The sequence below is a fragment of the Humulus lupulus genome, chromosome 4 (assembly GCF_963169125.1).
Source record: "Humulus lupulus chromosome 4, drHumLupu1.1, whole genome shotgun sequence".
Lineage (NCBI taxonomy): Eukaryota > Viridiplantae > Streptophyta > Magnoliopsida > Rosales > Cannabaceae > Humulus > Humulus lupulus.
The window spans coordinates 68,310,905-68,382,993 of record NC_084796.1 but is presented as its reverse complement, the minus strand read 5'-3'; the positions used below and the strand labels follow the sequence as shown (position 1 = coordinate 68,382,993).

The window sequence follows — 72,089 nt, the reverse complement described above, 5'->3', positions numbered from 1 at the left end:
ACAAACTACTGGAACAAGGAGACCAGCAGGCGACCCACCTTGTAATCACCGAGCCACACACCCAGAGAGGGCTCAAAGTCACGTAAGAAAAAGCTCGGACTACACTCGGTACATAAGCATTTATAACACCAAGACAAGGCATACAGGGAATCGAGGGAATCACCCTGATCTGCAGGATCATCTAAACCATAATCGAGGGTGAGATAATCCCCCGAACCCTGATCTGCGCGACCATCTAAATGGCTGCAAACAGCAAGCGTATAACCCTATACCAAGACAGGGAGCTGGAATTTTTATTAACGATAACTAGCCCTTTCAGGTCCAGGCTCGACCCCTAGTGGATTTAGTCTAGGAAAGGATTGACCAGTTAGAAAGAGCATTCAGGCTTCTGTAAAACGAGTGTAATAGGGACAGGGCAGAAGAGTCTGATGAGGAGCTCGAGCCTTTTGCCCTGCATATCTCTAGCACTCTGTTTCCTCAGGGATTCAGAATACCCCATGTCCTGCCATTTGAAGGAAACTCATACCCATATAGTCATCTGAGTACCTTCAACACCTTCATGCGAGCCAGCAATGTTGGCTACGAGCTCAGATGTATGTTGTTCCCAGCCACACTTACAGGACCAGCAAAAAACTGGTTTGAGAAGTTTAAAAGGCATTCGATCTCGTCCTGGGATCAATTATCTAGAGACTTTAAGAAGAAATTTAAGGCTATGATTGGCATCAATACCGAGGCTTCAACCTTAACGAATGTCTGACAACAGCAAAATGAGTCATTAAAGAGTTACCTCATGAGGTTTAACCTAGAAGTGGCTCGAGCTCAAGATGTCGATGATAGCGGTCACCTGATGGCTGTTAGAGTAGGTATTCTGCCAAGAAGTCCCCCTTGGGAAGACTTTCAAAGGAAACCTATCAAGTCACTAACCGAGTTCAATCGGAGGGCCCAGAGGTTTGTCAATGTAGAAGAGGCGAGGTTAGCACTAAACCTGACCTCTCAACCCATAACTGCAACTATAAATGTAAACTCTGCCTTGACCTCGGTGGCCCCATCAACTTCAAAACCCCCCAGGGATAACCCTTCTAAACGAAAGAAAAACGAAGGGAATAACCACGAGGCTGATGGAGGGAATAAGAAGAAGGGGGACAAATATTTCTCCATATACAAAGTGTATATTGAGCTCAACAAGACTCGGGAGAATATTTACCTGGCCAATGAAAATCAAGTCCCATTCATGCAACCTGACCCCATGAGGAACCATAAGGCAAAAAGGGACACAAATAAATACTGTAGATTCCATAGAGATATCGGACACACAACTGATGAATGTCGAAAACTGAAAGAAGAGATTGAAGGTTTGATCTCGAGGGGATATTTAAAATAGTACGTCAGGAATTGAAATCCCAGTCAAGCTTTGACAAGGCAAAGGGCAGCAGCTGCACAACCTGCCCAGAACAATAACTCCCGAGCTTGGGAGGACGAGCAAGCCCCTCCGATTGATGGAGAGGATGCAATAACCATCTCGGGGGGACCTGATATCGCAGGTTTAGGCGTGGTTTGGGCAAGAATGCCCAAAAGAGATACGTGATTGAGCTAAAGACTGGAGATGGTTCTCCCCATGAACCTGAACCACAAGCTCCAAAACAATAGAGGGTTGAGACTCAACCCATAACGTTTACCGAAGAGGACGCATCACACGTCCAGTTTCCTCACAATGACCCCCTGGTCATAACTCTCCAACTCGCGAACAAGAGGGTACGCCGAGTCCTAATTGATAACGGGAGCTCGGTGAATATCCTTTATTAAGCCACTCTAGAAAATATGGGACTCGCGCTTCGCAATTTGAAAGCATGTGCAACAACATTGTACGGTTTTTCTGGAGAAGGGATTGCTTGTATGGGATCCATTGAACTCCCTGTGACCTTGGGAGACTATCCAATCTCAGTAACCAAGATGATGGAGTTTGTCATGGAGTTTGTAACGTCCTACGTTTTCGGGTACCTTTAAACGACTCGGGTCGAGATTTTCCCCCCGGGTTAAGAATATTATTTTAAATAATATTATATTTTGTTTGTAAGTATTCCATGAGTTATTGCTAGCCAAAATATGAATTTTGTGATTTTAAAAGTCAAGATAAGACTTTCGGTCCTGGACCGACACAAAAATCCTGATCGGGTAAAAATCTCGGAAAATAAAATGAAAAATCATGGCAATTATATTTTGGGCATAAAATACATTCATAAAAGTTAAAGTTTGGTCAAAAATTAATAAACCTAAAAGAAAATGGAAATTTTAAGGCATTTTGTGTGAAATGCCTAATTTTGCCGAAATGGGAAATTTTATTCCATGAATGGACCTTAGGTTAAATTTTATTATGTGATTAATTAAATTAAATGTGAGAGACATTTAATTTAATTAATTAATGTTAAGTTTGGTGATTAAAACTTAATAAGAGTGAAAAATGTGTCAAAAGCCAATTTGGACTTTTCTTCTTATGAAACATTTATTAACCTTTAAAAAAAAAAATTATATAAAACATAGATAAAATTTAAAAGGGTGGCCGGCCATGTGGTATTTTAGAGTGGTGTGAACCCAATTTTATAAAGATTAAATCCCATTTAATGAAGAAGTCAAGTGGGCAAGTGGGTAGAAAAGCACTCAAGTACTTTGTGATATTTTGAAGAGTTTTGTGAGCAATTCTAACTCTAAGAACCGACCACTCTCCCTCTCTCATTCACTCATATGATTTTTGAAGACCTCTCAAAGTGTTCCCTTAATATTCAACCTCAAGAACACCAAGGAAAACTTGGAGGCTAAGTCTTGGTCTAGGAAGTATTTTCCCTAAGGTAAAGCTTCACTAATCTAGGCTTTTGTAAAGTTTTAAGCATAGAGTTTCAAATAGCTAATTAACTATGTTGTTGGGGGAACTTGGTTAGGGTTTTTGAAAGGTTTTGAAGGAGTCAAATCTTATAGGAAGGTCCAAACCTTAAGCAAGAACACCAAAGAGGTAAAAAGTTTACTTTTGATGATTTTGTTGTAGGGTTTTTAGTTTTAAGCATGATTTTGTACATTTAATGCTTAAAGTTTCTTGTTGGTGATGTAATAAGGTTATGGTAGTTATTTAATAATATTTATGATGCATGTGTATTGATTTTTTAAAATGGGAACCAAAACCCCCAAGGGTTTTGTAGGATACCCTAAAACAAAACATGTTTTGAGCTGTGACTTCCAAGGGGTCAAGCAGCCACTGTATATTGTTTTTGTAAAATTAAATTTTACTGTGATGTTGTTGAGATTGATTACATAAAATTGAGCTTTTGAAACACTAAATTTTTTTTATAAATGAGTAAGTTATGCTATTTCAAAGTTTAGGTAAAAAACTGTTTTTTCGTATTCTTATTTTCGGAACCAAGTTTGGACAGCCACTGTATAGGGCAAATGAACCCAGTTTTTTCTGAAATTTTGTGAAAATATTTCTGGCATAACCTATTATTCCACTGTAAAATTTGGTAAGAAAATATTGAACGGTTTGAAAGTTATTAACTGTCAAAGTTTGGAAAAAATAAGGACTTGAAAATAAGGTCATTTTTACCTCATTGTTGGAAAATGATTTCACCAATCAAAAATGCTCATTTTGACCTAAGATTTTACAAAGACCTAAATGGCATAACAAAAATGGAATTGGGAAATTTTGGTAACAATTGGGTAAGTAAATTTCAAGTTATGAACTAACGAAGTATGTAGTTAAAAATGTGAAAAATAGGCTTTTCACACTTAGTGTAAAAATGAGATTTTGGAACATAAGGTAAAAAGTAAAATTTTGCTTATTTCAAGATATAAATTGGTAAGTCTTGGAATCATATTTTCACTAAAATTACCCCTTTAAGTATAAATGAATTATTTTTATTAAAGAGTTTTTATTCTTTCTAAAAATAAGAGATTTAATTTATTAATAGTTAATAAATTAAAAGAGGGTTTAAAACCCTATATTTTGATAAAATAATTAAATGAATTGTTTTTATAGTAAGTAAAATTGATTAATTGATTTTGGAAAATTAATTAGTCAAGATGGGAAATTTTTAACGGTTTTCCCAATTAAGACAAATTAGGCAATTTTCTTAAAACGGTTTTTAGTTATTAAAACCTTAAGAAAAATAAAAGAGAAAAATGAAGAGTTTATTTTCTTTAAAAATAATTAAGGAATTTATTTGTATTTTCTGGATATAATACCGGCTAAAATCTTACATATTTTAACCGACTAGTCGAAAGTGCGGGTTAATAGCGATACCTTGAAAGAATAAGATTTTTAGCGGATTGTGGGGAAATACCATTGTGATACTCGAGCCTAGGTATCGAGACCTTAGGATAGGTCTCCCCGAGACTTAGGGTTTAGTCTCGAATATTTTGTATGACCTTCCTTAATAGGTTTAAAACCAAATAAAGATTATAAATCCTTACAAATGACTTTTATTAAAATGACCAAACTGCCCAAAATAATAATAATGAATTATGAGTGCCATAATTAATCCGAGTATACTGTATGGATAACTACAGTATTGGCTAAGCGTAACTGGACTGAACGTTGGAGGGTGAAAACCTGCTGAGCGCTAAGGACTCCAAGTAAGTCAACTTATATTGTATGGCTGCAACATGAAACAATTATTGTATTGTATGTTAGTATAGGGATACATGCACATATATACCTTGTCGTAGAAAGTTGCTTAGAGATGTTAGTCTAGTGGGTGCTGAGTTAGAAAATATGAACGGTAGATGTCCGTCATACCCTAGACGGCTGATCCCCGTCACACTGCTTGATTTTATTTATGTCCGGTTCATTACCGCGACAAGTGGCCATGAGATGAGGATAAGCTGGTTAAACCTAGGGGCGCCAAGATAAATGGGACCTAAGGGCCCTCATGCTTACTTATTCATTGGACGGTTATAATCCGAGCAAGTGCTCTGATAAGTTATTCCCGAATAGCAGCCGTGAATATTGGCCATTCAGTGAGAGTGCCTAGAGATACTAGGGGTTGCCAAGATTGAGTGAGGTTGAACACCCTAGGGGCAACTGCTCACCAGCACCACTGATTAACATAGAAGTCTCCGTAAAACCGTGTAAATTGGATTACACTCTTGAATAAGTAGCGATGCCCTAGGTAACACGATAGTTACCCTTGATGAGAATATTTATTGGCTAGATCTTAGTGTGGGGACTCGGTTCTCTTTTACAGATTAGCAATTATATTGGAGGGCGCGTTACGCATGAATTGTTGGAAATTGTCGAGCGTTGGTCTCGAATTATGTTGTGATATAATATATCTGCTTGCTCTGGGATTTTCTGAGTGCAGGGATATAATTGTTGATAAGATATAGTTGTGATATAATATATCTGCTTGCTCTAGGATTTTTCTGAGCGCAGGAATATAATTGTTGATAAGATATAGTTGTGATATAATATATCTGCTTATTCTGGGATTTTTCTGAGTGCAAGATTTTTATCTAGTTATGAATTAATTTATCCTTGGTTATCAGGCATGACCATAAGTTTGCCAGGACGCTTTAGCATTCTTGAAATTGATTGTGTAGGGTCCAGATGGGTCCGGAACCCTAATTCTCTACATGCTTTGTTTGAAAGTTGATCTTACTAAGCGTTTTCGCTTACCTAGTTGTTTCATGTTGTAGGTAAGGGCAAGGGCAAGGCAGAGCAGTGAGCGCTGGAGTCTTCCTTGCAAATGTACATGTGGACCGACCTTTTGGGAAGCCGTTTTATTTTTGGAAATGTTGTGTAATTTTCCTAAACTAGGCTCACTCTACTCTTTATAAAACATGTTTGTAACTAAATGTTAAGTATGGCCATACGACTTTTTAAAAAGTTTTTTTTTCTATGGGTTTTTGAGACATTTTGTTAAATGAAAACATTTATATTTACGCATTATCGAGTCTTGAAAATCTGGGTCGTTACACAAGAGACCCGCTCTGATTGGCCTGGGGCAGTATCATCTATTAGGAACTTGGCCATCAAGTTCCCGACTTCTAGTGGCATCGGGACGTTGAAGGGGGACCAGCTCGCGGGAAGGGAGTGCTACAGCATCTCCATAAAGGGAAAAATCAAACAAGTTCACAATCACTTGTAATTATTCAGGAAAAGGATGGGTCGATCTTCGAGATAGATGAAGAGATCGACCCCAGAATAGAAGAAAGGGCTGACCTTGAACCTCTAGAAGAGCTTGAGGAGGTCAAGCTCGACGAAGTAGAAAAGTGGATAAGAATCTTTCTAAAGAAGCGAGATAGAAATTAATTAGCTTCTTACAAGAAAACTAGAATGTGTTCGCATGGTCACATTCAGACATGGTGGGAATTAGTCCGAATGTTATAAGCCACGCACTTAACATTGACAAAAGCTTCCCCCCGAAGCAACAAAAGTGAAGACTCCTGGACGATGATAGAAAGAAGGTTCTCAAGGAGGAGGTCAACATGTTAAAGGCAAATTGATTCATATGAGATGCCTTTTATCCTGATTGGATTTCCAATCCAGTGTTGGTTCCAAAGCCCAACGACAAATGGCGAACCTGTATTGACTACTCAGACCTTAACAAGGCATGCCCTAAAGAATGTTTCCCCTTACCTCAGATAGATCAGCTCGTAGATGCCACTGCAGGTCACGACATCATGTCATTCATGGATGCTTATTCTAGATATAACCAGATTGCCATGCACGCGCTGGACCAAGAACATACGAGCTTTGTAACTGATAAAGGGTTGTACTGCTGCTACAATGTCATGCCTTTCAGGCTCAAAAATGTTGGTGCCACGTACCAAAGACTGGTGAACATGATGTTTTCCAAGCAAATAAGAAATAACATGGAAGTTTATGTTGAAGACATGTTGGTCAAGTCCCAACATAACAGTAAACATGTGGATGATCTCGCAAAATGCTTTACTGTACTACGATAGTATAACATGAAACTTAACCCACAAAAGTGCTCTTTCAGAGTGTCTTTGGGAAAGTTTCTTGGGTTTATAGTTAATGCACGAGGAATAGAGGTTAATCCAGACAAGATTAAGGCATTGATTGATATGCCCTCACCTCAAAAGCATAAGGATGTCCAGAGCTTAATTGGACGAATGGCGGCACTAAGTAGGTTTATTTCGAAATCTACAGACCGTTGTCTTCCTTTTTCCAACCTTTTAAGAGGGGCAAAAAATTAGAGTGGTCAAAGGAGTGCGAGCTCGCATTCCAAAACCTAAAGAAGCACATCGCCAAACCACCAGTCTTGTCGAAACCTGTCAAGGGAGAAGTCTTGTATTTATACCTCGCTACAACCGAGCACGCCATTAGTGCAGTGCTTTTCCAAGAAGAGAAGAAGGTACAAAAACCAGTATACTATGTCAGCAAAAGGTTACTGGGGGCAGAATTGAGATACCCGTTAATGGGAAAAAATGGCTCTCATCCTAATACATTCATCTTGAAAGCTCCGACCTTATTTCCAAGCACACCCCATTCATGTGTTAACTGACCAGCCACTACGACAAGTTTTGTCCAAACTAGAGGCATCCAGAAGATTGTTAAAGTGGGCTGTCGAACTTGGACAATTCGATATCACATACCACCTAAGAACGACCATCAAGGGACAGGCCTTGGTGGATTTCATTGTCGAGTGTATTGGAGTGTCTAACGATGAAGTTGTAAACCCAGCCCGTGAGCTATGGAAACTTTATGTCGAGGGATCCTCCAATGAAAATGGATCAAGGGTAGGCATTATACTGATTACCCCAGTAGGAAACTGATTCCACTCCACTTTAAGGTTCAACTTTGAAGCGTCAAATAACGAGACTGAATATGAAGCATTACTAGCAGGACTTCGAATAGCCAAGGAACTCAAAAAAAAGGCTATACAATGCTATAGTGACTCACAGCTGGTGGTCAACCAAGTTTTAGGGGAATACCAAGCTCGAGGTGTAAAAATGGCCACATACCTAGAGAAAGCCAAGGCTACGCTCGGACAGTTCGAATTCTACGCTATAGAGCAAGTTCCCCGAGAACAAAATTCAAATGCACATGTGTTGGCCAGGCTAGCTACAACTAGAGAGGCCGATACAATGAACGTGGCCCTGGTAGAGTTTCTATCGACCCCAAGTATCAACGAGCTTGACGAAGAGGACGTATGCATGATCGATTCTCAACCTACCTAGATGACCCCAATAGTAGATTACCTCAACACTGGAAGTCTCCCAGCAGAACAGAACGAGGCTCAGAAACTGATGTATTAGATCCCAAGATACACTATTATGGAAGGAACGTTGTATCGAAGAGGGTATTTTATGCCATTACTCCGATGTGTAACTCCACCCAAGGCGAAGAAAATTTTGGAAGAAATTCATGAAGGATATTGTGGAGATCACACTGGAGGGCATAGTCTATCCAAAAAGGTGATAAGACAGGGGTGTTTCTGGCCCACAGTCAAGGCAGACGCATTCGAATATGTCAAAAGATGTGATAAATGCCAGCGATTTACTTCAATTCCACTAGCTCCACCTACCGAGCTTACCATGTTGACCTCCCCATGGCCATTTGCGGTGTGGGGAATCGACCTTATAGGCTCGTTACCAACTGGCAAAGGTGGAGTAAAGTACGTTGTGGTCGCAGTCGATTATTTCACGAAATGGATTGAGGCTAAACCCCTGGCCACTATTACCTCGAATTAAGTTTTAAACTTTGTGGTAAAATATATTATCTATCGATATAGGATGCCAAGAAAGATAGTGTCAGAGAATGGTACCTAGTTCGATAGTGACTTGTTTACTAATTTTTGCGAAAAAAAATGGGATAATAAAAAGCTTCTCCTCCGTCTCCCATCCCCAATCAAATGGTAAAGTCAAAGCAGTCAACAAAACCTTGAAAATCTCCATAAAGAAAAGGTTAGAGGAGGCTAAGGGAAGGTGGCCCGAAGAGTTACCTCAGGTTTTGTGGGCTTATCGAACCACAGCTCGAACTTCAATAGCGCATACTCCCTTCTACCTAGCATATGGATGCGAGGCCATGTTGCTGATTGAAGTCGAAATACCTACAATACGGAGCCATGCCTACAATCAGGTCTCGAACCAGTCCCAGCTCGAAGAAAGTCTAGACCTCATTGAAGAAAGACAAGATGAAGCTCAATTGAAAAATGTTGCATACCAGCAATGAGCTACTAGGTATTTCAATAAGAGGGTTCGAGATAGAAAGTTCGGATTGGGAGACCTGGTATTAAGACATGTATTTCTGGCTACATGAGACCCGTTTGATGGTGTACTCGGATCTAACTGGGAAGGACCTTACCAGATGAGTCTGTCATCCGGCCTAGGGTGTATAAATTGGTGAGATTAAATGGAGAGTTGGTTCCGCAAGCTTGGAATGGTGAACATCTACGACCTTATTATCAGTAATATAGGAATGATGTTTTCATTAGAACAAGCGTGTTTATTTTTTCTACTTTTTTTTTCAATAAAGTTCTAAGTTTTGTTCATAAGTTGTATCCTTTTTCAATATTGTATTTTTTGCAAACTCTCTTAATTCAATAACCTATGGTCACACTCATAGGATATTAAGGGGGCATCAGTGGTATACAATTATACCATAAGTTTGAAAAAATAAATAACATAAGAACAAAAATGTCTGGATCTAACCCGACATAAATGTCTGGATCGTTAACCAGATCATAAAATTATAAGTGTATGAATTAATAGCCAAACACGCGAGTTAAGATGGTATGGACATAACCAGATTATAAAAATTATAAGTATATGGATTAATAACCAAACACGTGAGCTAAGATGGTCTGGACATAACCAGATTATAAAAATTACAAGTGTATGGATTAATAACCAAACATGCGAGCTAAGATGGCCTGGACATAACTAGATTATAAGATGGTCTAGACACAACCAGATTATAAAAATTACAAGTGGATGGATTACAAACCAGACACGAGCTAAATAAGTTCGGAACAAACCAGCTAAAACTAATCGACAGAAAGTTGGAATGTAAATAAACCTACTTTGAATTAAGTCGAGTCCGAGGCTGGACAATTTTTCAAAAATTAGTTTCGACCTCACAACCTCGAGGGCCTACTCAAAGATGAGAAAAGTGACTAGAAAAGAAAAAGATAACTAAACTACTAAAATTACATGCCATATGAGTACTTCCGAGTACATGGTAAAAGTAAGGTTCGACCTTGATAATAACGAGATCAGACATGGATATATCAAGTAAACTGTGCATGGAGGCATTGAAACTCGAGCTTAAATCCAACAAATGTGTTTGTACGAATAAACAAACATAAAAGCAAGCCTTTAGTATAAAATTCTTGAAATATTTTGACCCAAAAATGTAAAGCAAAAATATTAAAGCAAAAGTTGAATGTAAAATCAAATGCATAAAAGCTTTTGAGAAAGAAAATCGTGTGCATAAAGATTAAAATTAATGTCTAAATAATAATAAAATATCCCTAAAATGAGCTGTGTATTATCTTTTCCACAAGGGCATATATATAAAATAAAGTATTACAAAAATATTGATGGGATGCAGCCCATGACCTCGCTTTCATGAAACAGACACCTCCCCCTCGGCAGTTCTGGAGTTTCCCGCAGGCTTTTCTGCCTCATCCTTGGCATCCTCCTCGTCAAGCCGATCCTGCCACCTCTTAAGGAACTCATCTTCGAGGTTGTCCAAAAAGCTGGTGTCGAGATCAACGTTGTTGACCCAGATGCGATACATGGCCATGTCAACAACGTGATCCTTCTTCTGCTTGAACTCCTCAAGAAGGCGAGCCTTTTCACCCTCAATTATATCAAAGGTGGCCTTCTTATCCTCCTTGAGCTTGGAATTCAACTCCTGAAGTTTCTTGATTCTGGAATCTTTCTCCTTGATTTCAGAATCCTTGGCCTCCAGCTTTGACTCGAGTTTAGACATCGTCGACTTCGCAGTCTTAAGCTCGTCTGTGAGCTTTATATTGAGGTTCTTCGCCTCCTGGGCGTAGGCCTGGCTCGCATAAACTTTGTTGCTCAATTTGAAGTTAAACTGAGTAAACGTAGTTAAAGCCTGTACACATAAACAAAAGTGGGTTATTAAACATACATGATAAGTCTGTATAAGCAACATTATAGAGTAAAAGGACTTACCGAGGTGAAGAGCTCGCTGCCCTTGTCAAATAGGGTGTTGTTGTCGCGGCAGGAGGTGAGGAACTGCCATTAAGGAACGCCAAGGTTGCTGAGACTTTGGCCGACTCAAGATAATATATCTGAGCCCAGACTGACTCCATGTGTCCCCGCAGCATTATCGATCACATAGTTGGGGACATGGGTCGAGACCGACAACAGACGTTCCCATGTGGGAACCTGTTTCTTTGAGGCCGGAGTAGTTTGTTGGGAAACCTGGACTTCAAGAGGAGGCAGGGGGTGTAAGACCTTGGCAGATACCCTGATCTCGGGGTCTATAGCAGCAGCTTGGCTCGGGCCATGAGTATCCGAGGTAGGAGGAGTTGCCTCAGAATTTCTTCAAGACTTTGGAGGGGTGCCCCCCTCCCTGCGATGCCCTTGGGCGTTTACTTTGCTTGGCTCATGAGCGACGGTTGAGCACGTTGTCTAAGTCGAATTCCATGTTGCCTGCAGATACACAATGTACACATTAGTGATCAAGCCTAGACTACAAAAAGAATCAAGACTAAGCTCAAAAGAAACCTAACTGGTACTCTCCACCGAGCTTGTGCTCGGCGACCAAGAAATTCCCCTATCTTCAGACGATGCTGGGGGAGCCCCTTCTCTATATGTAGGAGACAGCCTCGAAAGGTCTCTATAAACGTTGGTCTCGTATTGAACGACGACCCCATCCCAAACCTCATTTAAACTATACATGGTTTGGGACTGACCTAACCAACTATCAAACCTACGTACCCTTTCATCTACTCAGGACCAAACATAAAAGTTATCCCTAGGATCCGGAAAGAGGATCAGTTTGTCGGGCTTGTGCTTAAGCAAAGAAGTAGACCATATATTGAAGCCAAGTATTACTTTACCTCCACCACCCGAGTTTGAGGCATCATCTTGGGCTTCATTTCCCGAGCCAGACCGATCATGACGGCGAGCCACAGGGGGACGAGCCCGTGAGCTCGAAGACCTCCGCGTCGGGGGAAGTTTCTCAGTGGGAAGTGGCACGTGGTCCCACTTGAAGTACTTGCAGTAGGCAGTGACGTCTATTGACTGGTCTTGCTCCAAGAGGCCACAGGCTCAGAGCCATTCTTCATGAAGAAGATAGGATAAAGAACATCGACCGTATGGTAGTTGGAGCAGAGCTGTCTTGTGCTCCACCATCAACTCTGAGGGGTGGGATGATGATAGTTGGCTGAAGAAAAGATTACATGTTGTTATTTCGAGCCTAGTCATTAAACGAAAAGGAAAGGGATAAGTGTGAGTACTTACGGATGCGTTGGAATGAATAGAATTTAGAAGGAGTGAGGCCATCTATCCAGAAGAATGCCAGCTTGAAGTTTGGGGGATGGTTTGGAATATCCTCAAAAAAATTCTTCTCCTTCGGATAGCTCGACAAATAATAGAAGCCATCTCCTCCCCGAGCTCGAGAGGGGTTACATTTAAGACAGAAGTGATACAGAATCTCTTGTGGTGAAGGTCATTCCCACTTCAGTTTGTGGTACAAGGACTTGAGGGTGAAGAGAACCCTATATGAATTGGTCTGGAGTTGGAATGGGGCGAGCCCAAAAAAATCCAGAAAATCCTTAAAAAGGATTTCAGGGGAAGTAGGGCCCCTGCCTTCATGTGCTTGCGACTCCAGGCCGCGAGCTCAATCTTGTTGTCAAGGTTGCCATCGCCCGGGGCAAAGTAGCTCCACTCGTTTGAAGTCGCAGGTCGACACATCAGAGCACCAGAAAGTTTCAAGTAATGGCAAGCTAGTATCTCAAAGATTTGGTCCGTTGAGGTTACTGAGCTCCAATAATGCTCAGCCTCAAAAAAAACCCTCTTGCAGTGTCGAAATAGATGCAGCTCAAGAAGTGGAGGGGCGGTTCAAAGGGTCCTCCAACAGCGAAAAGGAAAGTGCACCAGGCTCGTAAGCAACGGTGACTTTAAGTTTGGGATAGAGGGGGATAGGTCTGATCTCGAGGTCCGGATCTGGATAAATTGCAACGTGGAGTATCTTCCTTTTTCTTTCCTTGACCTCGTCAATCTGACGTCAGAAACTGTCTTAGATGTCCTCTTTTTCGCACCTCTCGTGGTGCTCACGTATCAACCGCTGGTTCTGAGTGAAGGGAGACTCCGGACTAGGAGTTGATGGAGAGTAAGGAATTGCGAGCACTGACCCCCACCGATTCTCAAAGTTTTGTGACATCTAACAAGAAAGAAAGGGGTGAGGGCCAGGCATGCAAGAAATCACAGAATACAGTTTTGGTGATTCGAGCTCAAAAGCACGAGATCACGAAGTAAACTCAATCGAGACCGAGGTCTCGAGAGGATAAATCGAGTTTGAAGTAGAACCCTGAATTGTTGTAAAGTTCAGGCTTTGAGCGTGTACTTAACACGAGAGTGGGGAAGTTTGGATTTATTTTAAGGATCCCGGATTTTCAGGGATAAAGCTGACGGTTATCCAAAAAGGTGATAGTCTTGGGATTTGTGCAGTTAAAAACCCTAATTCAGAACCCCCATTTCTTGGCTTACACGATACGCTATTGTTCGAAAAACCTTACCTTTGCATTTTTTGCACTAAAATCTGGGTTTGGAACCCATGATCGAAATTTTATTAATCCTAATTTTATGTAATCTCAGCTAAGCAATATTGCTAAAGCTACTAACTAGTGCATATATTCATACGGAAAGGAAGAACATAAAAATGCATGAAGAAATAAAGATTGAGAAATCAAAGAATGGATACACACAAAAGCTTATTGGTACAACGACGTTATCGACTGAAGGAACAGTTTCAAGGATGATCCCACGGATTCAAAAATTCCAAATTTGTTTTGTCTTCTCGGTTTGGAGAACATGCAAAGAAGAAAAGAGAGTTTTTTTCTTTGGTTTTTTCTTTTTCTCTGAAAATTGGAACGTAGAAGTGGGGAAGATGAAGGTGACGTGGCTATATATATATGTCTCAGATGGAGGTCAAGGGTCGAACTAAGCAGGGCCTTTGGTTGGATTTGGTACTTGATCTAACGAACGGGTGCAAATATGACAATGGCTTCAAAAAGCTGAAACACGAAAAGACGTGGGCATGTCGAAAAAGTACTCAAGTACTCTGATTGAACAATCCGTGGTTGACGCATGTCCGCACTCGAGTGTGGTATGTGGCTCAATTTTTGAAAGTGGTAGTTCAAATGTTACTGATACTTTTGAGGGGGCAAAATGTTACACCCAAATTTCAAGAATAGAAGTTTTCGATCTCGAAAGTTAGGCTCGTAGGGTGCAAGCTCAAAATAAGCCAATTCGTCATAATCGACTTTAATGAAAATATCAAAGAAAGTCTCGCTAAGCAGTAAATGCGACAACATCAGAATTGGTGAGCTCGAAATGGATGATCTCGACAATGTTACTTGTTAAGAACATAGGCGAACCGAGGTATCGAGCTCGTGATGGGTGAACGGTCTCGAAGGCATGTGAGTCTAGTGTTCAAGCTCGTAAGTTGTCTGTGAACATGTTTATTGTTATAAAACCCTATGTTTAAGGGATCAGATGTAATTTGTTATTAAATCCCAAATACCATGGGATTTATACACGTACATAATAACCATACGTGTTTATTTGCATTTATTTAATTGATTTGTATCATAACTCCTCGAAATATGAGGGGAGAGATTCAGTAAACCACTCTATAAATAGAGTGGAATCATTCATTTGTAGAGAGAGAAATTTGTATTGGGAAGACTCTGTATAATTGCTTCCAGAAAGCTTTGAGAGAATTCCATAAAGTGAATAACACAAACTCGTGGACTAGGCAGATTCTAACTGCTGAACCACGTAAAAATCGTGTCTTTTATCGTCTGTTTCCTCTAGTATTTTGTTTATTTGCTCTTCATTTCTAAGTTGACAAAAAACGGCATCAACACATACACATATATAAATATTAAATCACATACAAATAGATCAGGGATTACCTCTTGTAGCCTATCAAGTGTCCTTGAGTCTTTTTGTATAAATCAACGATCTTCCTATCCAGTGTACTGAGATCTCACACCCTAATCTTCCAGACCAATCCTTAAACACACAAGGATGTGTGTCGGCACGTAGGATTCAAAAGGTTGATTGATGTGACTCCCTAGATGTACTCAACACATGAGATCTGGAGAGTTTTGACAGAGAGAATGCTTAGAATAGTTTTCAGGATTAGAGAAAACTATCGCTTTTTAAGAGAGAGTCTGATTATCCTTACTTTTCTGAATATCACGTATATTAGATTTATAAAGATTTTTAATCTAATTAAATAATATTTATTTAATTAAAATATAATTCAATTAAAACTAATTAGATATTTTCATTCATTTATCTATTTAAATAATATTTAAAAGGAATAATTAAATAATAGATTAAACAAGTTTATTTGAAATTCAAAATTCAAATCTCATGGATAAAAAACTCTGATGCTAGGCGCCACACACTGTACTATACAGTGTGTGTCGCCCAGCCCTATTAGGATTGCCCTAATTGCCCTAATATATATATATCATATTATAAATAAGATATTTATTATTTTCTCTCTTTATATTAATCCAAACAAGATTAATATTAATTTTAACATATAGTTTCTCAAAATAAAAACTATATAGTTAAATAATTAATTAATTCACAATTAAGCAACTACCCATAATTATCAAATAATTATTTCCTTGCCCTGGAAAATTAATTCCTTTGCAATTTAGTCATTTCTCTTAACAAATCTTTCTTTTGACATCCTTACCCTTGACAGTGTAGGACAAATGTGATATGGGGACCATGGACCTATAATACGAAACTCCAATAAACCAGATTATTAATTAAACTCTTTAAACTAATAATCTTATTAATTAATTCCATGATTACCCCACTATAAATATGGAATTTCACTCTATGTATTCATTAGAATTATATTTACAGAGTTTTCTCTAGTAGTCCATTGATATAATCAATATATGTAGTTTTGTCCTCCATTATTGGTTCATTAATTAGAGCTGGTCAAAACTACCGTTTTACCCTTCTAATTACCTCTTGATCCTTAAATACCATTAATTCACTAGCGAATAATTAATCTATAATCTAATTATAGACCTGAGCTCAATAACTATTCAGTTTCAGAATCAACCATTAAGGGAACCAATATTCGATCCGTTAGGAAAGCATGGATTCCATTATTGTAATTCATGTCCCCAGCCATCAATGATATTGAATCTCCAAAACAAAAGTCATTAGCCTCATTATTCTAAGAGACCTTAATGAGTGAATCAAAAGACCCAATCAACATAAACAAGAGTTCATGAATACTCAAGATTTTGACTGATCTACAAATGATCATCTATTATGATAAGAATTAATTCTTTACGTCAAACGGCAAGTTTAGAAAGATAATTAATTCTCATCGATCCTGTCATATATAATATCTATTATATACAGCACCTTTACTAACATGTCTATCCACATCAGTAATTTGAATCTATATTTCTTCCATCTCACATGCTTAGCAAACCGTACTAGTAACCATTCATTAAAGATTCATTACTTTAATATGGAACTGACTATTTTATTCATTATATACGATCTTAATTCTCTCATACTAATACAAGATCATATTCTCATGAATGAATAAGGAATTTTCTTGGTATTATTATATAATTAATTCAAACAATAATTATAACATTCAAATATATAAAATTATACTTTTATTTAAAACCAATCAAATGTATTTACATGCTTTTAGGGCATTAATCCTAACAAGTATGAATTTCACAAGTTCTAACATATCTATTTCTTTCATTGTATCACAATTGTGTATTGCATGTTTGGAAAACGAGCTTTATATTCTGCAAGCTAACGAACCCCTCGCGCTTAATAATGATTTATTCAAAGTAGCTAAACCTAGGACTAATAAACGTCAAAAGACTGATAACAATAACATGACGTATTTATAGAAATTGAGACTAGGTCACATTGGCTATGATAGACTTCAAAGACTTACAAAGGACGAGGCTTTGAGGGAACTCACCTTAGGTGAATTACCCGTCTGTGAATCTTGTCTATTAAGCAAACTGACCAAGCGTCCATTCTCTGCAAAGGGTGATAAGGCCAAAGAACCACTTGGACTTGTTCATTCAGATGTTTGTGGACCTTTGAATGTACAAGAAATGGGTGGTTTTTAGTATTTCGTAACTTTATTGACGATTACTCAAGATACTCATTTCTTTACCTAATGCATAAGAACTCAGAAAACATTTTCAAAGTTTCAGGAATTCCTAGTTATGGCTTAGAACCAATTAAGTAAAACGTTAAAGATCTAGCGATCTGATAGGGGGTGGAGAATATTTGGATATGCAGTTCCAAGATCATTTAACTGAATTTTTGATTTTATCACAACGTGCTGCCCTGGGTACTCTGCAACAAAATGGTGTAGCGGAACGCCGGAACAGAACTTTATTGGAAATTGTTATATGCATGCTTAGTTACTCAACTTTGTTAACTTCATTCCGAGGACAAGCAATAGAAACTGCGAACGACATTCAAAATGTCGTACCGTCCAAATCAATCCCCAAAACACCTTTATAATGTTGGAATGGTCATGAACCTAGTTTATGTCATTTTAGAATCTAAGGGTGTCTCACCCACGTTCTGAGGGAAAAGGAAGGAAAGCTAGAACCATGAAGCAAAGTTTTCATGTGTTGTTGGCTATCCTAAAGGCACTCGGGGTGGCCTTTTCTATAGTCATTCAGAAAAGAACGTGTTTACTTCTACAAATGTTACTATTCTGGAAAATGATTATGTCAAAAACTTCAAACTGCGCAGGAAAGTAGTTTTAGAGGAGATGGTTGAAGAATTGAGTCCAACTAATGTTCCATTTGTTGGGGTTTTATGCCCTAATTAAAACCCAAATTCTTTGTAATCTCATTTTATTATCAATAAAAGAATAGAAATCATTTTTTGACTTGGTCAATTACTTTGCTCACATGTTTTATTTTCAAGATTATTTGTTTAATATAAACTTCTATTAAATCCCGAGCATATAGCTAATCGTATTTATAGTGACGTAATCACAGTGGAATATAAATATGAATAAATGTTCAAAATAAGTTAGTCCTAAGATTAGACCGTGGACAGGATTTACACTGACTTGCTAATCTACGATATGATCTACTTACACATTGTGGTGTTATGTTCTTTCCAGAACATTAGCAAAGTAGATAAGATCGAATGTATTTGTTACATCGGACAGGACCAATATTGACAGTTGATAAGATAGTTAAACATACAATTATTATCTATTCTAGTCATATCACATAGTTGACCATAGGTCAATTCAATCTCAATTCTGAATGGTTAGTATTCTAACTGGTTGTATTATTTGAGTTCTTTGACTTGTTCATTACCAGCTTACCCTACGGACTAACCCATACTTACATCTTGGGAACTCGGTAGTATAATTGAGTGGGAGTGTTAATCATAGATATGAACATCTATAGCTTCTGATGAAGAAGTGAAATGATGGTTTCCTTTTAGTTTGGTTCAAGGTGTTCAATGATAGAGATCTCATTTCAGTAATTAAATTAGTTTATTGAAATATCATTTACAATGAGGGGTAAAACGATATTTTAGTCCTATCTCATTGCAGACCGTCTATAGAGGATTGAGTGACAATTATGGTTGTAACAATGGATAATTAATAGCGTATCTATATTTTTATAGAGCGTTCTATGAATTCAAGAGTGAAATTTCGAGTCTTTAGTGGAGTGACGAGGAATTAATAAGTTAGTAAATTTATTTGTTAGATTTATGATAACTTATTGGAGCTTGATTTCATAGGCCCATGGTCCCCATTGTACCTTGGATAAAATCATCTAGATAGTCTTAATTAATTGATTTAATTATCTGCTAGAATTATCAAAGTTGACCAGGTCAATTTTGGATAGTTACATAGAGTTATGTAATTTTGAGAAGAAAAAAGAAATTATGGCATATTTATTAATTAAGATAAATTGGTATCTAAATTAATAAATAAGTTTAAATCAAGGTTCAAATTATAAATAATTAATTTGATAAAGGATTTAAATTATTGTTTAATTAATTAAATCAATAGAAAATAATGCATGCCTTGATTTTAAGTCCAATCGGCTTATAATCAAATGGGAACTAGGGTTGTTAATTGGCTATTATTTTATTGATTTTTTAATTAAATTAAATGGCCTAATTGAGTCTATAAAAGGAGTGCTAAGTGAGAGAAGAAAACACAAGTCACAAGTCAGATTTTCTGATAGTTTTTAGATTCTCTCTAAACACAAGTCATTTTCTAAGCCTCTTTGTTATTTTCTCTTCTTCTCTCTGTATCTATCTCATGTGTTGAGAATTGCCCACTCTATTATAGGTTATTCCAAGGATACTTTGGAAGACTGTGAAGATAATAGAAAATCGGTTCAGTTTCTTGATAATACTCTGCGACAAAAAGGATACAAGGGTTAGAGAAACTAAAGGAATGACTCATTCATTCCGATGCGTATACTGTAAGTATTCTTATCATTGCTTCTCTTTGAATTCAATTTTAGAAACATGTTCTAGGTTATCTCATATTAATTTGTTTAATATTAGATCTACATGAAAATAAATAAAGATCATGTGTAAGTTTCCTAACAACTGGCCTCAGAGCCTTTGGTAATATTTATTTTCATGCATGAACATGTTAAAAATTGGATTATTTGACGTGTTTGAATAATTGGATGGATTTTCATGTTTTTATGAAGCATATTGATTTTATGTGATTATTATCAATTTTTAGGTTATTTTTTTGTGTTTTCTATGCCATGAATTTTTATATATGCTTTATTTTGTGTAAAACATGTTAAAAATTAATTAGAAAATGGTTTTGGTTTGAAAAATTGCACACAAAAAAATTTCAGAAAAAATTTGGGTGATTCCTCTTGTGAAGGCCCATTTGCTTTGCATGACTATAGTCAGCCTAATCAATTAATAACAATTAATAAAACGAATGTTTGAATTCCTATCTTTTGGACCTTGTATGGAAGATAGGGAGCCTTTGTAGTGGGAACGACATACTGGACTCAGCCCTCCTCCATACAAGCCTAATTGTTAAGGCTCATTTATTACCTGAGTTGGACTTAATTGTATAGGTTCATTATATTAGTTAAACCTAAATATTGATTAGCAACAAATTAATTCTAAATTAATTGAATTTGTTTCAATGTGACACTTTAGAATTAATAAGAAATTATAGGACATTGGTTTTAAAAATTTTAATCTGTTTAATTTTTTTTGGGAAAACCATAGTCATTAATTTTCTAAAAATAAATAATAAAAATACTATTTTTTAATTTAATAATGAGCTTATTTTAAAGATTTTATTTGATCTCCACCGTTGGTTTAACATAGTCAATAGCTTAATGGGGCCTCGAGACGCTTTGATTCATCCCCCTACGGAAGGTGTTCATTAGCTATTTTGACAATGTTAGATTTCGAAAGATAGATAATTATAGGTCAAATTCTACTAGACTCACCCCTACGGTGACTACTAGGACTAAATCTATGATTATTGAAACCGTGGGTCTAGCTCATAAAATAAGAGATTTTGTTTTCTTATTTTGATCGAATATTAGGTTGTTAATAGTGGTGTCCATTATTAAATGAGTTTACAACTCTATTTAACTAGTGGTATTTTTTACTCTCGCCAACCGAGACAACGATATCATAGAATAGTTAAAAGCCTAAAGAAATAGAGATATGATTGTTTTTGGTATTTTTTCTCATATCTTACATATTTTTTGTATATGTTGTGTTATTTCTTGAAATTTGTGTGAATAGAAGTTTTATTGAGCATATGTGATTGATTTCTATTTTATTGATAATTTGTAGTTTTAAGCTAAGTAGTGTCTGAGTCTACTCCCATCCTTTCTCAACTTTCGATGGAGAAAACTTCCTTAATTGGAAGCAGAATATCAACATATAGTTGATTGGCGACAACTCCGAGTCCTTCATGATTGAGGAATCCCCAGAATGAGCACCGTGTCCGCACATTCATGATGGCACCGTCAGTGCTCGTAATGGCACCATAAATGCTTGGATAGCACCGTCTCTGCACGTTTGTGATGGCACCGTAAATTCTTGAATGGCACCGTGTCCACACATTCATGATCAACTCAACTATGGTCTGATGCAGCTCATGAACGAGCTTCAGATTTTTTAGCCTATCATGGGTGGACCTAGTAAGGGAGGAGAAAATAAGACTACTATTGTTGCTGTTGATCTAGCTAAGGCTGAAGCTAACCAAGCTTCGTCTTCAAAAGCTAGAAACAAGAGAAAACATGGACAAAACAACAACTCCAAGCCTGCAAAGGCTACAAAACGAGTGCACAACCAAGTGCACAGACGCCTAAGGGGAAGAACAAGAAAGGTAAAGGTAAGTTCTTTTCACTGCAAAGAGAAGGGGCATTGGAAACGAGATTGCCCCAAGTTTCTAGCAGCGAAAACAAAGGTAATGATTATAGTTCATTTATCTTATAAACATGTGTGTTTAGAGAATGGTAAATCTGTTTGGATTATTGATACTGGATCTACCAACCATGTTTGCAACTCTTTACAGCTTCTTGAATCGTGGAAGGAAGTGGACGAAGGCGGCTTAAAGCTTAGAGTTGGAAACGGAGTGTTCGTTGCGGTCCAAGCTAGAGAAAGAGCTCGTCTGAAGTTCGGAAATAAATACTTAATTTTAAAAGATGTATTTTTTATTTCAGATTTTAGTAGAAATTTAATTTTAGTTTCCATGTTGCAATTAAAACAATTTGTTATGACTTTCACAAGGTCTAATATATCTATTTCCTTCAATGGATCACAATTGTGTATTACATGTTTGGAAAAAAGGCTTTATATTCTGCGACCTAACGAACCCCTTGCTCTTAACAATGATTTATTCAAAGTAGCTAAACCTAGGACCAATAAACGTCAAAAGACCAATAACGATAATATGATGTATTTATGGCACTTGAGACTAGGTCACATTGGCTATGATAGGATTCAAAGACTTACAAAGGATGTGCCTTTGAGGGAACTCACCTTAGGTGAATTACCTATCTGTGAATCTTATCTAGAAGGCAAACTAACCAAGTGTCCATTCTCTGCAAAGGATGATAGGGCCAAAGAACCACTTGGACTTGTGCATTCAGATGTTTGTGGACCTTTGAATGTACAAGTCAGGGGTGGTTTTGAGTATTTCATCACTTTCATTGACGATTACTCTAGATACTCATGTATTTACCTAATGCATAGGAAATCAGAAACATTTTCAAAGTTTCAGGAATTCCTAGCAATGGCTCAGAACCAATTAGGTAAAACGTTAAAGATCTTGCGATCTGATAGGGGTGGAGAATATTTGGATATGCAGTTCCAATATCATTTAACTGAACTTGGTATTTTATCACAATTTACTGCCCCAGGTACTCCGCAACAAAATGGTGTAGCGGAACATCGGAACAGAACTTTATTGGAAATGGTTAGATGCATGATTAGTTACTCAACTCTACCAACTTCGTTCTAGCGACATGCAATTGAAACCGCGAACGAAATTCTCAATGTCATGCCGTCTTAATCAATCCCCAAAACACCTTTAGAACACTGGAATGGTCGTGAACCTAGTTTACGCCATTACAGAATCTTAGGGTGTCCCGCTCACGTCCTGAGGAAAAAAGAGAGAAAGCTAGAACTGCGAACTGAAGTTTGCATGTTTGTTGGCTATCCTAAAGGTACTTGGGGTGGACTATTCTATAGTCATTCAGAAAAAGAAAGTCTTTACTTCTACGAATGCTACTTTTCTGGAAAATGACTATGTCCAAAACTTCAAACCTCGCAACAAAGTAGTTTTAGAGGAGATGGTTAAATAATTGACTCCAACCAATGTTCCATCATCATAAACGTGAGTTGAAGATGAAATTCCCACTCTTCATGTCCAATCGATGCAAGCTGATTTAAATGAAGAAAGTACCACTGTTCCTGAGCAAACAGTCACGAAGCCTCGTCGTAGTGGGAGGGTTTCTAGGAACCCAGTTCGCTATGGTTTGGATGGTGAAACCAATATGGTTGTTAGTGACACTAGTGATGATGATCTGTTGTCTTTCAAACAGGCAATGGCTAGCCCTGAAAAGGAACTATGGCTCGAAGCCATGAAATAGGAAATGGAGTCCATGTACTCAAACTCCATCTGGGATCTTGTGGAAGCACCTAGTGACTTTAGGGCCATTGGGTGCAAGTGGATCTACAAGAAGAAATGAGGTGTTGATGGAAATATCGAGACTTATAAAGCTCGATTAGTAGCAAAGGGTTATACGCCAAGAGAAGGCGTGAACTATGAGGAAACTTTTAGTCCAGTAGCCATGCTCAAGTCCATTCGCATCCTCCTATCCATAGCAGCCGCTCTCGACTATGAGATTTGGCAAATGGACGTCAAGATAGCTTTTCTTAATGGAAATCTTGACGAAGTCATTTATATGGATCAGCCATAAGGATTTAAAGTAGCTGGACAAGAAGGAAAAGTTTGAAAGTTGAATAGGTCCATTTATGGACTTAAGCAAGCTTCTCGTTCCTGGAATCTATGGTTTGATGAAATAACAAAACCTATGGCTTTGAACAAAATATTGATGAGCCCTGTGTTTACCCACTGAAGGCAAATCAAATAGTGATATTCCTAGTTCTTTATGTAGATGATATCTTAATCATTGGAAACAATGTTAAGAAATCATCAGATGTGAAGAATTGGCTGAGCACTTAATTCGAGATGAAGGATTTGGGTGAAGCAAGTTATGTTCTAGGTATCCAAATCATCAGGGATAGAAAGAACAGACTCTTAGCTCTATCTCAAGCTGCTTACATAGATAAAGTGCTTGAACGTTTCTCAATGAAAAATTCCAAGAAAGGACATTGACCGTCCCGCCATGGAATTCATCTTTCAAAGAAGCAGTCTCAACAGACTCCTGAAGAGGAAGATGGAATGAGAAAAGTTCCTTACGCAACTGCAGTTGGAAGTCTGACGTATGCCATGTTGTGTACTAGACCAGATATCTGCTATGCAGTGGGAGTAGTGAGCAGGTATCATTCAAACCCAGGACGGGAACATTGGATAGCAGTTAAGCATATCCTGAAGTATTTAAGGTGAACTAGGGATTATATGTTAGTCTACAAGGGTGGTGTTCTGAACCCTGTAGGCTACACTGATTCAGATTTTCAAACTGATGTCGATGACAGGAAGTCTACTTCTGGAATGGTGTTTACTCTTGGGGGTGGAGCTGTGATATGGAGAAGTGTAAAGCAGTCTGCAATCTCAAATTCCACCATGGAGGCTGAGTACATAGCCGTGTTAGAAGCAGCTAAGGAAATAGTCTGGCTAAAGAAGTTTTATTCGGATCTTGGTGTTATTCCAAAAATGGATAAACCGCTTGTGTTGTTTTGTGACAATACATGAGCGATAGCCAACTAGAAAGAACCTCGCAGTCACAAGAGGAGTAAGCATATAGAAAGGAAGTATCACATTATTCGAGAATATGTGGCCAGGGGAGATGTGAAGGTTATGAAGATTGTAACTAAAGACAATCTTGCAGATCCGTTTACAAAGACACTACCAGAAGCTACATTTAATAAGCATATCAAGGAAATGGGATTAGTAGAATTGAGGCATTAGTTTCAATTAGTGCAAGTGGGAGTTTATTGGGGTTTTATGCCCTAATTAAAATCCAAATTCTTTGTAATCTTATTTTATTATCAATAAAAGAATATAAATTATTTTTTGACTTGGTCAATCACTTTGCTCACATGTTTTATTTTCATGATTATTTGTTTAATATAAACTTATATTAAATCCCGAGCATATAGCTAATCGTATTTATAGTGACATAATCACAGTGAAATATAAATATGATTATATGTTCAAACATAAGTTAGTCCTAAGATTAGACAGTGCACAGGATTTACATTGACTTGCCAATCTACGATATGATCAACTTACACATTGTGGTGTTATGTTCTTTCCATAACATTAGCAAAGTAGATAAGATCGAATGTATTTGTTACATCGGACATGACCGATATTGATAGTTGATAAGATAAGTAAACATACTGTTATTATCTATTCTAGCCATATCATATATTTGACCATAGGTCAATTCAATCTCAATTCTAAGTGGTTAGTATTCTAACTGATTGTATTATTTGAGTTCCTTGACTTGTTCGTTACCAGCTTACCCTACAGACTAGCCTATACTTACATCTTGAGAACTCGATAGTATAATTGAGTAGGAGTGTTAATCATAGATATGAACATCTATAGCTTCTGATAAAGAAGTGAAATGATGGTTTCCTTTTAGTTTGGTTCAAGGTGTTAAATGATAGAGATCTCATTTCAGTAGTTAAATTAGTTTACTGAAATATCATTTACAAGGAACTAAGTGTTTTAATGATAAAATATAATGAGGGGTAAAACGATATTTTAGTCCTATCTCATTGTAGACCGTCTATAGAGGATTGAGTGACAATTATGGTTGTAACAATGGATAAGTAATAGCGTATCTGTATTTGTTATAGAGCATTTTATGAATTCGAAAGTGCAATTCCGAGTCTTGGGTGGAGTCACGAGGAATTAATAAGTTAGTGAATTTATTTGTTAGATTTATGATAACTTATTGGAGCTTGATTTCATAGGCCCATGGTCCCCATCGTACCTTGGATAAAATCATCTAGATAGTCTCAATTAATTGATTTAATTATCAAAGTTGACTAGGTCAATTTTGGATAGTTTCATAGAGTTATGTAATTTTGAGAATAAAAGAGAAATTAGGGCAGATTTATTAATTAAGATAAATTGGTATCTAAATTAATAAATAAGTTTAAATCAAGGTTCAAATTATAAATAATTAATTTGATAAATGATTTAAATAATTAAATTAATATAAAATAATACAGGCCTTGATTTTAAGTCCAATGGGCTTATAATCAAATGGGAAATTTCACAGGCCTAAAGCCCATGATAATTTCGACCTAGGGCTGTTAATTGACTATTATTTTATTGATTTTTTAATTAAATTAAATGACCTAATTGAGTCTATAAAAGGAGTGCTAAGTGAGAGAAGAAAACACAAGTCACAAGTCAGATTTTCTGATAGTTTTTAGATTCTCTCTAAACACAAGTCATTTTCTAAGCCTCTTTGTTATTTTCTCTTCTTCTCTCTGTATCTATCTCATGTGTTGAGAATTGCCCACTCTATTATAGGTGATTCCAAGGATACTTTGGAAGACTGTGAAGATAATAAAAGGTCAGTTCAGTTTCTTGATAATACTCTGCAACAGAAAGGATACAAGGGTTAGAGAAATTGAAGGAATGACTAATTCATTCCGCTGTGTATACTGTACGTATTCTTATCATTGTTTCTCTTTGAATTCAATTTTAGAAACATGTTCTAGGTTATTTCATATTAATTTGTTTAATATTAGATCTACATGAAAATAAATAAAGATCATGTATAAGTTTCCTAATACCATTGTCATCAACGCAAGTTGATGATGACATTCCCACTCTTCATGTCCAACTAATGCAAGTCGATTTAAATGAAGAAAGTACCACTGTTCCTGAGCAAACAGTCACGGAACCTCATAGTAGTGGGAGGGTTTCTAGGAACCCAGTTCGCTATGATTTGGATGGGGAAACCAATATGGTTGTTGGTGACACTAGTGACGATGATCCATTGACTTTCAAATAGGCAATGACTAGCCCTAAAAAGGAACTATGGCTCGAAGCCATGAAATAAGAAATGGATTCCATGTACTCAAATTTTGTTTGGGATCTTGTGGAAGCACCTAGTGACTTTAGGGCCATTGGGTGCAAGTGGATCTACAAGAAAAAATGAGGTATTGATGGAAAGATCGAAATGTATAATGCTCGATTAGTGGCAAAGGGTTATACCCAAAGAGAAGGCCTGGACTATGAGGAAACTTTTAGTCTGGTAGGCATGCCCAAGTCCATTCGCATCCTCCTATCCATAGCAACCGCTCTCAACTATGAGATATGGCAAATGGACGTCAAGACAATTTTTCTTAACTTGAAGCTTGACGAAGTCATTTATATGGATCAACCAGAAGGATTTAAAGTAGCTGGACAAGAATGAAAAGTTTGCAAGTTGAATGGGTCTATTTATGGACTTATGCAAGCAAGCTTCTCGTTCCATAACCTTAGGTTTGAAGAAATAATCAAAACCTATGGCTTTGAACAAAATATTGATGAGCCTTGTGCTTACCAACTGAAGGCAAATCCAATAGTGGTATTCCTGGTTCTTTATGTAGATGCTATCTTACTCATTGGAAACAATCTTAAGAAATTGTCAGATATGAAGAATTGGTTGGGCACTCAATTCCAGATGAAGGATTTGGGTGAAGCAAGTTATGTTCTAGGTATCCAGATCATTAGGGATAGAAAGAACAAACTCTTAGCTTTGTCTCAAGCAGCTTACATTGATAAAGTTTTTTAACGTTTCTCAATGAAAAAATCCAAGAAATGATGTCTACCGTCCCACCATGGAATTCATCTTTCAAAGAAGCAGTCTCCCCAGACTCCTGAAGAGGAAGACGCAATGAGAAAAGGTTTTACGCATCTGCAGTTGGAAGTCTGATGAATGTTATGTTGTGTACTAGACCAGCTATTTGCTATGCAATGGGAGTAGTGAGATGGTATCAGTCAAACCCAGGACCGGAACATTAGATAGCAGTTAAGCATATTCCGAAGTATTTAAGGCAGACTAGGGATTATATGTTAGTCTACAAGGGTGGTGTTCTGAACCCTATAGGCTACACCGATTCTGATTTTCAGACTGATATCGATGACAAGAAGTCTACTTTTGGAATGGTGTTACTCTTGGGGTAGAGCTATGATATGGAGAAGCGTAAAGCAGTCTGCGATCTCAGATTCCACCTTGAAGGCTGAATACATAGCTGTGTCTGAAGCAGTTAAGGAAATAGTCTGGCTAAAGAAGTTCTATTCAGATCTTGGTATTATTCCAGATATGGATAAACCACTTGTGTTATTTTGTGACAACACAAGAGCGATAGCCAACTTGAAAGAACCTCGAAGTCACAAGAGGAGTAAGCATATAGAAAGGAAGTATCACATAATTTGAGAATATGTGGCCAGGGGATATGTGAAGGTTATGAAGATTGCATCTGAAGACAATCTTGCGGATCTTTTTACCAAGACACTACCAGAAGCTACATTTGATAAGCATATCAAGGAAATGAGATTAGTAGAATTAAGACATTAGTTTCAATTAGTACAAGTGGGAGTCTGTTGGGATTTTATGCTCTTAATAAAACTCAATTTCTTTGTAATCTCATTTTATTATCAATAAAAGAATAGAAAATCATTTTCGACTTGGTCAATCACTTTTCTCACATGTTTTATTTTCATGATTATTTGTTTAATATAAACGTCTATTAAATCCTGTACATATAGCTAATCATATTTATAGTAACGTAATCACAGTGGAATATAAATATGATTATATGTTCAAACATAAGTTAGTCCTAAGATTAGACAGTGCACATGATTTACACTGACTTGCCAATCTACGATATGATCAACTTACACATTGCAGTGTTATTAACTTTCTAGATTATGAGTAAAGTAGATAAGGTGAGATGTATTTGTTACGTCAGATTAGATCGATTTTGACAGTAGATAAGTTAAGTAAACATACCGTTATTATATATTCTAGTCATATCATATAGTTGAACATAGGTCAATTCAATCTCAATTCGGCGTGGTTAGTATTCTAACTGGTTGTATTATTTGACTTGCTCGTCACCATCTTACTCTACGGACTAGCCCATATTTACATCTTGGGAACTCGGTAGTATAATTGAGTGGGAGTGTTAATCATAGATATAAATATCTATAGTTTCTGATGAAGAAGTAAAATGATGGTTTCCTTTTAATTTGGTTCAAGGTGCTACATGATAGAGATCTCATTTCAATAATTAATATTAGTTTATTGAAATATCATTTATAAGGAACTAAGTGTTTTAAGGATAAAATACAATGAGGGGTAAAACGATATTTTTAGTCCCATATCATTGTAGACCGTCTATAGAGGATTGAATGATAATTATAGTTGTAACAATAGATAACTAATAACGTATCTATATTAGTTATAGAGCATTCTATGAATTTAAGAGTGCAATTCTAAGTCTTTGGTGGAGTCACGAAGAATTAATAAGTTAGTAATTTTATTTGTTAAATTTATGATAACTTATTGGAGCTTGATTTCATAGGCCCATGGTCCCCACTGTCCTTGGCTAAAATCATCAAGATAATTTCAATTAATTGATTTAATTATCAATTAGAATTATCAAAGTTGACCAGGTCAATTTTGGATAGTTTCATAGAGTTATGCAATTTAGAGAAGAAAATAGATATTATGGCAGATTTATTAATTAAGACAAATTGGTGTCTAAATTAATAAATAAGTTTAAATCAATGTTCAAATTATAAATAATTAATTTGATAAAGGATTAAAATAATTATATAATAAATTAATCAATAAAAAGTAATATGGGTCTTGATTTTAAGACCCGGCTTATAATTAAATGAGAAATTTCATGGGCCTAAAGCCAATGAGGATTTTGACCTAATGGCCGATATTACCTATTATTTTATTGATTTTTTTATTAAAACAATTGACCTAGTTGAGCCTATAAAAGAAATGCTAAGTGAGAATTGAAAAAAAAAGATCTGGAGATGAACAAAAGATCAAAAGATCTAGTTCTGGTGCTTTAGGGTTTTAGATTCTCTCTACAACAAAAGTCATTTTCTAAGCCTTAATATTCTCTTCTTTTCTTCTTCTCTTTGTATCTGTCTCATGTGTTGAGAATTGTCCACTCTAGTCTAGGTGATTCTAAGGATACTTTAGAACGCTCTGAAGAAATTTGAAGATCGGTTCAGTTTCTTGGTGATACCCTGCGACAGAAAGGATACAAGGGTTAGAGAAACTGAAGGAATGATTTATTCATTCCGCTGCACATAATGTAAGTCTTCTTATCATTATCTCTGTTTAAATTCAATTATAGAAACATGTTCTAGGCTTTCTTATAATAATTTGTTTAATATATCATTTACATGAAAATAAATAAGATTCTTTATAAGTTTTCCCTACGTTATCAACCCTAGCAAAGTCTAGGAGTAGAGAAGGATTGGTCCTCGTCGGAATCCACTTGCCCATAACAAGTGGTCCTTGTAATCTCGAGCATGGTTCTCGTTGCCGCCCGGAGCTTTATATCTCACCCTTGGGAATGTATGCTTCATCAGGGTGTAATACCCATCTTGATCCCCCTTCCTCAGACACTGTCGAAAGTTGTAGACGTATAGTCTCTCAGCTAAGGAAGGTGTGGGCCAGTTCCGTCTCCTGTACGAAACGTAGAGCCCGGCCAACATCCGATATTCATTTGGGGACAGCTTAAAAAGGAGCCATGCTGATGAACTTGAGGAAGACGACATAGTATGGGGCAGAGGCAGGGTTGCACCAGCCTGGAGATGATAAGCACTCCAGGGTCCGAGCCCGTGAATGCTCTCATGCGCCCTCTTGTCCTCTCGAGATAAGTTCACCAGCATCTCACAGGTGTCCACCCCATAGTGGATGTGGATTTTCTCCAAGGTCCCCCAGTGTCAGAGCTTGCTGGGGATCGCCTCGGCCTCGAACCCTCCAGCAGTGTAGGGTTTGTCACCTGGCATCGGTCTCTCATTGGTTGCATCCTCCGAGATGCCAACTCGAAGGGGTCTTGTCGCTCTCGGGGTGGTGTCCTGGCACCGTCAGGGGCACCGCCTGACATGGAGAAAATGTGCAGCCGCACCCTGGCACTGTCAAGGGCATGTTTCCCATAAAGTTGGTAGACAACTTTCTGCAATGGGCACTGTGCAATCCTCTTGGGTTGTAGTCTCTATTTAGGATACCCCAACAATGGGGGAATTTGTATTAAATATATATGATTGACATTAATAACCCCAACCTCTAGAAATAGGGTTGAGGTATTTCCTTGTAAAGGGTCCGAATTTGAGAGAGAAAAATTCTGTAACTCAGTGCAATATATACGCTGCCTGAGAACCACCATTAGAGCTTGCTCAAACAAGCTTCAAGCTCACTAAATATCGAAGACTCGTGGACTAGGGCTCTTTTATAGCCTGAACCACATAAAATCCTTGTGTACTTTTCCATCACTTTATTTAAACTCTCGAATTAGGTTGATAGCGAAAAAGACAATCAGCAATGTATTTATTGGATTGCTTGCAATATATTTGAGACTTGAGAGAGAATAAATGAAGGATTATTGAGAAAACTTGTGTATTGCCTTGGGAATCTTAGGTTTCAACTCCCTTCAAGGTAGGGTTTAAGGTACATATTCAATTACTAAAATGTCCTTTGGAATATACATTACATAAGACATTAAATACATGTGTCTATCTCTTGTTGCCTACCCACCCAAGTGATTGATACGATTACTAGGTACTGGTTGGGTGTGATTATGTTTTGTTTGGCAATGGCGACGAGTGGAAGTCCTAGCTGTACAATATGCCATGTGTTAGCGTCGTTGGTGGATAATGGTATGTTGTCTAGCAATATTCTAGCCTCACGACAGTACTATCACCTTGCTGGAACATTGCCTCATTTGGCGATATTTCTCTCTCTCCCTCTTTTTTCTTATAGATTTTTGAAAATGAGAAAATTACTTTTGTTTATAATATTTTGAAAAAAAAAAACAAAATTGTTGGTTTTATTTTTCTTTATGTTTTTTAGTATATATATTCCATATATTTGGTCATATATGTTTAGTATCATATCCAAAAATTATATTTTTGTAAGACAATAAAAATGATAAAAGAAGTGTATAAAAGTTAATATTTTTAAAAAATTCTAAAAGAATTGCTATTCCTAAAAAACAAAATCGATTTAAATATTTTGTGTTGCATTTAAATAATAATAATTTTGTCAAAAGACATAGGCCCTGTTTGTCATAGCTTTAAAAGAGCTTATTTAATTTAGAAGAGCTTTCTAGAGAAGTAATGACTCATCAGCTTTTCTAGGAAGGACTTCTAAAAAAACACGGGAAGCTATTTTATTGTTTTAATGAAACTTTCATAATTCCTATTTTACCCATTTTTTTATGAAAGAACAAATTTAAATTACATCCTTATCCTTAATTATATATTACGATATATTACACACATCTTTCATTCATCTCACAATGAAAACCTAGCAGCCATTTTTATAAAAAAAAAAAACCAGTAGTCATTTCTTCATCAAGAAAAAAATTGAAGGTTAGTAATTTCTTTGATCTATTTTGTCTAGTTTCTTCATGAAGAATATAATATAATTTTCTCTACTTTTCATTTTTGTAATAGCCATTTTCAAAATAATCTCATTCATTTTTTGATCGACAAAAATTCAAGGTTAGTAATTTTTTTATTTATTTTTTCTGCTAATCGTATTCAAAGTTCTTATTAAACTACGATTTTTTATTCTACAAATCGATTTTAAGTTTAAATTTTAAACAAATCGTATCTTTTATTATTTGTTTAATTTTTTTATTTTATAAATAGAAATTAATTTCCTAACCATATTTAGATTTTTTTGTATTATAATATTCTCTTTGAAATTTTGGTTGTTATTTTTGTTTAGATCTTGTTGTATTATGATGAGATATTTATTTTTTGTTATAGAAGTATGATGTGCTTTTTCACTACTGTCTTTTTTACACTTTCATATACATGGGACTAATTTTTTTCACATTTATTATTATTGTTTGTTATTTTATTTAAAATTGAAGTTTCGTTATTTTTTTCACATTCTTTCACATAGCACATTTTTTATATATATATATATACCAATTGAATTTACTTAAGAAAATAAAATCCCTAAAATAAAGATTACGTAACAGTGTCATATGTAATTTTTGAATGGCACTTCTCAAGTAAATGCAATTGGCCATATATATATATGATCAAAAAATTAAGTAACAGTATAATTATTAATTGTATATGTAATTTTTTATTTACAAAAATATATATGAGTGTGTATGCATTCTAGCCTAAATGGATATATGTAAATAGTAAAATTATAATTATGTAAAAAAATATTTTTTTGAATGACATTTCTCAAGTTCCATCAATTGATCATCATTAAATATATGAACAAGAGGTTTCAACACTTTTTTATATTAGATTTTAGTGCTTTTTAATCACTATTGTATTATTATTCTTTGGGACATATACGTATCTATAACAAATTTTTTATTTTTGGTCAAATATATTATTTATGTTGTTATTAATTATTATTATTTTATATCTATTATTAAAAAACTATCCTAGACCATTAACTTTATTTATTACTGAATTTGAAAAAGAGAAAGCATGCATGCTTAGGGATGAAGTTGTTTAAATAATACAACATACTGATATAATTAAATTTGATTCACATATTGAAAGTATTTCCTTTGCTTGCTTCTCTACAATGTGATCCTTAATATGATCCATGAGTGATCCAATTTCTCTTCCACTGTGATTAATATGTTGTCTTAATGACTCTTGATAAGTAGTATTTCTATTAATCTTTTTGTCTTTCTCCTCTATCATGGAGGATAGACCTTTTTCACACACACACACACACACACACACACACACACACATATATATATATATATATAAATTAATGAATTGTATTAGAATCGATTTCTACATATGTCATTTAAATCTGCATATGTCTTTTGGATTTATTGTCTATCCATTATTATACTTCTTTAATTTTTACATTTCAATTTATTGTACTCAATTTTATTTAGTTAAATTTCACATTATTAATAATTATTGCTCCCATTTTGAGAAAACAAAATATTATGTGTGTATATTATTATGTTTTGTTAGTTTTCATTTCTTATATGAAACTTTTTTTTAAATAGAATGGCGAGTGAGGGTGAGGTAACACAAGGAAAATCAAAAGCAATTTGGGATCCACCAACACATGAGAAATGGATTGATTTAGCTGTAGAACAAGTGAGAGCAGGTAATAGAAATGGATCACATTTGAGCAAATTAGGTTGGAAAATTTTTATTGAAAAATTTAATCTTGCAACAAAAAGAAATTATGATCGAAAGCAAATGAAAAATCATTGGGATAATGTTAAAAAAGAGTGGCAACTATGGGATTCATTACTTAGAGGAGAGACTAGACTTGGTTAGGACATACAGAGGCAAACAATTGATGCTCCAGATGAATGGTGGGATGCAAAGTTACAAGTAGGTTTCTTTACAAAGCTCTTATAATTATGATTTTTTTATAATTAATAATCTTACTATATATTTTGTTTCCTAATTAATAAATCATCAACAGAAATATCCGGATGCTGCTAAATTTCGAGTGAGAGGTTTAGAACATTCTTTCAAACTAGATGAGTTGTTTAGAGATGTTACTGCTACAGGAGCTAGAGCTTGGGCACCAACCTCTGGTTCACTACCTCCTTTATACACCGAGGATCATAATGATATAGAGATTGATGAGAATTTGGAGGAAAGTGATCATTAGGGAGTGGGTGATCCAATGAAAAAAGAGACTAAATTACTTGGTCCAAATAGAAAGCAATTTAAGAAGGGAAAAAAGAATAATTCTACAACATCAAAGTTGTCCAAACAACTTGATGAGATTTGTGAGGCGATCAAAAATAGGAGTTCATACATACGTACCGATCCACTGGGATGTAGTGTTTAAGAAGTTATCGATAAGTTAGTTACACTTCCAGGTTGTGAACCAATGAGCCCTCTTTTCAAAGTTGGTACTTCCTTGTTCACAAAGAAAGCAAATAGGGAAATTTTTGTAGCTTTGAAGGAGCCTAAATATCAAATTGAATGGCTAAAAGAACAAGAGTTCGATTTCTAAGTTAGATTTTATTTGTTTTTTTTTCTTGTCGAACATTGTGGTTTGTTTATTTCTTGAACAATGTAGTTTATTTATTTCTTGAACAACGTGGTTTGTTTTGTTTCTTGAATTTAATATTTATGAAAGACACAATATGTTTTTTTAATTTTTTTAATTATCTTTTTTATTTTATATAATCCAAAATAATACAATTTTATATTATATGTTTACATGTTTATCTTTTTTAAAGTGTATTATATCACACTCATTTATCTTATAAATAAAAAATATGTACATTTTTTCAAATACAGAATGGATAGTGACACAAATTCAGAAGACATGAATGAAGAATATATACAACAAGTCATAGCAGAAGAAATGGAAATTGACGAACTTGTCCTTGTTGTTGCAAGAACATCAGTATATTATCATAATAATTTTTTGGTTAAGGAACCATGTAGAAATTCACCTCACACTGGTTGGAAATTTATGATGGAAATTATGGATGGAAATGGTCAACGATGTCATGAGATGTTTCAAATGGAAAAACATGTTTTTTGTAAACTGTGTGATAGATTGAGAAGTTATGGACTAAAATTTAGTAAAGGTGTGAGACTAGAAGAGTCAGTTGGTATGTTTATGATGATTTTAGGACATGGTGCAGGAAATAGAATGATTCAAGAGCATTTTCAGCATTCAGGTGAAACTGTTAGTAGACAATTTTTAAATGTATTGGAAAAAATGAGTATGCTTGCTTTGGATGAAATTAGACTACCTGAAAATTTTGATGAAGTCCCATATTATATTCGAAACAATCATAGATATTGGCCATACTTTAAGGTATGAATACGTCATCTCCATATGCATATATATATATATTAACTCCCTATGTAGATTTTGATTTTATAATTTTTATCAAATTGTTATTAATAAGATTGTATTGGAGCAATAGACGGAACACATGTTCGAGTTTCACTTCCAGTAGATAAACAAATACCATACATTGGAAGAAAGGGTTGTCCTACACAAAATATTATGGCTGTGTGTGGATTTGATATGTTATTCACATTTGTATGGGCGGGTTGGAAAGGAACAGCACATGATACTCGTATATTTCTTGAAGCATTAAGAAATACACATCTTAATTTTCCTAAACCACCCAATGGTATGTTGTAATCATTTATATTATTTTTGTGAATATGATTTGAAATTTTTTAAAAATGATAATTTTTTTTATTGTAGGTAAGTATTACTTAGTTGATGCAGGTATCCAAATATGAAAGGTTATTTAGCTCCATATAAAGGGACAAGATATCATCTTCCTCAATTTCAACAAGGTAGTCAACATAGTGGCTCTAAAGAAGTATTTAACCACGCTCATTCATCATTGTGCAGTGTTATTGAACGTTGTTTTGGTGTATGGAAAGCACGATGAGAAATTTTTGCAACGAATGCCAAATTATAAGTTTGATAAACAAGTAGCTATTGTTACAGCTTCAATGGCTTTACATAATTTTATCAGGAGAGAGACCATTAATGACATAGAGTTCCTATCTTGTGATGAAACAAATGATGATTTTGTAAATGACGATGACCCAAATATTAACTTAGTAAGAGATGAGAGTAAAATAGGAGTTATTCGTGATAAAATCGCAGCTGAACTCATGCTTAAATAAACATGAGTATTAATTTTTGTTTATAATTATGTAATAATTAAAGATTTATTTTTGTGCACATGGTTAATTTTGCTTATATTATTATTTTTTTATTTTTTATAATTGCAAAAAAAAAATTATTATTATTATTTTTAAGGACAAAATTAACATATATTATTTTGTAAGAGTTTTTATATTATACTTACCAACTACTTTCAAAAGTTCTTTAATGGTAAAAAAAAAGCTCTTTTAAAACATAAATCCAAATACTAATTTAAAAGCTCAAATTTTTATTTCTCTTCTAGTGTCCAAAAATAAAAGTAGACCAAAAAAAAAAAAATAAGTGTTTGGAAATGTCAATGAATGCATAAAAAATAATAATAGAAGTGTGGTGGCAAAATGGGAATGGGTAGAAAAAGTGCGTTAAGAACAAGGGATGACAACAAACTAAAAGAGTTGAAGCAGTGCGTGCGTGAGAGAGATTGAAGACAGGACAGACATGGATGATGAAGATGTCTCTGTTTTCTCGGACTCTCCGTACCACGTTTTAACATCATTATTGTTATTACTGTTATTTATTCAACAAAATCTACACCAAATAATATCACTCATTACATTGTTATTATTATTATTAAAAACAACACCCTTACCCTTTTATGCAGTTTCATTCTTCATCATTTTTCGTCTTAACGCATATTGTTTTTTCTTTCCAACAACTTCAATTAATTAAAATGAAAAATTTTCGATAACCCTTTTCTTAATGATGAAGAAGATACATTGAGTTATTTTTTCTGACTGTGATTCTTCCCAATACGATTCTTCATTTGCGGTCACTCATTCTAAAGGTTCGTTTTCTTTTTTCTTGGGGGATTAATTTAATTTTTCAGATCTGTATTTTTATTCTTCTCGGAATTTTCTGCTGTGCTCTATTCTTGATTGTTTGTTTTGCTTCTTTCCTGAATTAGATTAATATATGTTGTTTCTGATTTCTGTTTAATTTTTACTCAATCAATAGATTGGATCTTTAAACTGTACGAATGTATATATTTTTTTAGGGGAAATGTGGGATTCACAGAATTAAATGGTTACATTTGTCGGGCTTAGCTGAAAGTTTCACGGAATTCGGTGTAATGATTTTTTTTTTCAATTATTTATTTTTATCATATTATTTTCCCCATATTTTGTTACAATAATCTTTTCAAAATGTTTAACACATAATATGGTTGTCTTTTAAATATTTTTGGCAACCATTTTAATTTGAAATTCTAAAATCTTGGAAATAATTCAATTCTAGTATATATTATTATCTCTGGGATTTTAAAGCTCTACATTTGACCCAAATCTCTTTGAATTGACATTTTCTTTGTCTTGTATGTATTAGAAAATAAAACTTTCTCTTCCCATGGGCAATATATATTACAATTATATACAAAAAAAAAAAACTTATAATTGTGGGATTTGACCTTTGATTACTACTCAATCAAAGAGTAGAACTGATTTTGTGTTTTTTCATTTTGACTTGATCAGTTTATAAGAGTATTTATGAATATGAAAAAAAAAAAAGAGATTTAATGATAAAGTATAAACTATAATTTGTCTACCAAAAAAATCAGGCAAGTCATGGCAAAGAAAGGGAACTCAGGAGAAAATAGAACCCGAAGTCCCATGTCCCTTTTCATTATAGCTGGTGTATGTTGCTTCTTCTACATATTGGGTGCCTGGCAGCGAAGTGGTTTCGGAAAGGGAGATAGCATTGCTAATTTGGTTAATAGACAAACAGATTGCAGCATTCTTTCAAATCTGAACTATGAGACTCATCATGGTAATGGTATTGGGATGGATGATTCTAAAGAAATCAGCGATTTTAAACCGTGCAGCGACGAATACATCGACTATACTCCTTGTCATGATCAAAATCGAGCCATGAAGTTCCCCCGAGAAAATATGACTTACAGGGAAAGACATTGCCCGCCTGCAGAAGAGAAATTGCACTGTCTTGTTCCAGCACCTGTTGGATATGTGACGCCTTTTCCTTGGCCAAAAAGTCGCGATTATGTGCCCTTTGCTAATGCACCTTATAAAAGCTTGACTGTTGAGAAGGCTGTTCAGAACTGGATTCAATATGAGGGAAATGTGTTTAGGTTCCCTGGTGGGGGTACGCAGTTTCCCGAGGGAGCAGATGCCTATATCAGTGAACTTGCAACTGTAGTCCCGTTGGACAGTGGCATGGTGAGAACTGCATTGGATACTGGCTGTGGGGTAAGTTGAAAACTATATACTGTTTTTATTTTTCTTTGATATGCTATCCTTTTTTTTTTCTTTCCCTTTTATTGGAGTATGGTTTCAAGTTTTGTTTAGAATGTGTTTGACATTATTTTTTTTTATAGGGCCATATTTTTGTATTGTCCTTATGTTTAATAACTTTTATTTAGCCTTTTTGGCCGCACAGTACATGTATGTATTTATATATATATGTGTTTAGTTGTTTTATTGACTTGGGAAGCTGTATAGGTTGCCAGTTGGGGTGCATACCTGTTAAAAAAGAACGTTATAGCCATGTCATTTGCACCAAGAGACTCTCATGAAGCACAAGTACAGTTTGCACTGGAAAGAGGTGTACCAGCAGTGATTGGTGTTCTCGGAACTATAAAGTTGCCATATCCTTCTAACGCCTTTGACATGGCCCACTGTTCTCGGTGTCTGATTCCATGGGGTGCAAATGGTGAGGAGAATGAATGAGATGATGAACTATTTTATCTTAAATTTATCTTCTTCTTCTTTTTTATTTTATTTTATTATTTTAGGTTCTTAATAATTGAGAACAATTTGTAGTATTATTAAGATATCATGCACAATATCATCATTTGAAGTCTATCTATAGGTGGCATGTACATGATGGAAGTAGATAGAGTTCTTAGACCTGGTGGTTATTGGATTCTGTCTGGTCCTCCGATCAACTGGCAGAAAAGTTTCAAATCATGGGAAAGACCTGAACAAGACCTTGAAGAGGAACAGAGAAAGATTGAAGAGTATGCCAAGCTTCTATGCTGGGAAAAGAAACATGAGAGCGGTGAAATTGCAATATGGAGGAAAAGAAAAAACTATGACAGTTGCCGTAATCAAGCTACTCAAGCTATTATGTGTGAAACCAATAAAGATGATAGTGTCTGGTACGCCAATTGTTAAAATTCTAACTTGTTTAAGTGCAGAAGGTGAAACATTTATGATTAAAAACAAACAAACATTGTAGCAGCTTTTGTTCTCGTTATAGAGTATTTATCGTCTGCCCTTTTTGTAGGAACAAGAAGATGGAGGCATGTGTAACACCTTATCCTGGGGTAAGTGAACCAGATAAAGTTGCCGGTGGGGAATGGCTACAATTTTCTGAGAGACTTGAGGCTGTACCATTTAGAATATCTAGGGGATCAATACCTGGAGTATCTGCTGAGACGTACCAGGAGGACATTCGATCATGGAAGAAGCATGTTAATGCTTATAAGAGAATCAACAAGCTTATTGATTCTGGCAGATATCGCAACATCATGGACATGAATGCTGGTCTGGGAAGTTTTGCTGCCGCTCTTGAATCTCCTAGACTCTGGGTCATGAATGTCATGCCTACAATAGCTGAGAAAGATACTCTTGGTGTTATTTATGAGCGTGGATTGATTGGCATATACCATGACTGGTAATTTCCAGAACAACATGTTTTCCGCTTGGATTAATTTTCATGTTTGTCCAGGAATGAGAGTTTAGATTAATCATGCTAAATATTTGTTCGATTTCTCAATGACCCTTTACTATTACACTAGACAACTTTATTTTAAAGTAATTATAGCCATTAACACGTATGTCTTTGCTGCTAAGAAAATGCATGTACCTGTGAAAAGGCCGTACTTGTTTTGTTGATCTTCGACTCCACTATCCTGATATAGTGTTATCTCAGCTTATCTTATTTAGAAGTTGCCCATCTTTTGCCTCTGCGTGATTTTAGATTGCTTAGGTGTAGGCATAGCGATATGTGCTTCTCACAGCTGCTTAGTGAGAGTTCTTCCTGTAAAATTAGAAATACCAGTTCTGCTTGCTTCTTCTTAATAATTTCTGAGTACAAAGAGAATAGTTTCAGAATAGTAAAATACCGTTTAGTCATCACATGCTGATGTTTGAATCTGTAAATTTTGCTCCGTTAATATTAAAGATGGTGTTCTGAGAATAATATTATTTTCCACCAGGTGTGAAGCTTTTTCCACATATCCGAGGACATATGACCTTATTCATGCAAGTGGTGTCTTCAGCTTATACAAGAACAAGTGAGTCTCTTTTATTTGACTATGCATCTCACTCTGTTTTGATATTTAAGGCATCATTCATTTCAAGTTCACCTATGAGTTTGAACCTAAATTTTTTGTTAGGATTTGACTTTTCTCAATGCTCATTTACCACAAATTTGAGATTGAGATAGCACCAATTAGTGGGGACTATCTAGAGGATATAAGTAACTTTGCCATCTGTCACTGATCATAATGATAACTTTCATCCATATTAGATTTATCTATCTTGCATATGAATGTCATTAGTTGTTGGCCAAAACCACTTCATCTTTTTGTGCTGACATAAAAGGCCGAACAAAGCAGGTGTGATCCCGTTGACATACTTTTAGAAATGGATCGAATCCTGCGGCCTGAAGGGGCGGTAATATTCCGTGACCAAGAGGATGTTCTATTCAAGCTGAGGAAGATTGTGAGAGGAATGAGGTGGAATACCAAAATGGTGGATCATGAGGATGGTCCACTTGTTTCGGAGAAGATATTGATTGCTGTCAAGAGGTACTGGGTTGCAGGTGAAAACAATACAACATCTTCACAGTGAAAAGAAAATAAAAACAAGTTATATCTCGGCAAAACATCAGCAGGAAACTGGTATTATCTCGAGTTGGCGTCCAGGCTGGTCAGAAGCCGAGGGACGTGGTTTTTTGCTGCATTTTTTTTTCCCGACAATTTCCTATGTTTCTCTGGTAAATATAGATTATTTATATCAGTTACTTTAGAGCCTTGTAACATTGGTGTCGGCTTTAAAGTCTTAGAAGAGTACTCTGTTTTTTTCCCTTTTCCGTACTAAGTTACTAACATCTAAAATTATTTACTATAATATATCACCAAACTCTCACATTTGTATTGATCTCGAAAGATTGATTATAGAGAAAGAAAGCTAGAATGTTAAAAATAATAATAAATTTTGGCTTTATTTGTCTAACTAACATTCTCATTCTCAAACTTAATAAATGTTTGCCGACATTTTATTTCGTTATTGGCCATATTCTTAGTCCTACATTCCTTTTGCATTTATGTTAATTAAATAGAGAAATGGTACATGAGTATGACAAAGCTGATAACAAAGCCTATGGTTAGCTCTGTTTTTTTTTTTTTTAAGAAAAGTGAGAAAAGAAATAAAATATAAAATAAATCTGTGCCTTACATGTAGTTTTGTTGAGAAAATTTAGTAAACTTAATAATGTGAAAACGTTGTATGGATCGAAATGAAATAAATAATTTGAATGATGGCCAGAAAGTTTATATAATAGTGGTTAATTTCTTTCAGAAAAATAAAAAATGATACTTGTTACTTTTAAATTATTATTTGGATGTAATATAAATATATTGGAGAATTCTCATGTAGGGCTTCACAAGCCTTACCGGTGAGGCTCTCAGTGTTTTCGACCCGCGAATAGTTTTCGGCGCGACTTTTTTTATGACTGTGTATATTGTAGCTATTTAGAGCATCCTGCAAATTTTCAGAAAATTCCAAATAGTTTACAACACCGAAAACTAGGTTCAAATATGTTGTTGCACGCTTGACTATTTTTTTTTACGCGCGTGGAAAACATGTTTGAACCTAGTTTTCGGTGCTGTTAACTATTCGGAATATTCTGAAACTTTGCAGGAAGCTCTAAATAGCTACAATATATACGGTCATAAAAAAAATTCGCGCCGAAAACTGTTCATGGGTCGAGAAACACTGAGAGCCCTACCGGTAGGGCTTAAAATGAAGCCTCTATATGAGAACTCTCATATATATATATATATATATATTAGCACAATTCTTTTATAAGGACATCACTTTAAGTCCTACCGGTAGGGCTCTCAGTGTTCTCAATCCTTGAACAGTTTTCGGAGCGATTTTTTTTATGACCGTGTATATTGTAGCTATTTAGAGCATCCTGCAGATTTTCAGAAAATTCCGAATAGTTTACAGTATCGAAAACTAGGTTCAAACATGTTGTTGCACGTGTGACTAATTTTTTTTATGCGCGTGGAAAACAACATGTTTGAACCTAGTTTTCGGTACTGTAAACTATTCGGAATTTTCTGAAAATCTGCATGATTCTCTATATAGCTACAATATACACGGTCATAAAAAAAATCACGCCGAAAACTGTTCACGGGTTGTAAACACTGAGAGCCCTATCGGTAGGGCTTAAAGTGAAGCCCCTATAAGAGAATTCCCCCCTCTCTCTCTATATATATATGACAATTCTTTTATAGGGGCTTCACTTTAAGCCCTACTGGTAGGGCTCTCAGTGTTTCTCGACCCGTGAACAGTTTTCGGCGCAAATTTTTTTATGACCGTGTATATTGTAGCTATTTAGAGTATGCTGCAAATTTTCAGAAAATTCCAAATAGTTTACAGTACCGAAAACTAGGTTCAAACATGTTTTCCACGCGCATAAAAAAAATTAGTCATGCGTGCAACAACATGTTTGAACCTAGTTTTCGGTACTGTAAACTATTCGGAATTTTATGAAAATCTGCAGGATGCTCTAAATAGCTACAATATACACAGTCATAAAAAAAAATCACGCCGAAAACTGTTAACAGGTTGTAAACACTGAGAGCCCTACCGGTAGGGTTTAAAGTGAAGCGCTGTAAGAGAATTCTCCCTCTATATATATATATATATATAAATATATATATATATAGATATATGGGTGGACTCTTAATAGTTACTACCCATGGATAGTTACTTTAATATTAACCATTGAATTAAGATCAATAGTTCATATTTATAGTTGTTAATTAATATTTCTAAAAATAAATTTTGATTTTTCAAATTTTTGGAAGGTTTAACTGATGGAAAAAAGTGTATTTATTATGAAAATATAATATTATAAACTTTTCATTTTTTCAAATATATGTCAATTTTTAAATATAGCTAGTGTCACTCATTGATTTGACACAACATTAATTATGGGAAAAAAAAATTACTAAATTCGAAATTAATGTAGGAAAAAAAATATTTACTTGTTAGTGACTTACTATACTAAGTCATTATGTTATCAAATTATCATAATTGTTAGTACCCATCTATAGGTAGTTATACTCGAGAAGTTCCATAGATATATATAGGCAAAATTTGGCTGTAAGTTTTGAATGTATAAAATGGAATGTTATATTTGAATTGTGCCCGCCGAAATACTTGACCTTACAAATGTGGCAAAAGCAATAATAATAATAAACCAGTACTAGTCACTTTCAATTGGAAAATGAATTAACAAAAATAAAGAAATAAGAACACTTGGTTGGTTCTACCCTTATTTGTTTCTAGTCCTAGATGCTCCTTTTTAAATATATCTAATATATATTCATAATATTGTCCTCTAATTTTTTTCTTAAGCGACCTTGACAAAATGATTTCCTTTTCTTAAAAGAAATTCTGTACTTTAGATTAGTTTTGATAATATTTTACAAAATATCTCTCTCTAGAATTCCAGACAATCAATTGAAAATTTCATATACTCTAATTAGATTCTAAACAAATTACATTTTGCAAAGAATTATATATCAATCAAGGCTAAATACAAAAAGGATTCTAAAAAATATATATATTTCCACCAATAACTCATAAATTAATTTAATAATGGAGGGTTTCTCGTCAATCATACGCAGACCTTGAAAATAGAAGAGAAGGAAAGCAGTTCACTCAAATATCAAACTTAGGCACCATCAGAATTGTTATTGGTCTTAGTTTGATGTAGTTAAAAAATTAAGACCATATCCATTAGCAACATATTATTGGTTGCCAACTCACAACCCCCCACTTGTCACATTAATAATGTCCATAAACAATCAGCAAATAATTCTCTATATATGAGTAATACACAACTGCCACCTTTTATTTTTTTTGGAAGGGAGGATGAGGGAAACTACCAATTTATAGTTAATGGTACTGTGGTGCATTTGTTCTTTAATGGAACTATGTGCGCTAATTTAGTTGATTTTCGAAATTTTAAGAGGATTTTTGATGTGCTGTTTAAGAATTTCGTATTTATATATATATATTGTTTTATTATATAATACAATGACTAATTTTAATTACTTCAACTCAAATTTGTAGTTGGATGGATACCAAATAACTTGATATAATTAAAGTTATTTGGTGTCAAGTTAATTTCTAACTTGGTTCCTAAAACTGCTATAAAATACATTTTTCTTTCTTTCGTCTTTTACATTTTCTATATTTCAACACATGATATGACTAATAATTTATAATTATAATTCTTTTATATAATTATACATGACATGCATCAGTACGTGAATTAGAATGCACAAGAGACTACAAAAAGTGCCATTAACACATTATATGTTTGTCAAATTTTACTTCTTTATGCCCACTTAACTTTCTTGCTATACTCATGCTCATTGCTCATGGATTGATATATCATATGCACCCAAAATAAAATTTGATTTGCATGTATATTTACAGACTGATGCACCCGTATTAAAATTGCTATTACATACCCATAAATATATCAATATATTTGATTTAGAATATAAGTGGTGGACGTATAAATTTCTTTCACTAGGGGGGATAATTTAAATTATTGTATTAAATATAAAAAATGATGTATTAGTAAAAAGATTTATAATAATTTAATAACATAATATAAATGTATGGGAGCCGCAATACAGAATTGAGGAAAAAGATGATATATAAAAATCACCATTTAAAAAAAGAATTTCACATCAACCCTAATTTTAAATAAAAAAACCCATATTAACACACCTTATTACATATATTATATTAGCTGTATTTATACAATATAAATTCATTCACTCTGTTTTTTATTTTTCATTTTCTCTCCTGTTTTCCATCTTTACAGTAGTAAGTGACAAAATTAAAAGTATACAATCCACATTCATCCATTGAGGAAAAGGGATCGCATTATTGCATATTAAAGTTGGAAAGAAAAGTAGGACCCATTTTAAAAAACTATGTTCCATGTTAAATCCAAAAATAAAAATAAAAAACCTACTTATAGAGAAAGATTAGTTCTGAACATATTCTCTCAATTTCCATTCTCAAGCTTCCTTGTCCTTTAATTCTATCATATATCAGCTGATCATGGTCATATCAGCTTCATCACCATGATGATTGATGATGGTGATCATCATGATCATCTTATTACTATATTTTTCCACAAACCTCTCTCAACCACACATAAATAATATGCTGTAATAAAGTAAGTCCACCTTTCATATGCAATAAAGCTTATCTTGTTCTAAACACGATTCATAAATTTCTCTGCTAGCAAGCATATATATATATATATATATATATATTACAAGTACTTTTCACCATATACTTTGTACATATTTTTTTTAGAGAGAGATTTTTCACAGATTTAAAATTTTCCAAAAACATGGAGGTGGGAGCTGAATATTCCCACGATGATAATAATTTCCGAGACGCCTCTTTTTCTTATCTGAGGGAAGAAAGCTTAGTTCAAAAAAGTATGATGAACAAGAACAGGAAGAGTAGCAGCACTACTGATCATCGCCAAGAAGAAGGAGAAATCTGCGTGTTTGGTGCCGAAAGATACTTCAATACGCCACTCGAGGACGCTAAAACTAGTAATAGTAATCTCAATATTAAAAGCCGTCGATCATCGTCGTCGTCAATCACGAGAGAGAATCACCATCATCATCAATACGGCGGCGAAAGACCGGGAGTAGCATTAGCACCAGCAACTCCGAGTGCCTATTCGGAGGCGAGTACTTGGACTAGTAGATCAACTGCTTTCTTATTAAGAAACTCATCTCGTCATCACAACAACAACAATGAGAAGAAGAAGAAGAAGAAGACGAAGAGAATCAATGACTATGGGAAGAGCATTTTCGCCACTCTCAGCTGCATTGGATCTTGTTCAGGCGAGAAATCTGTTTATGTTGATCACCATCATGATCTTGATCGTGATCATTATAATCATCATGATGATCATCATAAAGAGCTCGGCAGTATTAGAGAAGTAGCGGCATCCAAATCAGATCACCATGACTACAATCATGATGGTGGTACTACTACTGCTGTTGAAAGATCATCAAAAAGATCAGAAGATCAATTTGCTTTTCCAATTCTGAGTAGCAATAATGATAAAGAAAATACTAATAATAAGGTCATTCTCGATCCAGAAGGAGAAGAGCCAAACCGGGTGTCGTTGGAGGTGTTTGGGTCCAAAACGACAACTTCCAAAGGAAGAGCTCACGATGATGATGACGTGGCGACCAACCTGGAGAGAAAGCTCTCTGTCTTAACATGGGACGCTATTCCGGTCAAACCAGGCAACCACCACCACCACAATAATAAGCACATTTCGTCAGTGTACAATATTGAAGACAGCAGTTATAATTTGGACAGTGATGCCAGCTCTGATCTTTTCGAGATCGAGAACATAACCGCCGCTAGCCGATCACCGCCATTGGAAACTCTAACGCCGCCGCCGCCGCCGCCGCCGTCTGTACTACTGTTAAAGCCAGCTAGTAGACAACGATTAGGGACAAACGACAACATGTCTCTGCATACGACACCTAATTACACCACCACCACCACCAACAACAACCAGAGCCAGTACTATTCCAGTTACGAACCTAGTGAGGCCAGCATTGAGTGGAGCGTGGTTTCGGCTAGCGCGGCGGCAGCCGATCAAGTGAGCTCAGCCGTTTTGGGATACGACGAAAAGAAACTCACCGCCGCCGCGAAGAGTAGAGCCACGGCTGGAGGTGGTGTAAAGTATTATAAAGCGGCAAGAAGGAGTAGTAGTAGCAGCGGCGGCTTCAAGGAAGGTAGAAGCCGTCAGAATAATGGTATTTTGGGGTGTAAGAGTCGCACGGCGGTGAGAGTTGCTGAAACTGTGCACAGAAATGTTAGTAGTAATAATTAAGTAAGGAATCAAATCAAGGTAATTGATTAATCAAACGGTTGATAATAGTCCTTTCCGAGCTATTATTATTATTAATTAATTAATGATATTAGCATGCAGTGAGTTTTTCATGTATAATTTTAAGCTAGATAAGTTAATATTTTAATTAAGCTGAAAAAATTATATTAATATGTGTATATTGGTATGGTTTGATTCAATTCATTCATAATAAATATATCTTTCATGCGTTAATATAAATATATATTTTTTGGTTGTATTATAGGCATGCCATATATATTTGTAAATTATATATAAAGAACAAGAAGAATTTTGTAGGTAGGCAGGTATATTAATTAACTAATGTATATTAATTGGGATTTCAAATTCAGATTGTTGAATGTGATTCTAGTATTGCTGTTGGTTGGGTTTGTAAGGGTAGTAGTTGTAATTCGATTGTATCAGATAATATTGCTTGCTGAATACGGTGGTGGCTCTTTTTGGTCTATTTCAGTGACCTATGTACCTGCTATTTATGTTACTAGTAACTTAGGTGTGCGTCTTTGTACTAATTTTTGTCTTCGTTTGTTATGTTCACCTGCAACACATGATTTTTTTTTGATAATGGACGTCTTTCTCTTCAAAAGAAATTAATTAATGTATTTATTTAAATTTATGTATAATTAGTTTTAAAAAAATTAGGAAGAAATATAGGTGTGCTTTTGGAGAGTTTCGATTTATGTTTAGTTCTTTTTCTTTTATATTTGCATATATACCAATTCCATTCATATAATAAAGTTTCCAATATATATATATTTGAATAATGTTTGTACATGAAAATGAAGTAACAAAGCTTTATATCCAACACCTTTTTGTGTCATTAAAAGGCAAAACAGCAGAAAAACATAAAAAGTGAGATTCTGATTTGTATGGACATTTGGTCTTAGGGGGGATATCAAATAATAAGGACTTATGATAAGTTGAACCACAAATTTTTTTCGACGATGATCCCTACCACCAATATCAATTGTCTAACTTTGGCGTATAAGTTTTTTTGACCCAGACTACTACTTTTATTTTTGGCTTTGATTTGGTTTATGTTCTCTTGATTTACAACTTAATGACCTTTCATGTTTTGGAATATTCTATACGTACTCAGTTCTTAATTTTGGTCCAGTTGAAAACCCACGTTTGCCTCACCTATATGAAGTTACGTATCTCTAGAGCCTTCCTTTGGCTTGTAGTTCCATGTCTTTTATTCTAAAAAACATGACTAAACCTTCCTATGTGGATTATTAAGTCGTAAGTTCTTATAATAAAAGGAACACACACACACACACATATATATATATATACATGGCCTCTCTTGCAATAAGATTTTGGGGAATTAATCCTGATATTCATCAAACATCACTATATCGTGATTACAATCTTAATTTTTTAAAAAATATATAATTTTTTTGAGATTAAATATACTTTTTAGTTAGAATAATATATGAAGTTTATGATTTAATTTTCATTCCTAGCAAATTTTATTAGTTGGATTCAAATTTGTTCTCTGATTTAATTGGTATCCAATTGATTAGATTAAGACAATTCAAAAGGTCCATTGTATTCTAACCAAATATAATTAAGATATTAATATGTGTCTTACTCCCAGAGGTTAAATATATATATATATATATATTTAACAGCTAAAAAAACAAATAATGTAGTATTTATTTTACAGCATTGCTACAAGGCACCCCAGGGTGTTCAACAACCTTAAATGAATGAAGGCATATCGCTATATTAATACAATTTAGAATCAGCTCTTACATATTTAAATTTAAATTTAATCTAATTGACTTGAATTAATTGATATATAGGATATTCACGACGCTGTTTATCATTTTTTTTGTAATACTCTTACTCACTATGAGGACCAATAGCAACACAGGCTTTTATTATTGATTTGTGCAAAAAAAAATTTGTGACATCATTTGAACTAATGACACGACCCATTGTCTAAATGACACATTATGTTCAATTGAAACCAATTTTTTTTTTTTTTTTTTAAATTAGTGGAAGTTATAAGATTGTGTCCAACGCCATCTGAATTGGCATAATATAAATGGTTGAACTGAAAATGAAATTTTTTATATATATTATAATTTAAAATATCAACACAATTAAATTTAATCACCAATGAAAATCACGTACTATTTGACCTTACAGCAGTGTTGGCCGTTGGGCAATTAGTGCCTCTTCGCAATTTTTATTTTTATTTTTCATAAGTAGAGATGAATTGATCACAAATTAAGAAGAAAAAAATCATATCATATTCATATCATGCCTTTCTAGCTAGCTAGGTTCTATTCTATATATAGTAGCATATTAATTATGTTAATTCCTGTTTTTGTTTTGATGAGATCATCTCCGTGTGTATTATTAGCTGTTTAGTCTTGGTCATAAGCTTACATAATTAATTATGTATATTATGTTAAGCACTCAATGCTAGAAACATTCAGTTGGATCCGTGGCCATGCGTGTCAGTGTGTGTCTATATATATACATATATCCTGATTAGCTTAAACTTTAGCGACGGTATATACAGTGTTTTATATAAATTTAAATAAATATATCTACATATGTATGTAACTTATAAGTATATTGTCAAATGGGACTGTTAGCAAATAAAAATTTAAAGGAAAACCAACTTACCATTCCCACAAGATTTAATAATACAACTTCAAAATCAAAGAAACACGTGTTACACGTAAACGTACTATTATAACTTGCACCTATACGAACGCCATAATTACGATTAAAAAAAATAGATGCTTGATGGTAATATTTCCATGAAACTGGATGACATTCATTTACTACAGTGTCGCATATAAATATATATATATTTAATGAATTATTTGTAAGAATTTTAATAGGAGTTTTTATATTCATGATATGACAGGTAAAATTCATACATATATATATATATATATATGCATATGCAAGTTGGGTGGTGACAATCAATTCCGTAACTATCTTACAACCCAGGTGGATCCCATGGCGGTCTCTTCTATCTCTTTCACTCCAACAGAAAGAAGGTAATTGAACTTCTGCTAAACTGAACTGCTCTATGTATAATATATATATTTTTATATATATATATAAGCGAAATTTGGAAAAATGAAAAGCTAAAAACTATTTATTTAAAAAATTTAGATCAAAATTATTTGTAAGCTTATAAATAATAGTTTATCAATAAATTTATTTAGCAACTAATTAAAAATAAAATATAATGTTGACACAATCAAATACATTATGATTATAATAATAAATATTATAATCATAAATATTTATTTAGCTAAATATTTGTAAGCTAAATATTTATTTATTTAGCTTATAATAATAAATTCATAATGATTTTATATATTTACCTAAAAGATTTAATTTAAAGTATTTGAACGAAATACATATAGATATATCAAAAATTGAAATATATATATATATATATATATAGAAATATTTGACGATAAAGTTATAGTAAAATAATATTTCAAATTTATTTTAGAAAATATATTCAAAGTAATTTAATTTTTAAAATCAATTATTATATTAGTATATTTAAAATATAATACTTTTAAATATACAAAATAAATTTAATAGGATAAGTTAAAACATGTATAACCATGTATGCTAATATTATCATATCTTTTTCAGCAACTTGTTATATTTGAATTTAAAAGAGTTTGATAATAATTTATTTAAATAGGAGTTTCCACTTTAAAAATTATATATTTATATTTTGATAATTATGATTATATTAATTTTTTTAAAATTTTAAAATTTAATAGAGTAGAGTAAAAGTATGAATATATATTTTTCTTATAGAGTAGCATCGGATAATAGACATGTCTTACCTATATCCTACTATGTTACCATCCTTACACTGATATAGTCCAATTAATAAATAGAAAACGAGACTAATTATGTCACTGTCTTATTTAGTCATTTAAATTTGAGCAGTGCTCCGGTCAATTTTCTATATTTTACCCTTTTTAGTCAATCTCAACCTTAAAAAATACATGTCCGAATATTTTTCTTTATTTTTTTTTATAGCAGTGTTCGCTATAGTTATTATACCTTATTATAATACATTTTTAAAAAATTTCGAGTAATTTATATTGCTAAAAATAAGTTTATATTTTTTCAAACATGCATGGTAAACCGAAATGTCAATAATTCTATTTTCAGCAGTGTAAACTATATATTCGGAATTTTTAAAAAAATTTGCAAGAAAGATGTCGGTAGCGCTCCTCTTTAAAATTTTTAATTCTAAATCAAATAAACAAATATTGTTTGAAAAAAATTACAAATAGAAAAAATGAAAAGTGTATAGAATAATTAATAATCAAGTAAATACAAGTATAAAGACAGTAAATAATATCCTTAAAAAAAGAAAAGAAAATAAAGCAAATAATCACTTCTAACCCCTTATATTGCAAAGGGGACTGAATTCAGGACATAATACAATGGTTAATCTAACCAAAATTTTCTCTCTATGCATGCGCTCTATTTAAAAATAAAAATAATCAAAATAATCTATTAGTGAAAAAATAAAAAAATCCCCTACATTTCGTATAAAGCAAAATTTCAGAGTCTCTTTTGGCATTTCTCTCTAGTATTTTAGGAAAGATAGATTAATTTTTTTTTTTTTGGATTAATTTGGTATTCGACATATATATAGTGCTCAATTTTTATTGATAATTTACTAGATAACTTAAAAAACTACTTATTGGTTTCATTAATATTATGGAAATACTAAAATAAAGTTCCCCAAAAAACTTTACCCTCCACTTTGCAAGTAATATATTAATTAGTCTATATAAATATATATATATATATCCAAAAGAAATTTCTTAATATTAATCATCTTTCTCATACTTGTAGAATAACTCATGCATGGTCATAAGTCATGGCCATAGACGTATATACATATAAATTAATGTATATATATCACAATCCCAAGTTGCATATTTCTCTCCCCTCGTACAAATTGTTTTATTACTTACATTCTCCAAACTCCCTAAATCTTTATATGATATTGCCAATTGTGAGTTTTTCATTCTCGCCTTCTTCATGAGCATTGTTTGCTCCTAATTAGCAAACTATGTAAATTTTCTATTATGTCTATAAACAAAAATGATTTTTATTGCGGAATAAAGCTAAGGCATGATTATGATCTGTCTCAAAATATCTACTCAACCTATTAAGTACCAGTTTCCTTATTCTATTGCTAATGATCATGATTATGATTTTGGTTAAAAACATTTTTCCAATGTTCTTATCTGTTAAGTAATCTGTGTATACCTTGGTGTTACGCTTAAATATCCTGCATTTTATGCTGGTTATACAATATTTATCTGCATTAAAGCATATATAAACGATTATGTCGCTGATGTAACAATCATATTTGCTATTAATATTCAGTTAAACAATTATAAATTTATATATATATATTTTCCTTTTACGTGTACGGTTTCTTAAATTGTGAGATTAATTTAATTCCACATGCAATGAATATATGTACTGATGATGTGTTAATTTTAGTCTGAAAGATAAGATGCTTTTGATGTTTTTAGTGATAGTAGTACCTAGTGATAGTTGCGTTTAGAAACAACATCAAAAGCATCTTTTCTTTCAGACTAAAATTAACACAGCATCAGTTGTTCTTGATAGAAGAAATAAGACAAATTATACTATTGATCAAAGGAATTTCCATATAATAATAATAATAATAATAATAATAATAATATAGATTGTAAGTGCTTGTTGTGAAGAAGAAAGAGATAGAGGAAAGAAGGGCAGATAATGGCGTAAATGCATACATAAATGAATGAATGAGACAGAGTGGTTGAGCACTCGTCACGTACCAATCCTAAAACAAAAATGGTCATTAAATTTCAATGTTGTTGCTAGATAACTATTGTAGATCTCTAGCGAATCAAAGCCACATAGAAAGGATATATTATAGAGGAATGTTTTCTTTATATAATATATATTCATATCATGATGAAAACCAATTATATATATATGGGGTAGTTTTAATTGGTACTGGATGATTATTTTAATATTAATAATTGTATTAATATAAGCCGTATATATTTATAATTATTAATTAATATTTTTAAAAGTAAATTTTGATTTTTTCAAATTTTTAGAATGATTATGTAATGACATAACTAAAGAATAAAAAAAAAATTATTTAATATTTATTCTTTATTCTTTTTTCATTCATAATTTATTTTTTTTATCCATTTCATGAAAAAAAAAATCATTTTAGAATTAATGGGAGTAAATAATGTGATCATAATCTTTTCAATTAATGTTTATTATCTAATTAATTTAAAAAATTCGAAATTATTGATTTTATATATTTATTTTCATTATTATTATAATAATTTTTTATCAAAAATTTGTTTAATAATTTATAATAACCATCTATGAGTATTAAAAAGTCTTTCATATAAATATAATTAATAGAGCTATCAATTGACATAGACTATATAGCAATTATTGATCATACCAGATAACAAATAATAAAAATGATCTTGATCATAATGGACCTAGCTTGAGACCCCATGAAAACTTAAAAATGATGCTTCTCACAAGAGGCTCGGGTTGAGTGAAAGCTCGAACCATTTATGAGCAATCAATATTGGAAGGTTAGGTATGTAGTAAAACTTATCTATAGTAATAATGTTGTCACCAGCTTATTTTATTATTACGAGTAAGTTATAATTTAATAGATTTATGTTTATAAAATATTGTATTAAATAATAATGAATAAAATATGTGAAATTTAATATATAATCATTGATAAAGGAAAATAATATAAATATATAGCTATAATGTATATGTCTATATAATTTTAGAAATATACAAAATTATTTTAGTTGTAATCTAAATTGATAATTAATTTTATCATAAATTTTTAGTATGTATGATAGTATAAGATAATTTATATAAATATATTTAATATGAAGACAATTATTGCTATATAGAGACACGTTTTCTAAAGGTATAATTAAGAAATATTATAACTTACTACAATATGAAGTTTATATCTATTTATAACTTATTAGGGGCTAAATCTTTTTATAATTATATAAGAATTATTTAAATATAGAGTAATGCTTTATGGAAATTATACTATATATACATATGTATGTTTTTTTCATTATTATTATTATTATTATTATTATATATATATTACTTTTAATTTCAAATAACATCAACATAAATGGGATAGTAAACAAATTTGAGAGGGACGATGACTAGGGCAAATGGAATTGCATAATGCGAAAAATTCAATTAAAAATAAGTAGTTTTAAAAGTAAACTTAAAAATGATAACGGTAAGGAAGTCCGGATTAATACAACAATTTTCTTTTTAATAAATATTATACTAATACATACAAAAAAATTTCTGAAAAAAACTAATTTTAAGAATTTATACACATTTATTTTTATTTATTTTTCAATACATTAAGGTAGTCATGTCCACCCCAAATCCCCTAGCTTCCTCATTGATTCTATCCTTAATTACTTGAATAAATATATATGCCTTTTTGAGATACCTAAAATAAATATTAGACATATGCTATAGTGACGACAGATGTCGTCGCTTTAGATCAAGAAGTCGTCGAATCAGGTCTACAGTAACGACATGTCGTTGCTGTAGGTCCGTATGTGTAGAAACCTACATTGACGACAAAATTTTGTCGTCATTGTAGGGTTTTGCTACAGCGACGACATGTTGGTCACAGTAGGAAATTCTTTTTTTGGTTGAACTAGGATATTGCGACGACATGTCGTTGCTGTAGGTGTATGCAGAATTTGAAAATTTGAATTTCAAAAACTCCTACTGTGACCACATGTCGTTGCAGTAGGTCCGTGAACCCCCAACATCTACAGCAACGACATGTCATCGCTGTAGAGAGTTCGGGTTCATGAACCTACAACAACCACATGTTGTCGTTGTAGGGTCACGAAATTTCAGAATTTCGTGTTCAGCGAGCACCCTACTGCAACTGTTGACGCCGTTTTTCGTCAACTTAAAATGTAGAGTAATTAAACAATAAGAACTATGGCGCAGACGAATAATATGGTAGAACAACAAGAATTTTACGTGGTTCAGCAGTTAACTCTGCCTAGTCCACGAGTCTATTTTATTAAGACTTGGATTTTTCTGGAAATCCTTCAGGGATGAATTCTCCAGAATTTCTCTCAATATATCAAAAGATCCGTCCTCTACAAATGTTCATGAACTCTCTATTTATATAGAGTTTTCAGAGTTCATTCCCACATATTTCGGGAAGATACTTTTGCTTATTAATTAAAATAATGATATTAAATACTGTAACTCCTATATACAAGGAAACGTCCCCTGAAGACCAGGGGGCGAATAACAGACTTGTTAATATCCCTTTAATGTTGGGATGTTACAACAATAAATATCTTTAAATGCATGGAACGCGTTACATCAGATGACCCATTAAATCTTTCGAGGTCGGCAATCAGCATCATGTCGGTCCAGGTCTATAGATAAGTTATGAACTAGTCGCCTTACTCCAAGACCAGCTTGGAGCGGGTAGATACCAGCGAGGCTATTACATTCCGAGCTTGTACTCCTGCTAAGCTCGATCTTCTTGATTCGAAGACACCCGACAACGGATATACCCCGAGCTAAATTCTTTCGAGCTCATAAAGAACTTCAAGGTTAAATGTATTTGAGGTTGCCATCTTGATCCGAGGGTTTGACATCTGGGCCACGAACATGTGTTTTAGATATCTCGAGCTCACATTTGACGAGTCCAACTTTCGAGGTCACAATCTCGGGTCTCGAAATCTGGGTGTAACATTTTGCCCCCTCAAAAGTATTAGTTCGAATCCTATGAGAAGGAAACTTTTGAACTACTTTCTTCGGGAACTGTTTCGTCACACACTCGAGTATGGACACGCGTCAGTTGGGTATTGCTCACTCAAGGTACTTGAGTGCCTTGAAACTCTGCCCATGTCTATCCGCTTGCCCTCCTTTTGGGTATTATCATTTCACTAGTCCCTGGCCATTAGATCTGATATGGAATCTGGCCAATGGCCCAGATTGGTTCAACTTTTAACATGCCCATGGGCCTATAAATAAGTTTCCGGTTGTCTTCTCCATTTTTCCTTCACATTCAAACTTCTAGAAAGAAAAAACCAGAGCCTTTCTTATCCAGTTCTTGCATGTTCTCCAAGCCGAGAAGACAAAGCAACGTTGGACTTTTTGACTCAATGAGATCTCACTTGCAACTGCTCGTTCAATCATCCATTTCTCTGTTTCCACCGATTACATTGTGTAAGTTTTCGGTTTATGGCTTCTTTGCATTATATATACACATTTTTTTTCATGTATGTTTATGCTTCTGTTACGCTGTGGGCATTAGGGTTTATTCTTGACCCATTCATTAGTTTAATACACTAGGATTAGGGTGCTTCGACTGATAGACATTAGGTTCAAACCCAGTTTTTGCGAAAAAGGGTCCAAATATGGTTCCTTTTTTGGGTTTTCAAATTTTAGAAACCATATCTTGCTCACTAAGGTATCGGGTACAAAATCAGGGTTTTTTAAGGAATGCACGATTCCCAAAAATATCACCTTTTAAATAACTGCCACCTTTTTTCCCTAATACTTCGGGATTTCCCATAACATATCCACCTTCCTTCCTTTCGGTGGAATACACGCTCTAAGATTGGCCTCATCCTTTGGATCGAGCTTTCCTTGTAGCCTCGATCATTCGAGCTTAGGTACTATTTGTCTCTTTATTTCTTGTTCGCTTGGCCCTCACCCTTTTGCTTTCTTGTTAGATGCCACAGAATTCGGGAAAGTGGTGGGGGTCAAAGCTCGCGATTCCTTACTCACCAGTAGCTTCGAGCCTGGAATCTCCTTTTACTCGGAACCAACGCTTAATTCGGGAGCACGAACTGAGGCGTGAGCAAGAGGACACTCGGGACCACTTCCGACGTCAGATAGACGAGGTCAAAGAAGGGAAGAGAAAAATATTAAGGGTCGCCCTTTATCCGGATCCGGACACCGAGCTCAGACCGATTCCTCTCGATCTTATGCTCAAAGTGACAATCGCCTTCAAGCTGGGCGCTCTTCAATTTTCGCTGATGGGGGAACCTTCTACCTTCCAGCCGAGGAGAGAATTCTTCGAGGCCGAGCATTACTGGAGCTCGGTTATGTCGTTAGGTCAGATAGATGATATTCTGGCCTTTCACAACATAGGACTATCGGGCTCGCTGAGGTGTCGAGCTCCGACCTCCCACGAGCGGAGTTGCCGCGCTCCAGGAGATGGAAATCCTGACAGCAAGCTGAGATACACAGCTTGGAGCTAGGAGCTAGGAGCATATGAAGGCAGGGGCGATACTGCCCTTGAAGTCTTTTTTCAAGGACTTCATAGACTTTGTTGGGTTGGCTCCCTTCCAGCTCAACACCAATTCTTACAGGGTTCTGTCTGCCCTGAGGTTGCTGTACCACGAGTTGAAGTGGAAAGGACCTTCGCCAGAAGAGATGGCTTGAAAAGCAATCCCTCTCGAGCTCGGGGAGGAGATGGCTTCTACTATCTCTCGAGCTATCCCAAGGAGAAGAAGATGTTTAAAGATCTTCCCAACCACCCTCCTGATTTCAAGAAGGCCTTCTTCTAGACAAATGGCCTAGCCCCCTCTCGATTCTACTATTTCAGACGGATTCGTAAGTATCTCAACTTCTTTCTTTTTTGTGCTCGAATTTTGCTTAGGCTCGTATTTAGTTGAAATGTGTTTTATCTTCCAGCCAACTACCATCGCCCTACCCCCACCAAGGAGATGAGGGAGCACAGAGAAACTCTGCTCCAACTTCCCTATGGCAGGAGATCCCTCTCCTACCTCCTACATGAAGGCAAGCTCCGGGCATGTGGGCTCTTAGGGGAGGATCGGTCTACATCTGACTAGTCCAAAAAGAAGTACGACCAGTGGGAGCTTGTGCCTCAGTCGACCGGCAACCTCCCCCCAAGGAGAGATGCGAGGCCTCCATCTCCGGCTCAACGTTGAAGGAGTCCACAATCGGGGAACGAGGCCAACGACGAGGCCTCGAGCTCGGGCTCGGATGAACAAGGTACAGTCATCCTTAGCTCGGATTTTTGGTCTCCTTCACTACTAAAACATAAGTCAGATAGATTAGTATTGTGTAAGGACGATAGGAACCATTTTTATGTATGGTCTTGGGTAGATGAGAGGGTACATAGATTCGATAGCTGACTCGGGAAATACGACACCATGTATAGCCTGAACGAGGTATGGAACAGAATAATCGTCCAATACAGGACTAACGACTATAGGGACCTTTCGAGGTTGACATCCACCTATAGGGAAGGTACTCCCCCCGCCTCTTCTGAAAATGGGGGAATTTCGTGGTCGCCGAGCACAAGCTTGGGGGAGAGTTCCAGTTAGGATTCTCTCCACTTGTCTTTTTATCCCTAGTCTGTCTGTATCATGTCAAATTTTTTTTTGTTTTTGGGATAACTCATAATGTGGTGTAAATGTGTAGGCGAGATGGACTCCGACCTTGACAACATTCTAGAGAGTGGCGAGGCCAAGAGAAGTAAGCGCCCGAGGGACTCGTGGAAGTTTGAGCGACCCGCCAAGGTCCTCAAGAGGACTGAGAAGACACCTCTTCCACCAGCTCCAGCTCCTATAAGCCCGGCTGTGGAGCCGACTCCTCAGGTCGAAGGGTCCACTGCGGTCGAGCTCCAACCCCCTCCAATCATGGTTCACTCAACACTCGGCCCACCTCTGAAAAAACCCTCAGTTTCTACAACACGCAAGTTGTCGGTTTCTACTCACGTCGATGAGTATGTAATTGACAATGTTGCCGGATCCCATGGGGCTACACTTGGCTCGGACATTCTGTCTCGAGTGGGCCAGAGATTTAGTGGCTTTGACGCTCCTCATTGGCAGTTTTTGAACAATGCTCGAGACTGCAATACACTTTACGAGAAGAGTATCGAGCTCACTGCTGCGGTAACTTCCCTCATCTTTCGGTATTAGCCGTGTGTAACTTGGTTTATATGCTAATTTGATTTCTTTGTATGCCAGACTCTTGCTGTCTCTGCCCATCTTAATTATAAGCTGAGCAACGAGGTCTACTCGAGCATGTCTATTGCTCAGGAGGCGAAGGATCTTCAGCTCAAACTGAGTGATGAGCTCAAGGCAACAAAAGCAAAGGTAGAGGCAGGAGCTGAGGAGCTAAAGGCCAAGTCTTCCGAGCTTGAAAAGCTGAATGCCCGGCTCGCGGAGCTTGAAAAGGAAAATGCTCGGGTTAAGGAGACCAATGCCAAGCTTGAAGAAGAGAAGGTCGTCACTTTCGAGATCATGGAGGGTGAAAAGGCTCGCCTTCTCGAAGAGTTTAAGGAGAAGAAGGATCAGGGAGTCGACATGGCCATGTATAGAATCTGGGCCAACAATGTCGACCTCGACACCAGCTTCTTAGGCCCTCTTGAAGCGAAGCTCGTGGCCCAATGGCAGGTTCGGCTGGATGATGAGGAGACTGCCCGAGATAAGGCGGAGGGAGCTGGGGAGGATGCTGATGCTGAGAAGGCCAAGGAAGATTCTAAGAAGGCCAAGGAGAATGCTCCTCCTTCTTAATACTTGCCTCGGGGCTGCGTCCCTCAGAATCTTTTGTAATAGCCTTTTATGTTTGATTTATTATTTATGCCCATAAGGCCAAGACAATTCTATAGCTCATAAAAGAGTTGCCTTTATATGATATTTGAGATACCATTTTTTGTTTTTATTTTAATATATATGCTTTACATTTCTTGGGTTGAAATATTTTGCACAATTTATATTAAAGTGTCATATAATTCATACAAACATAGTTTGGATTTTAAGCTCGAGGTTCAGTGCATTCATGCACAGTTTGCTCGAATTATTCGCTTCCGATCTTGTTATTTGTCAAGGTCGGATATTACTTTTATCATGCACCGAAAGTGCTTATATGATGTGTAATGCAGATGGTTTAGTTATATCTTACTTTTTTAGTTACTTTTTCTCGTCCTCGGGTAGCTCCCCGAGGTATGAGGTCGAAACTATTGTGCTGCTAGATACTCCAGCCTCGATCTCGACTTAACGCGAAGTGGGTTATGCTCCAACTTACTGTCGAGTAGTTTTAGCTGGTTTGTTCCAAACCTATTAAGGTCGCGTTAGGTTTGTAATCCATACACTTATATTCTTATCTCTTGATAATTTGATTATGTTCAAACTTTCTCATCTCGCGCATTTGGTTACGTCCAAACACTTGTATGTTTATGATAGTTTGGTTATATCCAAACTACCTTAGCTCACGCATTTGGTTATATCCAAACACTTTTATGTTTTTGATAGTTTGGTTATATCCAAACTATCTTAGCTCGCACATTTGGTTATATCCAAACGCTTGTACGTTTTTCGTATATGCTTTTTATTTTTTCAAGCTGATGGTATATGTACCACTAATGCCCCCTTAATATCCTATGAATGTGACCATAGGTTATTAAATTAAGAGAGATTGCAAAAAATACAGCATATTAAAATGAAATCAAACTTTATTTGATAAATCCAAAAATATAAAAACAGTACTGTTATCCCCAAAAATTGAAAATGATGATGTGGCAATAGAAATGACAAGTGGCAAGGAATGGTTGGGGTGATTTGGCTTAGAAGTGGCCCAGTACATCAATGAAGAGTTTTGACTGCTTGAGAGCTGTCATGACCGACCGGGTTAGTTGCATCCGACCAGGAATGACTTTGCTGACCAGCACTGGCATGTCCGAGCCAAGTGCACCCGAGGAGCCCGATGCATGTCCGGTCGGACACCATGCGTCCGAGGAGGGACAAAGGCCATGTCCGTATGCATATGTCCAGCATGCATGTGTCTGACCAGCACTTGCATGTCCTGCCACTTGCATATGTCCAGCATGCATGTGTCCGACCAGCACTTGCATGTCCTGCCACTTGCATATGTCCAGCATGCATGTGTCCGACCAGCACTTGCATGTCCTCCCACTTGAATATGTCCAGCATGCATGTGTCCGACTAGCACTTGCATGTCCTACCAGCAAGTGCATGACTGTCCAAGTAAGGACATGGCATGCTAGACCAGAGTGCCATGTTAGACAAGAGATATGGCATGCTAGACCAGAGTGCCATGTTAGACGAGAGAAATGGCATGCTAGACCAGAGTGCCATGTTAGACCAGCAAGTGCATGTCCTACCAGCATGCACATGTCCGACCAGCAAGTGTATATCCTACCAGCTAAGTGCATGACTGTCCAGTAGAGGTGTGTTCGACCAGCTTGAAGGAGATATGGGTCGACCAGATAGAGGAGGACTAAGTCAAGATTCCCATAAACGGCTTCAACAAGAACTGGTCTTAGCATACGCGGGAATCTCTCATTCTTCCCACAAATTTGGTGTGCTGTTAAATTTTGAATATTTTTGTAATTTATATATAATAAATATAATGAAATATCCCGATTCTAGGGGATATAAAATGTATGATCCTAAGACTATAAATACATGGCTTATGAGATCAGAAAGGGGGTCTTCTTCTTCTTTTTGGGACTTTTGGGAAATTTTGGGTCTGAGTTTTCTAGAGAGAGAAAGTGCTTGTATCTAAAAGAATTCTTGTATTCTTGTAACCTGTACTGAAGAAACTCAATTAGCTCAGTTCATCTGATCTTGAGTACAGATCTATAATCACAACTCTAAGTGGATTAGGCTATTACCAACATATTGGGGTTGAACCACTATAAAAATTGCTGTGTTATTTACTTTCTGTTCAAAAACCGTCTGTGTCGTTTTATTTCTCTTGAAGGCTTTATCGTTTTTGACGTTCTCACGTCGTTGGCCAATAACGCGGTCAACAAGTACAGATAAAAAAGCATGGTTATAAGAGACATCCTTCCTACACTATGGATAGTAAGGTCGTATGTGCTCGCCATTCCATGCTCGTGGTACCAGACTTCCATCCAATCTTGCCAACTTGTACACGCTGGGTTAGATGACTGATTCTATCTGATAGGGTCCCTCCCAATTTGGCCCGAGCACGCCAGCTACTGGATCCCGCATTGCCAAGAATACACGCCTCAGCACCAAATCTCCTACGCCGAATTTTCTATCTCGAACTCTTTTGTTGAAGTACCTGGTAGCTCGCTGTTGGTATGCAACATTTTTTAATTGAGCTTCGTTCCTTCTTTCTTTGATCAAGTCCAAAGTTTCTTCGAGCTGAGAGTGGTTCGAGGTTTGATCATAAGCGAGGGCTCGAATTGTGGGAATTTCGACCTTGATTGGCAACATAGCCTCGCATCCATACGCCAGAGAGAATGGGGTATGTATTGTTGATGTACGGGTCGTGGTCCTATATGCCCATAGGACTTGGGGCAATTCTTCGGGCCATCTTCCTTTAGCTTCTTCCAACTTTTTCTTTAGCGAACTCTTTAGGGTCTTGTTTACAGCTTCGACCTGGCCATTCCCCTGGGGATGGGCCACTGATGAGAAGCTCTTTATTATCCTATTTTTATCGCAAAATTTGGTAAATAGATCGCTGTCGAACTGGGTAACATTATTGGATACAATCTTCCTTGGCATCCCATATCGGCAGATGATGTTCTTCACCACGAAGTCAAGGACTTTCTTCGAGGTTATTGTGGCCAAAGGTTCGGCCTCAGTCCACTTCGTAAAGTAATCTATGACAACCACTGCGTATTTTACTCCGCCCTTGCCATTCGGAAGGGAGCCTATAAGGTCGATTCCCTAGACCGCAAATGGCCACGGGGAGGTCATCATAGTTAGCTCGAATGGTGGAGCTCGAAGAATTGTGGAGAACCGTTGGCACTTATCACACCTCTTGACATAGTCGAACGAGTCTGATTTGATGGTAGGCTAGAAGTATCCCTGACGTATGATCTTCTTGGACAGGCTATGCCCCCCAGTATGGTCTCCACAGAACCCTTCATGGCTTTCTTCCATGATTTTCTTAGCTTCAGGTGGGGTCACGCATCAGAGTAGCGGCGTGGAATATCCTCTCCTATACAGCTTTCCATCTACCATGGTATACCTAGGGATTTGGTACATCAACTTTCAAGCCTTGGCCCTATCTCCCGGGAGAACGCCGATCTCGAGGTACTCAACTATCGGAGTCATCCAAGTTGACTCGGAATTGATCATACAAACATCCTCTTGTTCTGGCTCATTAATACTGGGTGTCGTGAGATGTTCAATTTGCACGATATTCAGTTCGTCATTCTCGGTAGAGGTAGCAAGCCTTGCTAAGGCGTTTGCATTCGAGTTCTGTTCTCGGTGGACCTGTTCTATCGCATAGAACTCGAACTGCTCCAATGCCGACTTGGTTAACCACCAACTGGGAGTTTCTGTAGTAATGTATTTGTCTTTGAGCTCCTTGGATATGCGAAGTCTCGCCAGTAGAGCCTCGTACTCGGCCTCGTTATTCGACGCGTCGAAGTCAAATCTTAAGGCTGAGTGAAATCGGCTTCCTGCAGGGGTGATCAAAATTACTCCTGCTCTTGATCCATTTTCATTAGAGGACCCATCAACATAAAGTTTCCACAGCTCACGGGCCGGGGTTATAACTTCATCGTTGGCTACGCTTGTACATTCCACTATGAAGTCTGCCAAGGCCTGCCCCCTAATGGTCATCCTTGGATGATAAGTGATCTCGAATTGTCTGAGTTCAATGGCCCATTTGAGTAGTCGACCTGAAGCTTCTGGCTTGGACAAGACTTGTCTTAGTGGTTGATCAGTAAGTACATGGATGGGGTGCGCCTGAAAATAGGGTCAGAGCTTTTGAGATGAGTGAATTAGACTGAGAGTTAACTTCTCCATCAAGGGATATCTTGATTCTGCCCCCAGTAATCTTTTGCTGACGTAATACACAGGCCTTTGCACTTTTTCTTCTTCCCCGCACGAGTACCGCGCTTATGGCGTGCTCGGTTGTAGCGAGGTACAGGTACAGAACTTCTCCCGTAACAGGTTTTGACAAGATGGGGGGGGGGGTTCTACGAGGTGCTTCTTGAGCTCTTGAAAGGACAACTCGCACTCCTCCGTCCATTCAAATTTCTTGCCTCCCCTTAAGAGGTTGAAAAATGGAAGACAACGATCTATAGATTTTGAGATAAACCTACTTAATGGCGCCATCCTGCCAGTCAAACTTTGGAAATCCTTATGTTTTTTAGGTGAAAGCATGTCGATCAGAGCCTGGATTTTTTCTGGATTAGCTTCTATTCCTCGAGCATTTATAATGAAACCTAGGAATTTTCCTGAAGATACTCCAAAAGAGCACTTCTGAGGGTTAAATTTCATGTTATATCTCCATAACACGGTAAAGCATTCTTCGAGGTCATCCACATGGTTATTGTTAGGTTGAGATTTAACTAACATATCATCAACATAAACTTCCAAGTTATTCCCTATTTGTTTGGAGAACATCATGTTCACGAGCCGCTGGTAAGTGGCACCAACATTCTTGAGCTTGAATGGCATGACGTTATAACAATACAACCCTTTATCAGTTATGAAGCTCGTATGCTCTTGGTCGGGGGCATGCATGGCAATCTGGTTATATCCAAAATAGGCATCCATGAATGACATGAGTCCATGACCTGTCGTGGCATCCACGAGTTGATCGATCCGCAGTAAAGGGAAGCAGTCCTTAGGACAGGCCTTATTGAGCTCCGAGTAGTCAATGCAGGTTCACCACGTCCCGTTAGGCTTCGGGACCAGCACCGGGTTGGCTACCAAATCGGGGTAAAAAGCATCCCTAATGAATCAGTTTGCTTTTAACCTGTCGACTTCCTCTTTAAGGGCCTTCTTCCTATCGTCGTCCAGTAGTCTTCGATTTTCCTGCTTTGGCGGGAAGTTTTTGTCAATATTTAACGCATGGCTCACTACATTTGGACTTATCCCTATCATGTCCGAATGTGACCATGCGAAGACATCCTGGTTCTTCTTCAAAAAGCAAAGTACTTGCTATTTGGTTTCTTCGAGGAGGTTTTTCCCGGCCTTTACCGTTTTCGGGGGGTCTGATTTCTTCGAGCTCTTCCAATGGTTCGAGATCAGCTCTTTCCTCCACTCTTGGATCGATCTCTTCATCTATCTCCAAGACTGTCCTGTCCTTAGTCTGAATAACGACGAGTGCTTGTGCGCTCGCTTGCTTCTTTCCTCTTATGGAAATGCTATAGCATTCCCTCCCGGCTAACTGGTCTCCCTTCAACGTCCCGATGCCACTATAAGCCGGGAACTTGATGGCCAAATGCCTTACAGACGAGACTGCCCCCAGCCCTACTAGGGCGGGTCTCCCGAGCAGCACGTTGTAGGCCGATGGCAGGTCCACTACTACAAACTCCATCATCTTGGTTGCCGAGACTGGGTAGTCTCCCAAGGTCACAGGGAGTTCAATGGATCCCATACAGGCAATCCCTTCTCCTGAAAAACCGTACAGCGTCGTTGCACAAGCTTTTAGGTCACGAAGTGTGAGTCCCATCTTTTCTAAGGTGGCCTTATAGAGAATGTTCACTGAGCTCCCATTATCAATGAGAACTCGGTGAACCCTCTTATTCACGAGCTGGAGAGTGGTGACCAGTGGGTCGTTGTGAGGAAACTGAACATGGGACGCATTGTCCTCAGTAAAGGTTATAGGCTGAGATTCAACCTTTTGGTACTTTGGAGCTCTGGGTTCGGGTTCATAAGGGGACCCGTCCCCAGTTTTCAGCTCGTTCACGTATCGCTTCTAGGCGTTCTTGCCCGATCCTGTGAGGTGAGGCCCGCCCGAGATGGTTACCACATCTTCTCCATCAATCGGAGGGGGTCTCTCTTCTTCCCTAGCTTGGGAATTGTTGTTTTAAGCAAGCAGCACCGCAGCTATCCTCTGGCTGGTAGAAGCCTGATTATTTTTCTGGTTCCTAACATACTGCCTGAAGTATCCTCTCAAGATCAGTCCTTCGATCTCGTCCTTTAGTTGCCTGCATTCATCAGTAGTGTGCCCAGTATCTCTGTGAAATTGGCAATATTTATTGGAGTCTCTCTTGGACTTTTGATTTCTCATGGGGTCTGGACGCCTGAAAGGGACCTGGTTTTCATTAGCCAAGTAAATATTCTCCCGAGACTCGTTGAGCTCGGTGTACACCTTGTACATGGAGAAGTATCTTTCCCCTTTCTTCTTCTTTCCCCCTTCTGCCTCGAGGTTACTTCCTTCATTCTTCTTTCTTTTGGAAGGATTTTTGGCAGGTGGTTTCGAGGCTAACGGATCCACCGAGGTCGAGGCAGAGTTTACGTTTATCATTGTAGTTATGGACTGAGAGGTCATATTCAGCGTTGACCTCGCCTCTTATACATTGACAAACCTCTGAGCTCGTTCATTAAACTCGGTTAAGGACCTCACAGGCTTCCTCTGCATATCTTCCCAGAGGGGACTTCCCAGTATTACCCCAGCTTGGACGGCCATTAAATGACTGCTGTCGTCTACACCCCAAGCTTGGGTGATTTCCATATTGAATCTTCTAAGGTAGCCCTTCAACGTTTCATTTGGTTGTTGCCGAACATTGGTCAGGGTTGATGCCTCGGATCTTACCCCGATCATGGCTCTAAACTGCTTCTTGAAATCTTTCGACAACTGATCCCAAGAAGTGATTGAATGTCTCTTATATTTTTTGAACCAGTTTTTCGCTGGTCCTGTAAGCGATGCTGGAAATAACATGCATCTGAGCTCGTAACCCACATTACTTGCTCTCATTATAGTGTTAAATGTACTCAAATGACTATACGGGTCGGATTTCCCTTCAAAAGGTGGGACATGAGGAATCCAAAACCCTTGAGGAAACGGAGTGTTGGAAATGTGGGGAGCGAATGGTTCGAGCTCCTCATCAGAATCTTCGTTCCGATTCGAACCTTGCTCATTCTCTAAGAGCCTAAATGCTCTTTCCAGTTGATCGATACTATCCTGAACTGGGTCCACAGGGGGTCTCGCCTGAAATTGGTTATCATTGATCACAATTCTAGGCTCGCGCCTTCGCAGGGGATCCTTGCGCCCATTTAGGCGATCTCTCAGATCTGGGTTCGAGGGATTACCACTACCCTGATTCTGATTCAGGTGTTCCTGCAAGTCAGGGTGGTTCCTTTGGCTCCCAGTATTTCTACGTCCTTGATCATACATACTTGACTGATCTGGTGTCCCCTGAGTCGTCACTGGTGAGGCTTGTCGCATGAATGTTTCGAGATGGGTTCCTTTCAGGCTGCCTCGTCTATGCAGTGCGAGACCGAGACATTTGGCTTCTCGTAGGCTGGGCACCTCTCCATTCTCTAGCTGCTTCTCCATTCCCCTGCTTCCATCCAACCCGCCTTTCCCTATCACCCTGAGTTGGTTGTGTGTTCCTCCGAGGCGGTGAGGGATATCTTATTGGCGATGGAGGGAACCGTTGGGTGACGGTGGCTGCCACCTATTTCGGGGTCTGGATGGTCCCGAGTTCGCCTGTGCCGGCTCGGTAACATTCTGCCTGTTACTAGGATTCTGAGTCCAAGCCTCCGCAGGGGCTCAGTTATTCCCAGTTTCAGCTGGTAACTCAGCAATTGAGTTAACCAGAGCTCTAGCCTGGGTGTTTCTTCGGGGCCTCGAGGGAGCATGTTGCTCTGCCGGTGGCGGAGGTTGCTCCGTTCTTCTTGTGGCAGCGTTTTTGCGAGGTCGCCCACGAGGCCTGCGGGGAGGAACATGAACGTCCCGCGGAGGTGGGGCTTGGTTCTCAGGTGGAGGTTGAGGCTGAGCAGCCTGCGCCTCCATAGCTAACCTGGCCAGCTCCTCGTTCCGCTTTTTGGCCTCAGCCAACTGTTTTCTTAATTGTCGATTTTAGAGTTCCACAATGGGGACATACCTCTCGGGATTATAATACATGTCCTCATCGTCCCTGGGAAGCGGAGGTCCTTGAGAATCGGAGGACTCACTTCTTTCTTCTGGTTCTGGATTCATCATTGGCTGCTTCCCAGGGTGTCGTGGATAGTTTTCTTTAGAAAAATCCTGATCATTTGCGGCCATAGCTAATCAGGGATTGTACTACTTAAGGCTCTCAATGAAAGCACCAACCTGTTGACGCCATTTTTCGTCAACTTAAAATGTAGAGCAATTAAACAATAAGAACTATGGCACAGACGAATAATATGGTAGAACAACAAGAATTTTACGTGGTTCAGCAGTTAACTCTGCTTAGTCCACGAGTCTATTTTATTAAGACTTGGATTTTTCTGGAAATCCTTCAGGGATGAATTCTCCAGAATTTCTCTCAGTATATCAAAAGATCCGTCCTCTACAAATGTTCATGAACTCTCTATTTATAGAGAGTTTTCAGAGTTCATTCCCACATATTTCGGGAAGATACTTCTGCTTATTAATTAAAATAATGATATTAAATACTGTAACTCCTATATACAAGGAAACGTCCCCTAAAGACCAGGGGGCGAATAACAGACTTGTTAATATCCCTTTAATGTTGGGATGTTACAACAATAAATATCTTTAAATGCATGGAACGCGTTACATCAGATGACCCATTAAATCTTTCGAGGTCGGCAATCAGCATCATGTCGGTCCAGGTCTATAGATAAGTTATGAACTAGTCGCCTTACTCTAAGACCAGCTTGGAGCGGGTAGATACCAGCGAGGCTATTACATTCCGAGCTTGTACTCCTGCTAAGCTCGATCTTCTTGATTCGAAGACACCCGACAACGGATATACCCCGAGCTAAATTCTTTCGAGCTCATAAAGAACTTCGAGGTTAAATGTATTCGAGGTTGCCATCTTGATTCGAGGGTTTGACATCTGGGCCACGAACATGCGTTTTAGATATCTCGAGCTCACATTTGACGAGTCCAGCTTTTGAGGTCACAATCTCGGGTCTCGAAATCTGGGAGTAACAGCAACCACATGTCATCATTGTAGGTATATAATTTAATTATATTAATTAAAATTTATTTAATGAAAATATAATTTAATATTAATAAAATAGTATTTAATAGAAATTATATTAATATGATATCAAGATAAAAATAATTTAGTTCAACTCAGTACAAACATAAGTAGTATAGTCTCCAAAATGTAAAAAAAACACAAAATATTAATAAATTTAAAATTATAACATAACCAAAGGAAAAGTCATCTAAATTAATCACAAAGTCGTCATCATCGTCAGACTATTGTGGCTGTTGTGGTGGCTGTGGCTGCTGTGGTGGAAATTAGCCTGAGCTTGGAAAGTTCACCATCATGGATTGTATAAGGGGTGTTCATAAAATCGCCCACACCACACAAACCGCACAGCAATTTACGGTTTAGAATCCTTCGCGGTGCGGTTGCGATTTTTTTTTTGCCAAACCGCGCAGTGCAATGCGATTTGCGGTTTTAAATTTTATAAATGCAATTTAAACCACACCGCATCATTATATATTAACTTTTTTATATATTTTTTTTCTTTTTTATCACATTTAAAATTAATGCATAAATATTTATATAGTAAAATACACATAATATCTAGAACAAATATATAATGTTTTATAGGATGTTAATACATATTCCACTTCAATCTAAATATATTCTTCATTAACTAAAATCATTACTTCTATATTACATGTTTTCTTTGTTATTAGTTTGTTATATTTTTATCGCTTTGCTAAAAGTTTATTAGTTTGTTGTACATTTAATTATTTTGTTAAACACTCTGGTTATGAGATTTATTATGAATATTTATTAATTATAATGTTTAATTGTTAAATTATTTGGCGATAGGTATAAATCGCCCACACTGCACTGCACCACACCGTATTTTTGCGGTGCGCCTTATGCGATTTGAGGTCTATGCAGTGCGAGTTGCAGTTTGGAAAATTACTCAAACTGCATATGCGGTGCGGTCTAAAAAATTAGAGAAAAACCGCACCACCCACACCACGAACACCCCTAGATTGTATCATATTCGTGTCCAAGTTCACAGGTTGAAATTGTGGAGCTTTGATGTTCAGATTGGAAGCTTGCATAAATTGTTGCATTTGGAGGTTTGGGTCATGATGGCTTGACTGAAGTGTTGAACCATTGAATGGAAAGCCTCAGCTGGTACCATTGGAGGGTGACTATGGTCGACATAATGGTGATGCCTTTGACTGTGAAGAGGATCTAGTGGCGCTAAAGGCAAAGACACTGTTAGGAAAAATAGTATTTGCCTCAATGAAAATGGTAAGAAAATACAACTCTATGCAATAATATTACAAATAGATAATGATTGATTAAAAAGAGTGTTACAACTCTATAACTGAAAATACAAATAAATATAGAGAAAGAAGATGAAGAGGATTGAAATAGAAAATACAACTTTTGACAAAAAGATACAAATAAACTTGAGGTAGTAAAAAGAAAGATGTAGACGAGATTACAATTCTTAAGCAAAGATACAAGTAAATATAACAAGAATGATAAGAAGAAAAACAATAGAAGAAAATGAGAACAAGAACAAAATAATAAGATACTCTCACTCACACAACCAAAGTGAAGAGTGTTGGGGATCACCAAATTGAACAATGTTTGAAACCTTTGTCCAAAAGATTATTTCTCCCTAACTCAAGCACTAAGGGATCTCTCACAGATTATTCTGGAATTATCAAGCCTCAAGGTGTTTCTAGCCAAGTGCTCTAGTGGATAGAAAAGTTGTGTCTTTCAAGCGAGCTATAGGCTCCTATTTATAGAGTTTAGAGACACCCTTTGAATTTCAAATTCCACCAACCCTCATGGCTGTTACCAATATTTAATTGGATTAATATGGAATTAAAAATGAGATTTGGGAGTTATTTGGGTTTTTTGAGCCGTTCAACAAAGATTGAAAAAACTGAAAAAATGGTCAGTTTTGGCCTTTGGCCGCGGCCAGAGACATTAGTGGCCGCGGCCACCAACATTCAGTGGCTACAGCCATTGACCATTTTCAGCACTTAAAAATGTGCTATTTTTCCAAACGGTTCCAA

General features: G+C 36.2%; 3 protein-coding genes and 1 long non-coding RNA gene across 5 annotated transcripts; 3 read left to right on the top strand and 1 right to left on the bottom strand.

Annotated features, from left to right (window-relative positions):
• The first annotated feature begins 35,453 nt into the window (after window positions 1-35,453).
• Window positions 35,454-36,817, top strand: LOC133832263 (uncharacterized). Its single transcript, XM_062262632.1, has 4 exons — window positions 35,454-35,841; window positions 36,076-36,306; window positions 36,384-36,407; window positions 36,537-36,817. The coding sequence occupies exons 1-4, from the start codon at window positions 35,454-35,456 to the stop codon at window positions 36,815-36,817; spliced, it is 924 nt and encodes a 307-aa protein (XP_062118616.1).
• A 404-nt stretch (window positions 36,818-37,221) lies between these two features.
• LOC133830526 (probable methyltransferase PMT2) lies at window positions 37,222-42,049 on the top strand. 2 transcript variants are annotated; one of them, XM_062260514.1, is made up of 7 exons: window positions 37,222-37,641; window positions 38,410-39,055; window positions 39,308-39,518; window positions 39,678-39,966; window positions 40,095-40,484; window positions 41,029-41,106; window positions 41,428-42,049. In XM_062260514.1, exons 2-7 carry the CDS (start codon window positions 38,417-38,419, stop codon window positions 41,663-41,665), a joined length of 1,845 nt encoding a protein of 614 aa, XP_062116498.1. In that variant the 5' UTR covers window positions 37,222-37,641; window positions 38,410-38,416; the 3' UTR covers window positions 41,666-42,049. The 2 variants fall into 2 exon arrangements, with proteins under 2 accessions (XP_062116498.1, XP_062116499.1); XM_062260515.1 differs by having other exon boundaries at window positions 37,224-37,641; window positions 41,431-42,049.
• On the bottom strand, window positions 40,287-41,087 carry LOC133830527 (uncharacterized). Its single transcript, XR_009892098.1, has 3 exons — window positions 40,936-41,087; window positions 40,677-40,850; window positions 40,287-40,423 (listed from the first exon to the last, which is right to left on the bottom strand). It is a non-coding gene; the product is annotated as an uncharacterized LOC133830527 (long non-coding RNA).
• Window positions 42,050-46,144: 4,095 nt separating the features above from the next.
• Window positions 46,145-48,267, top strand: LOC133830525 (protein PHYTOCHROME KINASE SUBSTRATE 3-like). Its single transcript, XM_062260513.1, has one exon. The coding sequence runs from the start codon at window positions 46,494-46,496 to the stop codon at window positions 48,009-48,011; it is 1,518 nt and encodes a 505-aa protein (XP_062116497.1). The 5' UTR covers window positions 46,145-46,493; the 3' UTR covers window positions 48,012-48,267.
• Window positions 48,268-72,089: the final 23,822 nt, after the last annotated feature.

What these genes read in the sequence shown, in the direction of transcription:
- LOC133832263 (XM_062262632.1), top strand. Translation starts at nt 35,454, where the DNA reads ATGGATAGTGACACAAATTCAGAAGACATGAATGAAGAATATATACAA. An exon ending in AGAGCATTTTCAGCATTCAG is followed by an intron (nt 35,842 to 36,075) that starts GTGAAACTGTTA and finishes GTTATTAATAAG; the next exon opens with ATTGTATTGGAGCAATAGAC. An exon ending in GTATTACTTAGTTGATGCAG is followed by an intron (nt 36,408 to 36,536) that starts GTATCCAAATAT and finishes ATCATTGTGCAG; the next exon opens with TGTTATTGAACGTTGTTTTG.
- LOC133830526 (XM_062260514.1), top strand. Translation starts at nt 38,417, where the DNA reads ATGGCAAAGAAAGGGAACTCAGGAGAAAATAGAACCCGAAGTCCCATG. An exon ending in CATTGGATACTGGCTGTGGG is followed by an intron (nt 39,056 to 39,307) that starts GTAAGTTGAAAA and finishes GAAGCTGTATAG; the next exon opens with GTTGCCAGTTGGGGTGCATA. An exon ending in ATTGGCATATACCATGACTG is followed by an intron (nt 40,485 to 41,028) that starts GTAATTTCCAGA and finishes ATTTTCCACCAG; the next exon opens with GTGTGAAGCTTTTTCCACAT.
- LOC133830525 (XM_062260513.1), top strand. Translation starts at nt 46,494, where the DNA reads ATGGAGGTGGGAGCTGAATATTCCCACGATGATAATAATTTCCGAGAC.